The sequence below is a fragment of the Dasypus novemcinctus genome, chromosome 27 (genome assembly GCF_030445035.2).
Source record: "Dasypus novemcinctus isolate mDasNov1 chromosome 27, mDasNov1.1.hap2, whole genome shotgun sequence".
NCBI lineage: Eukaryota > Metazoa > Chordata > Mammalia > Cingulata > Dasypodidae > Dasypus > Dasypus novemcinctus.
The window spans coordinates 46,680,662-46,750,575 of NC_080699.1; the positions used below are offsets into that span (position 1 = coordinate 46,680,662).

A 69,914-nucleotide genomic window follows, 5' to 3' on the forward strand; every position below is an offset into this window, starting at 1 on the left:
GTTCTCTATTCCAAGCTAAAAATAATTTAACCCAGAATAGTTGTGCATAAAATACACCAATGCACTGCCAAGAACTTACATTGGTGGGTAAATGTTTCTTCACATGTCTTCTTTCAATTATTTTAGGTATATACTGAATAGGGATATTGCCAGGTCATATTGTAATTGTATAATTAGCTTACTAAGGAACTGCCAAACTGTCTTCCAAAGCAGCTGCACCATTTTACATTCCCACCAGCAATGAATGAGTGTCCCTATTTCTCCATATCCTCTACTAACCCTTGTTATTTTCTGTTGGTTTTTTTTAATATCATCTACTCCAATAGGTGTGAAATATTATCTCTGTGGTTTTGATTTGTAGTTTCCTAATGGCTAGTAATGATACACATCTTTTCAGGAGGTTTCCAGCCCTCTCTATCTACTTTGGAGAGATGTGTGGCACATTCTTTGATTGGGTTGTCTTTCTGTTGTTATACTGAAGCATTGTTTTATACATTCTGGATATTAAGCCCATATTGGATATGTGATTTCCAAATGTTTTCAACCATTGTGTAGGTTTTCATTTTATTTTGATGATAAAATTCTTTGAGGCACAAACTTTTTTTTTTTTTAACTGTTAATTGTACTTTGGGTAAAGTCTGAGAAACCATTGCCTAACATAATTTCCTGAAGATTCTTCCCCATGTGTTCTTTTCTATTGTATTTAGGTCTTTGATCCATTTGCAGTTGATATTTAAGAAAGTGTGAGATAAGCTTTTCACACTCAGAGCATCTTCCACTCTCTATGTATCAAAAGCAGTTCCTTTAGATAGGTTCCTGCCTTCTCTCTGCTCTTTTTTTGTGTCAGACTCTTCCTACTGTGACAGAATTGGACTCACTTGTGGTTTCCCTACATATGACTCTTCTGCCCCTTATATTTGAACTTAAATTTAGTACTATAGTTGAAAGATTTATCTCCAAGAGACTTAAGTCTTTGGGTTTTCCATGTACAGGTCAATCCCTGAATCTCAACAGACTTGCAACACCTACTCTCCAGTTGATTGGACTCACCCAGGACAACTGTCAAGAAAAGGATGACAGATAATGACCATCCCAAGGAACAGAGAGAATCTAAAACTGCAAGCAAGATAGTCCCATCCATCTGCCCCATTTTATCTAAATTCCTCTCTAAATAAGAGATGGAGTAGACATCACCAACTTTGAATCCTCAGGATTGGGGACTGAATGATGGACTGGAGTAAACTTACTGTTATTCCCCTAGTGACTTGTTATGATTCTAGAAGTGGAAGAACTTTGATCATTGATGTGGAGGCAGTGACCACCGGAGGTTCTCAGGGTAGGAAAAGGGGAAAAATCTGTATAATATGGGGGCATTTTGGGGATATTGTAATTGTCCTGAAAGACATTTTAGTGACATATACAGGCCTTTATATATCTTATCAAAACTGACAAAATTGTGAGGGGAAGAGTTTGAACTATGATGTAAACTATAATCTACACTTACTGGCAATGATCCAAAATCTGTTCAATTGTAAAAAATAGACTACACTAATGAAGGGTGTTGTTAATGTGGGAAAGTGTGTGTGGGAGGGGTGTGGGGCATATGGGAATTCCATACATTTTTATGTAACATTTATGTAATCTCAGTATCTCTTAAAATAAAAAAAAAACTTTTAAAAAGACAGTAAAAATGCTTAGCTTGGAAAGGTAAACAATATCTAATTTTCTGATGTCTCTTTATAAAAGCGTATTTTGCAAATCATATTCTACATTGAAGATTTCTTTTGAACACATCTGCCAATCTTAACATGCTACTCTTTACTCAATATATACACTTGCTATTCTAGTGAAGATCTAGTTATTAAACTACAAATAAATGTATAATTTACTAAATAATTTTTTAAAAAAACAGAGGCTCTTTTCTAACTGATTTTGGTTACATTTCTATTATAAAGTCTTGGAGATTTTCCAGCATACTGATCTAGGTGAATTTTTACAAATTGGTAGCATTTAATCGATTCCTTAATCAACACAGTTTCTAATATCAAAATTACACAACCCACATATGCTTTTTTAGAGTTCCTAAAAAGGCCTAATTTCTACTGATATTTAGTTTCTTCTTTTATTTTTTCTTTTTAATTTATTAGAATATTATGGGTTTACAGAAGAATCCTGCATAAAATACAGAATTCCCATATACCACCCTCTTTTAAGACCTTTCTTTGGTGTGGTATATTTATTACTTTGCTGAAAGCACATACTTATAAATTTACTCTTAACCTTGGCCCATGATTTAACTTAGGATTTACTGTTTGTGTTGTATAGTTCCATGGAATGTTTATAAATGTTTGTTCTAGTACCTTATTAAAAATCTAACATTTCCCTTTTGAATCACATCCAAATATTTAACCCAGTGCGGTTAATTATATGCACAGTATTATGCTACCATCACCACCATCAAAAATCCGTACAAATATTTGAACCACAACGTTCAAGTGGCATTATTCACAATTGCCAAAAATGGAAGCAACACAAATGTCCATTAAACAATGAATGAGCAAATAAAATGTGGATTATACAAACAATGGAACATTATTCAGCCATTAACAAATGAAGTCCTAATGCGTACAACAACATGGATGAGCTTGAAGGCATCATGTTGGATGAAAGAAATCAGAACCAGTAGGATAAATATTGTATGATCTTTCTGATTAGAAACATTAGAATAATAAAATCCATACAGTACTCATATTTTCAAGCTTCTTTGTGTGAGGTTGGTTGGTTGAAACAGCATTAACAAGGCAATATACTTTGTTTTCCCAATGACAGTAGCTAGGAAGTACAGAGAGGCTTTTCAACAGGAACTTTATACAAAATACAAGTAGTCGTGATTATAATAAAAGTATATATTATAAATAAGATGTGCCAATAAATGATGTAGGCATTGTGGAGTCCATTATTCATTCCCACAAAGCATGCAGGGGTCCATTCCCTGATAATTTCTGATTCAGCATTGTCTGTTTTGTCTAATGGCATGTGTGTACATATGTCAGTGTAACATTGCTGAGCTAGACCCTCAAGATGCCCTTCAAGTTTCCACTGCTCTTTCAAGACTTGGTCATTTAAATGGGAGGAACAGAACCCTGTTTGCCCACTGACAAGATATCAAGAGCAAAGCCATCGAGCAGACTGAACTCATACAGCAGGAACAGAATAATCCATCAGACAAGCTGGAGAAAGTACATGTACACACACACGTCTGAAAGAGCAGGTTTTTTAGGGAATGCTGGCATGTACCAGGCAAGGTACCAATGCTTTAACCTGCACATCTTCTCTAAATCTTCACATTTACCTAAAAAGTACATGGTACTTTCATTCTCATTAATAGATAAAGAGACCGAGCTTAGAGATCACACATCTGCCTCTTAGACACAGGGGTGGTTAGTATGACCATACTTTTTTCATGTCGTCTTCATCCCTTAAGTTCTGCGGCAAGTACCCCAAGGGCTCTATCCAAAACCTTAATAAGAGAATTTCTTCTGAGGCTTCTGGACCCATCAGCACAAAAGCCAGGAAAAGCTTCTGTTTAGGTCAGTACAATGGCCTTTCCTGGAGTTAAATGTTGAAGGTCTGAGTTAAATGTTGAAGGTCTGAGTTGATACAGGAAGCAGCTGTGTTGTGTGGTAGGTCTGACAATGAAATATACTGGAATAGGGAGTCAGAGTTGTCCCAATGAGGAGGACCATGATTGGCATTTGTGTAGGTAAATCCCACTAGAGAAATAGAAGCATGTGGTTTGTACTTTTAATTTTACATTATTCCTATGTTATCCCATGTCTGAGACTCTCTAATTCAAGGGTCACTCAAATATAGCTGGCAATAGGCTATCACATCTCTTTCTGTAGAAAATTTTGTTGGAACACAGTCTACTGATTTTGCTGGAGCCTCATGGTATATGTCCACATCCTAATACCCACTGTGGAATAATTATGTGTGAACTTGTTTGGAGTAAGGGTATTTGCAGTTATAAATTTAGGGATCTCTAATGAGATCACCCTGAATTATCCAGGTGGGTCTGAAATCCAATGACATGTCCTTGTAAGGGGAACAGAGGAAACATAGAAAGAAGAGGAGAAAGCAATGTAAAGACAAGCAGGTACTGGGGTGATGCAGCCACCAACAAGAAACTATTGGAGATTGTAGAGTCAGGGGATGACCTGCACGGGTTCACCCCAACAGTTTCAGAATTAGGACAGCTCGTCAGACCCCTTGCTCTTGGAATTTAGGCACCCAGAACTGTCAAAGAATAAATAAATTTGCTTCAAGCCACCCAATTTATGATTATTTTTTACAGCACACACAAGACAGTAATACAACCATCTCATGCCTGCAGTATAGTCTATAGCTGTGTTTACATTTACAACTGGGATAAGGAGTTAGAAGAGAGAACAACTTAATGGCTCAAAAAGCCTAAAATATTTACCATTTAACTCTTTACATAAAATGGCTGCTAACACATGCTCCAATCACTGCCACGAACTGAAAATATACTCACTGTTTTCTTCCAAGATATGTTCTGAAAATCTTACCTGGTTTATACCCAGAAAAAAAAAAATTACATTTTTATCCAAGATGCAGATTGAAAAAAAAGTGGTCCTAAGGATGTGTGCCATGAAAGTTCCTTCTCTTTAAACAAAAATGAGCCTGTTTTAACTACCCTGTCTGCAGGATTTACACTAGATGTCAGGATGATGTTATAGGAATGACCCTGTTTGGGTTTGGTGTGGCCAGGGGCATTGCCACATCTCTGAGTCAGGTGTGGGGATTCAGGATGGCTAACAGCAGACTATGGGCTGATGAATGACCCTTGTGGTATGTCCCACAAGATAGGTCATATTTATACGGTGAAGCCTTTTTAAAGAGGAAAGGCTCCGTTGATCAGGAAGGAATATGCATCTAGAATGAAACATACCTTCAGGGACAGAAATAGGCATAAATATTTGCTTTTATTTATGGCCCCTGGGCCTCCAGGAAATTCAATTTCTAAACACATAAATTAAAAAGAAAACAATATGTTTAATGAGTAGCTCTGAGAATTCAGCCTCTGGATCTTGAGAAACTATAAATTCTCCCTGGGTCACAGCGTTATGGACACCAGTCCAGGCTAAGAGAACCTCCCTGAGACTCTTGCACAATGTCCTTCCACTGCTGCTAACACTGCCTACCACCTCCTTGGACTTCCTCCAACACATTGTCCAAGAAGGACAGTCAAGTAAAGCCACGTCCATCCAGTGATGCTGTTGGGAGAAGCCAGGCATCTGGTAAGTCCTGTGTTCATGGTGTTTGGGGAGAAGGAAAATTCTTATTATGAACCTTGTCTTCCTGGAAATGATTAAGGTGATATGTCAGTTAATAAGGTAGAGAAGAATAGGTATATTGGGGAAGAAATCATTGGCACCACCATTTATTACTAGTTTCACAGTGTCCATAATATTAAAACAAACTGCTCGTCTAATAAAAGTTTGACAGTTCCATATATCAATGCCAAAAAAAGGCAAACATCTCCCTGATTCTCTTAAAAAGGACATACTATGTGATACAATGAGCAATGTCTTCAGCCCATTCACTTCAAGAAAACGATAATGAATATCAAGATTCTTGAACTATGTCCTACTGTGGGCTGAAGGCCTCACACACATGAACCACCTCCTAGGGAGGGGGAGGCAGGACACTATATCATGACCCTGACATGCTCATGTTATGCATAAATTAGCAGAAACCAGCTCTATGACAAGAGTCTTCGGGTTCTTTGCTGATGCAGATAGGATAACTGCACCACCATTATTCTGAACAGTTTCCTCTATTTTTAACATGATTTTGTTGGTTCCAATTATTAAGTCATCTGATCCTCCTTTGACTTGCAGATTGAACTATTGAAGGGTCTGTCTGTGCATATTTCAAAGGAACATCATGATTTTTAAGCATCAATCATTCATAAGTTCCATTAAAAAAATCTCCCACTTCCAGAAGTGTGTAACCTGAACACATTATTACCAGGTCCTGGAAAGGGTCATAAGTGAAATGGGAGATGCTCCATGAGGTCTGCAGTGAAGCTGGACAGTCAGCCTTTCTCATTATCTACTCCACAACAATGATTTCCCTTGTTTCAAGTCTGCACTCAGGAGATATAAGCAGCAATGCTCCAGGGTGTTCCAGGTGAGGCTGGGTGTGCTCAGGGGGCATCTCCACATCTCTGGTTGAAGGCAGTTGTTCCCAGTGACCTTAAATCAAGGTCAGCCTCATGCCCTCAGAGTATAGCTCAGGGCCTTGGCAATATTTATTTGGGGAATTCTGCAAAGTGAATGTCACAATCTAAGAAAGAATAACTCTTGTAAGACATAAACTCCTGTACTTGGGAATTCATTCATTAGGCCCAAACTAGCTCCATGTGAATTTAATAATCAAAGAAAATTTGTCTTTTTTAAACAACATGCTCACAATAAGTGAAAATGCTTAGAGACTATAGAAACAATAAAACAATTGAGAATTCAACTGCTGAAGCCCTTAACTGCAAGTATTATGCCCTGACATTAGCCTATATGCCTCCCTTCCCAGATGGAATAAACTCACTTGTGCCTTCCAGAGACATCACACTGACCCAGCTTGCCCACTCCTGCATGGTCTCCTTCCCTTTCTGAAGACAGAGGAAGGAAGGAGAGGAGGCTTTTATGAGCAGTTACTCCCAAAAGACAGAGGGAGAAAAAGAGATGAGGAAAGCCTATTTGCTAAGAATCTTATGCCATTTAAATCTGTGGCTCTGGGTGGTCTTATGTCTTCACTGCCTTCTGTTCTCTCAACTCTGGGCTTGTTCTTTCATAGATCCAACATCACAATATTCCCTTCCTCATCAGGTAGAAACTGTATCCTCCAGAGCATTTCTCAGATAGCCAGTCTCTTCTCACTCTCATCTCTGTCTCCCTTTCCCACAAGTAAGTTCTCACATATTCATTTTTTCATTCATTAACTTTATGTACATTTACTGGACACAAATAATTACCTGTAAAATGAGTAAAATAAAAATTGCTGTACTGCCTTCATCGTAAGCTGTGCCATCATACGATTACATAATGCATGAAAAGATGCACTGTCCAATAGGCTAGGAATACAGCATTCTCCCAATGAATATAATTTACTAGGTTTATAATAATTGAGCAATTCTTTTGTTTGTTTTCTGATAATAATTCTTTTTCTTTTCTTTCTCCTATCTGTCAGTGCAATACATATGAAAGCTAATTATTTTGGAATGTTTTCTGGATATTCATATACCAATATCACCGATTTTTTTAAAATGTCCTTGCTATTTATTTTTCAAAAATTTTATTCAAAATATTAAATTATACAATTTAAGATTTGAAAAACATACTGCAATAACTCAGTTCAGGTGAATTTCCCTTCCTTATTAAGACAGCAAAAAGTCCACCCGGGAGAAATTTTAGCCTCCAGATCTACTTTTTCCATCTCTATGCAAAGTGCATGCCAACAAACTCAGCCTGGGCTTTGAGAGTAGGTGTTTAAAGTGTGGTGTAGGTTATGTTTTCTAAAAAGTAGTACAGTGGCGTTTGTAGTTCAAACATATTTACATACTAATCAATTATTTATTATAGAAAGATAAACTAAAATGAAATATAATAAATAACTTCCAGTCTCTGTAAATAAGCAAAGATAATAAAACAACAGGGATGAAAAAGGTCAGTGTACACATATATCCCTTAAGTATAGACACAATTTAATTTAGGTAGAATTTTAATTCAAAGAGCCTAGAGACAGTTTTATTTAAGTGATAATGTCCTCTAAGATTAATTCATACATACTATAAATTAAACAAAACTGAACAAATCTCATTTAATTTTAAACTCTAACACTTACTTGAGAACTTGGAGGAAACAATGCTAAAATCAGTTGCTAACTGAAAGCAATGTAAATGTATTTAATATTATACCACAATTTCTATCTTTAAATTTGATTCACTAATTCAAAGCAAAGAAAATGCTATCTCTAATAGCATTTTTTCTCTGGCAACTTCAAATTACATTGTCTCTACTTCCAGAATTTCTAAACACTTTAATGTGTTACCTAAAATAGTGATCAGTGGGATCGATATCATTATCTTGAATTATGTTTAAATCACCCAAATATTTTGAGCAGGTTTATTGAAAGAATTTAAAAAGTTACTTAAAATCAAATATATTCACATATATCATTGTACGTTATAGTTTGGGAACACAAAGAAATGTGTGAAACATGATATTTGAATCCAATACCAGATATCTGAGAATTTACTTACAAGTTTGAGATCTTTTAAAAGTAGCATTATTAATACTTCCAGAAGAAGTATGATAAAGAAATCTAAAGCAAACAAAGTAAATATTAACTTATGCATAGCTCCATATTGTGGACACCTAATTGAATTCAGCTCTTGAAGTGTAGATGAAAAATTATATATTCCTTTTTTGTGATATTTAATCTGAAGCACTAAGGGAAACTAAAGAGAGACCTACCTCTCATTTATTATCAATTGCCTATGACAAACATCTGCAAAATATCATATAAAAAGTCAAGCAAGGGAACAGATGTGGCTCAGGCATTTGGGTACCTGCCTCTCATTTGAGGTCCTGGGTTTATTTCCAAGTGCCTTCTAGAGAAGACAAACAATGAGTAGAAAATAAGCACGTTGAGCAAAAACAATGAGAATAAAACTGTCAAGACAATTAGAAAACAACAAACATAAATGAGAAAGAAAGGAAAAGAGAGGGGACATATGTGGCATGAGCAATTGGGCCCCCACCTCCCATAAGGACAGTTCTGGGTTTGTTTCCAGGTGCCTCCTAAAGAATAGCAAGAACACAACAAGCAAAAACAATGAGCAAATAGACGAGAGAGCCAACTTGGGGGAGGGGGGAAGAGTCAAGCAGATATACTCACATAAAAAGCAAACTCAGATCACAGTACTTCAAAAAATATAATCATTGATTATCTTCACAAAAGGCCTTGCCCCATTAACATTCTGGTATGGATGATATTCCACAGTTTTAGAACAAAGAATATCAGGCCATTTCCTGCTTCGAATGGAATGGAATGTATTCTTTTTGTTGTGAAATGTGATTTAAACAACAGCAATAAAAAAAGAAAAAATATATGATTAAAAAAAGAAATGGGGAAACGGACTTTGGCCCAGTGGTTAGGGCGTCCGTCTACCATATGGGAGGTCCGCGGTTCAAACCCCGGGCCTCCTTGACCTGTGTGGAGCTGGCCATGAGCAGTGCTGATGCGCGCAAGGAGTGCCGTGCCACGCAAGGGTGTCCCCCGCGTGGGGGAGTCCCACGCGCAAGGAGTGCGCCCGTGAGGAAAAGCCGCCCAGCGTGAAAAAGAAGGAGCAGCCTGCCCAGGAATGGCGCCGCCCACACTTCCCGTGCTGCTGACGACAACAGAAGCGGACAAAGAAACAAGACGCAGCAAATAGACACCAAGAACAGACAACCAGGGGAGGGGGGGAAATTAAATAAATAAATCTTTAAAAAAAAAGAAATGACTGTCTTCCTCTACTATATATGAGGTTGGGGTCTTAATAGATTTCACTAACTGTTCCATTTCCAAGTAACCCTAATTTTCTTTCATGTCTTCATCACACTCATCATTTCTGGGGCTGGTGGTGCAGTCAGAGTCTGGTTCTCCACAATCTCCATTATCTAGAGTGTCTTTGGTGGTGGATGGAGAAATATTCAGGATGAGGGATCCTCCTTTTCTGTACTAGGATCTGCATTGATATCAGCTTTGTCTTGGGACAGAGAAGAAGCAGAGGAGCGATGAGGGACCAAAGATACTTCTCCACTTTTCTCTCTACAATTTGTGGGAGGCAGAGTGCTACTGATTTGGGAAATAGAAAGTTTGGTTTGGTTTTCATGTATTAAAGTGTTCATATTGGGAATAGAACCATCTGGATTGAGAAGTTTGCTTCATGAACCAGGAGGTGAGAAAACACTGGGTGGTATAGCAGACACAAGCCAGAGCTCTAGCAACTGCAGCTGAGCCACCCCCAGTGACCTGGGTACTGGGTCCAGGTAGTAACTACACTTGCATGATCCCTCTCCTTATTAGTTTTGATAATTTCCCAATTGATATCTATTAGTGATTTCTGTTGTCTATCATCATCTGTAAGAGATGATTTTCCTTTCCAACAAAAACTAATCTATTTTTATTGTCTTAAGTCTTTAGATCAAATTAATGGATAATTAATCTAGTAAGCATCTGCTTTATGACTTTAATGAACATTTTTCATTTTTCTGTGACAAAGACCCCCAAGGGGGTTAATTTGTTGAAGCAATATTTGTTGAATGATCAATTACTTCTTTAGTTATGAATCTATTCTACCTTACTTTGAATAAAATATGTTTAATTATAAATTCTCCAAAAAAATTTAGCTGTATTTAGGTGTTCTCAATTGTTCATTGAAACAGAAATGAATCCCATAAAATGGACATATATAAAATAAGATAGCATATGATCAACTTGTTCAACTGTAGATGAATATACAAATACAAGACTTTATTAATTTATTCATTTCCAATTAAAGTTAATCTCATTTTGCATGGTCTGCTTTTTTATTATTTATTCTTGCTTTGTCTCTGCCCTGACAGGTATATCATCCACATGGAATTAGAAAATCAAACAAGTGTTTCAGAAATTCTGTTTTGGGGATTTTCAGTTAAGTCAGAGATTTAACTTATTCTCCTTGGTCTCTTCTTCTCCCTGTACCTGGTCACCTCCACTGGAGCCCACTCATCACACCAGCCATCATCTCAGACTCCCACCTCCACACACTCATGTTCATTTTTCCTCTCCAACTTTCCCTTTGTTGACTTCAGGTTCACCTCCATACCATCCCAAAAATGTTGGTAAACATCCATACTCAGAAAACATTATCACCTATGCAGTCTGCCTCATGCAGATATTCTTTTTCATCTTTTTTGGATCCCTGGAGAGGTTAATCCTAGGGGGATGACCTATGAGCACTTTGCAGTCATCTGTCATACCCTGTAGTATACTGTCAATCTGAAACTCAGCTCTGTGTCCTGTGGGTTTGGGTCTTGGTGTCTCACAGTCTTGATGGCTCTGTTTGAGACTTTGCCCTTCTTGAGGCTCTCCTTCTGAACAAACATAGATATCACACTTTTTTGTGATGTTCCTGAAATACTTAAGCTCATCTGTTTTGACACCCTCATCAATAATCTATGTGAAGGGGAGGTATCTAGACATTGATCTGGAGAGACTGCGACAAAGATAGTGCTTGCTCGGGGTAAAACCACAGGTTCAAAGGTGTTGGAAGGAAAAAACATTCCCCTAGGGCTGGGCGCTACAGCATTCCCTGAACACTGACAGTTGTATGGTGGCATTCCCAAGCCCCATGTTCCCCAAACATGTGATCTCCAAGCCTGTGTCCCCAGAACCTCCAGTTCTCCAAACACCACATTCACCATAACCCACATTCCCTAAACCCTCATGTTCCAAGCCCACATTCTCCCAGGCCCATGTTCCCCAACCCAGCACTTCCCAAACTCTGGCATTCCCTTAGCCCTCAGGTCTTGGACAAACTCTGAGAGTGGGAGGGTTTTGGGAGGGGGGCAGAGGGCCCAAGGAGTGCAGGTTCAAATTTCTTGTCCCTCCCTTTTATGAGCTTGGAGGACTATGCCAGCTGGCATGGGGTAAGGCTAGGAAGAGGGGAGAGGGGAATCCACTGAGAGAGCCCAATTTACCTAAATACCATAGGATAAGGAAACTTGGTCTGGGAGAAGGTGGAGTCAGCAAATTAACAAGCCCCCCCATAGTACACCTAAGGGAGAGGGACAGTAGGATGTGTTCTGTGGGCTTCCAATAGCATATTTAGGATTCCTGGCAAGGTGTGGATATTCTCTCTCAAGAAACTAAGAGTCATTATTTTCTGTGGTGAGTTGATTCATGTGGTTTCCATTTGAATCTCCAAGGGGAGTCCTCATACAGCCTTACTTATTCAAATGGAAGAGAAGGAAGTGAGGAAGGGAGATAGGAGAAAGGTAAGTCTTCAAAGCGGTTTATTCAATTGCAAAGAGGACTCCTTGCTTGAAGCCTTGCCTGGTCTTTTTTGTTGGTTTGTTTTCTGTTTTTTCCTTCCTGTTTATCCCCCATCCCTTTTTTTCTTGCTTGCTTTTTTATCTCTCCCCTTTTTTTCCCTTCTTTTTTTTCTTTTTTTCTATTAGGTGCTGCAGGCAGTGTTTCTTATTTGCTGTGCTTCCTCATCCTCTACTTCCACTTTTCTGTGTGTACTGATTTTGGCTACCAATGTTATCCCCTTTACTTTATATCTTCCTATCCTCCATCATCTATTGTTTCTCTTACACCCCATCTCTCATTCTTAAGCCTCCATTTTTTTCTGACTTTTTATTTCTAACATCTCTATTTTGTTTTCTAATTTTTATTCACTTTTTATGTTATTGTCCTTTCTGCTCTTTCCCTTTCTCCTGACCACACTGTCCATATTACATTATATTACATCATATTACATTTTTCCCCATAATCAGTTTACCATCTCATTTTATTTACTCCACTTTTTTACTGTTAAAACTCTTCACAGCTTACATGAGTTTAATATCCATTCTCCTATCTATCACATGGTTCTTCTGGTAATATTTTCTATCAATACTACTATTATACATTTTCTTTCCTTATCCCTTTTCCTTCCTGGCCCTAATATTTTCCTTCAAGAGGACTTAGACAAAAACAAGGTAATAGAATAAGAATAACAAATTGTCAAAGAGAAGACTTAACATGCACACAAAAAACAACACCTAAAAAAACCCCAAGACTAGATAGAGAAGCTAAACAACTGAAAAAAAAACCCATAAAGGGAAAATGATGACCAGACAGCAACAACCCATTACAAATCATACCAATAATCAGGAAAACATGGCCCAGTCCAATGAACAAATTAAAAACTAAGAAGAGGAGCAGAACATCAAACAACTAATAAAAGCTCTAAGAACATATATCATAGACCTATTTAAGGAAAGAGATTAAGGATATTAAGAAAACACTTGGAGAGCATACAGAAGAAGTTGTAAATATACATAAAAAGATAATGGATATGGTGGTATGAAGAGCACAATCCAAGAAATCAAAAACACAATCTCAGCAAACAACAGCAGATCTGAACAACAGAGGAAAGAATTAATGATGTGGAAGACAGCACATCTGAAATCAAACAAATAGTAGAATTGATCAATAAAAAGAAAGAAAAATCCAGCATGGACATAGGGACCTGAATGACAACACAAAATGCACAAACATATGCATTATAGGTATCCCAGAAGGAGAAGAGAAGGGAACGGGGACAAAAGGAGTATTGGAGGAAATAATGACTGGTAACTTCCCAAATCAATTGAGGGAGATAGATGTACATGTCCAGGAAGCACAGCACACCCCAAACAGCATAAATCCCAACAGGCCCTCCCTAAGACATATATTTGTCAAATTATCCAATGCTCAAGACAAAGAGAAAATACTGAAAGCAGCAAGGAAAAAGAGAATCATCACATACTAGGGAGGCTCCATAAGATTAAGTGCTGATTTCTCATCTGAAACCATGGAGACAAAAAGGCAGTGATATGACATAGTCAAGATAATAGAAGAAAAATTTCTCAACCAAGAATACTCTATCCAGCCATTCACAGTTAAACAGAAACTAAGAGAGTATTCCAACAAGAAACCTGCCCTTCAAGAAATACTAAAAGGAGTTCTGCAGGATGAAAGAGGAAAAACTGGAGAGGCAGAGTTGGAGGAAAGTGTAAGAACAACTAAAAAGACAAAGAGAGAGAGAGAAAAAATAAGCATATGACAAACACAAATCCAAAGAAAATATGGCTAATATAAGTAATTCCTTGAAAGTAATAACACTGAATGTTAATGGATTAAACTCACCTGTTAAGAGACACAGATTGGAAGAATGGATAAGGAAATATGATCCATCTTTGTGCTATCTACAAGAAACACATCTTATACCTAAGATTCAAGAAGGTTAAAATTGAATGGCCAGAAAACAATCTTACAGGCAAATAATAACCAAAAAAGGGCAGGAGTATCTATATTAATATTGGACAAAATAGAATTTAAATGAAAAATTATTGTGAGAGACAAAGATGGACACTACATATTAGTGAAAGGGATACTCTTTCAAGAAAAAAGAATAATCATAAACATTTATGCCCCTAACAAGCATGGCTCTAATATGAGAGGCAAACACTGGAAAAAGTAAATGAAGGAATAGATGCCTCTACTTTTATAGTGGGGAAATTTAATAAACTATTATCAGCATTGGACAGAACATCTCAACAGAGAATTAATAAAAAAATAAAGACTTTGAACAATATATTAGAGGAGCTGGACCTAATCGACAGATACAGAACATTACACCCAAATACAGCAGGATATACATTCTTCTAAAGCACACATGGATCATTCTCCATGATAAATGACATGCTAGGCCACAAAGAAAGTCTCAATGAATTCATAAGGTTTGAAATCATAAAAAAATAATTTCTTTGGCCACAGTGGAATGAAGCTGGAATTCTGCAAGGGACAGAGACCCAGATGAGCCATCAAGATATGGAAGTTAAATAACACACAGTTAGACAAACAATGGGTCGAGGAGAAATCTCAAAAGAAATCAATAACTACCATGAAACTAAAGAATAAGATAACAATATATCAAAACTTATGGGATGCAGCAAAGGGTATACTGAGAGGGAAATTCAAAGGCCTAAATTCATACATCAAAAAAGAAGAAAAAGTTAAAATTGACGACTTAACTGCACACTTGGAGGAATTAGTGAAAAATCAACAAACTAACCCCAAAGGAAGTAGAAAGAAATAACAAAGATCAGAATAGAAATAAATGAAATAGGAAAAAAAAGAAAGCACTAGAAAAAATAAACAAAACCAAGAGCTGGTTCTTAGAGAAAATTTTAAAAAAAAAATTTTGTCAAACCCTTAGCTAGACTATCAAAGAAAAAAAGAGAAAAGATGCTGTAGGGAGCCATCCGCTGTGAGACCTAGTTACAACCTGCCACAACATGGCGGATCTCACAACATGGCAGAAGTCAAATCTGCCCTGTCATTTCCTTATTCTTCTTCCTCCCTGCTTCTTTGTTCTCCCCTTCCTGCTGCAACTCAGGTAACCACAGCAAATACGCATGTGCAAGGCGTGAAATACTGCAGACCCAGCACGAACTTTCAACCAATCCCCTATCCCCTCCTTGGACGTCTGCCACCCGCAAAACCAGCCTATCACCTATGTACACGTTCCCTTCCCTCTCTATATATCCCCGTGTTTTACCCCCAATAAACGAGGCTTGATCAGAATCCTGTCTTGCCTCCATTCTTCTTGTACCCCTGCCCCCACTTCTTCCCACAGGTCCCTGGAATCCGCCCCCGCCGGTTCAGACAAGTGGCGCCCGACGTTGACGGGACCTGGGGAAAAAGTTCTGGCTGACGCTGTAAAGCCTGCGCAGGTACCCCAAGCCATCAGCTGGGGCCGAAGAAACCCAAGCCATCAGCTTGGGCTGGGCAGACTCAGGCTATCAGCTTGGGCTGTGGTAACCTGAGCCATCAGCTCGGGCGGTGGAGACCTTCAGAAGACTGCCTATCTTCTGCAGAGCGTCTCAGTGAGTGATCGGCAACAATGGGGCAGGCATCCTCTTTCCTTTTTCTATCCAGCCTGCAGGCCCCCTTTAGGACGAGAGGAGTAAAGGTTAATACTAAAGAACTCTCTAAATTCTTTGCCTTCCTAAAAGAAGTTTATCCCTGGTTTCCATAGGAAGGAAGCATTTACAACTTATAAAAGGAGCTACAGCAGCTAAAAGAATTACAACACTATATATCAACCTTTTGCCCAGCTGTAGTTCCCTGTCAGAGCCACCCATGCTAAAACCGTCACCTAAATACCCTCCTAACTTTTCTCCGTCCCACCCCCCTGTAATTACCTCTGCTTACCCGGTTACCGAAAAAAGAAATGATGATGATGAGCAAGTTTGGGTACACTCCACTTTTCTGTTTAAAAATTTAAAAATTTAAAAATTTAAAAGAGCTTAAGTCTGCCACCTCTACCTATGACCCTGGCCTATTTGCTCAAATTCAAACTGCTGCCCTTAAGGCTTGGAAAAGGTTGCCCTCAAAAGAACGCCCTGCGTCCTCCCTCACTAATATTAAACAGGGGCTGGAGGAGCCTTTTTCAGATTTTGTAGGCAGATTATGCACAGCTGCAGAAAGGTTGTTTGGCGATACCAATACAGAAACAGACTATGTAAAGCAAATTGCCTTTGTAAATGCAAACGCAGCCACAGTTAGACCTGATAGAAAGAAGGAGAACTTGTCTGGTTACATCAGGCTTTGTTCTGAAATTGGCCCCACCTATCAACAAGGCCAGCCACAAGCCCCAAAATCCAAACAAGCTTATAAGGCAATCAACTCTGTTCCATCAAATGCCCACCCCTTTCACAGCTCTTCCGGCTCCCGACTGTCTACATGACAATGTAGCTCTAGGCTAGTGAAGGCTAATATAGTTACTCCACTGGAAAGAGAGAGAAACATGGCAACATTTGTGTTTTGTTTTATTTCCATGCCAGTTCTGATTGGGCTTATTTAACCAAGATAATAAAATAAGTACAAAATTTTTATCAAGGTCTAAAAGGAATTTTCAGTTTTAAATCAATAATTATCTCCAGAACTTCAAGTCTCAGTACAGTCTTACAGTAATAATCCAAAAATGTGTGCTAATGGTCTGCCTAACTGCTGCTCAAGTTATTTTAACTGATTGCTGATAACTAATAAAAATGTTTCCAAGCACAAGCTTGCATATTACAGGTAACATGAATTCCAGAAGAAATCTTGAAAGGTACAATCTAAGATGTGCTATATAACAGAGGATTTAAAAGCAGGTATACCAAGAAAGTAAAGAATTATGAGTTGATTGTAAATAAATTGTATGTTTCTGTTAATGTGTTGTAATTGTTTTGTGTTTGTCTGTCTGTTCATTCAATGTCACTGTATATTGTGATACCTCCGGATGGTAATATAAATTAGTAAGAAAAAAAAAAGAGCTCTATTCGAATGGCCAAAAATTAAATAAGTGCTTATATTAATACTTAAGTTTATTATATTAATACATAAGTTTAAATGTTAATAAGATATCTACAATGATAAAAATTGTAAGTCTTAATTAACAAAATTACTATGACTTTTCATAAAAAATGGTTCTTGCCTAGATTGAAATGAATAACTTATTTTTCTTCACAGGATAATATGAAGGATGTAAAACTTAAATGAATATTTGGTTAAAAGTTTGTGAAAATGCTAACTGAAATTTAATAAGTCTTTGCAAAAAGGTGTTTTGTCCTAAAATAGGATGGCTAATTTTTCATAAACTCTTGGAACTTAATTTGCATGTGGCGAGTTGTAGAAGGTATTGTGGTAACTTTAAGTAAGGGAATGTGTTCTGTGAAGGTAAAAGATGTCTTAAAATAATATGGTCTATATGGTTATGGATAATTATAAGAAGTTTAACGAAGCATTGTTTAAATTAAGGTATTTAAATGGCTAATTCCAAAAAGTCATTATTAAATATATATAAAACTGAATTGATGATGATAAATAATAAAAGGTAATTTTATAGCAGGAAAACTTGTTGGTGGCTAGTCTTCCCTGCAAACTGACTTCTAGGGGACTGTTTCTGGTATTACATGCTACTAAGTATTTAAAGTGAAGAAAAGTTCATTATTTTAACAAGCTCATTTAGTGTTGATGGCAGTGATATGTTGTAAGAAGTTTGCCTGGTAACTTAGTATGTGGTATATATGGAATGTGTTTTTATTACTAAGGAAACAGGAGATGATTTCATCCTGAAATAAAATGATTGATTATTGAGAAAGAGTAAAATGTGGGACAAATGAATACTGAAAGTGTAGAAGGTTTGTGGAAAGAAAATTTTATGGTTAAAGTTAAGTAAGATTTGATGGGTCTGTTTATAAAGTTTGAAAAAGCCTTAGTATCAAGTAGTATGTATCAAAGTTAAAAATATTGTTCTTTTTCAAAGTCTCTGAAATCATTAGTCTGTTTTGGTGAAAGTTTATGGAAAGTTTATATCCTGAATAATCAGTATACAAAGAGTCTGTTTTATCAAAACAGCTTCTTATGCTTTAACCTCATCATTTCCTCAGTGTTCAAGGAAGAAAGGGTCTTATCTCTTTTAAAGGAAATAATGTTTAAACCTGCTTTCTAAAAATCAGATCCTGAAAAGCAGCTTTTTATTTCAAACTAATTACAAGAGATTTGTTCTTTTACCTTGAAAGAAAAAAGTTAAGTTCACTTAATATGTTGTAAGTTGAGAGTGTTTAAAAGTGTTATAAAATTAACAGGATTTTTTAACCCTCTGTTAAAGTTGTATGAGTAAAAGATTCCTATGAATGCTTAAGAGTGTATAAAGTTACCAATATTTCAGGATAATATTAAGAAAAGTACAATGTGGTTATTTACGGTTTTATTTATAATAAAAGAGTATATGTCACAGAAACAACCTCTTTTCATAGGTTAAAGTAACAACACTAGTATGCAGCAATCCCAAACACTGCTAGTTTGTTGAAACTTGCTAAGACTTTCTCTAGTTTCTTCTTACACAAATCAAGCCAGCTGCATTCCTCTATCTATAAAAAACCCAACAATAAACTTTTTAATAGTAATAAAAAAGCAGCATACGTTATTTCTCAAAAAAATAAAAATAAAACAGGTATGGCAAACTAAAGTTTTATAAACGTTTCAAAACCTATGTGTGTTTAACTGTAGCTCATATTGAAACAGCTCATATTTTTATTATTAATGAATTATCTCAACTTTTTGCTGGCCTTCAAGCTCTCATTTGGCAAAGAAGTCAGCCCATATATATTACTCATAGGCGATCTCATTCTTCCCTTCCTGGTCCTCTAGCTACCCAAAATGCAAGAGCTGATTTATTAGTAGGATATTTGCAGGATGCCAATAAATATCATACATTGACTCATATTCCCACCTGTGGACCACTAACAGTGGTGCCTTTTCAGGCTGGAACTAATCCCAGAGGCCTGGCTCCTAATCAATTATGACAGATGGATGTTACTCATGCACCATCCTTTGGTAAATTACAATATGTTCATGTTTGTATTGACATTTATTCTCATTTTTTGTGGGCTACTGCTCAAGGTGGGGAACAGTTTCATCATGTTTGCTCACACCTCTGGTTTGCTTTTGCTGTAAGGAGATGCCCTCTGAAAATTAAAACTGATAATGTACCTTCTTACATTAGTAAATCCTTTGAATCTTTCTGTTTAAAATACGGTATTGAACATGATACCAGCATTCCTTATAATCCTACAGGTCAAGCTATAGCTGAATGCAGCCATCATACCCTAAAACTATGCTTGTAAAACAAAAAGGGGGAAATGATGGTATTATAACACCAAAAGATTAATTAGCAAGACCGGGGTGGGTGTGGCCACACCCACGAATCTCAGTACATTTGTTGATGGTTTCAACAAACCAATCACAAGTAAAGAGATAGAATCAGTCATTAAAAACCTTCCAACTAAGATGAGCCCTGGGCCAGATCAGGTGAATTCTACCAAACATTCCAGAAAAAACTAATGCCAATCTTGCTTACTCTTCCAAAAAAAATAAGATAAAAGGAGCATTGCCTGACTCATTCTATGATGGCAGCATTGTCCTAACACCAAAGCCATTCAAAGACACAAGAAAGGAAAATTACTGACCAATCTCTCTAATGAACCCAGATGTGAAAATCCTCAACAAAATACTTGCTGATTGTATTCAACAGCACAATACAGCATGCTTTCTTGATAAAAAACACGGCAAAATATAGGAAAAGAAGGAAACTTTCTGAACATTATAAAAAACATCATTTACGATGATGATATCCTAAAATCTTTCCCTCTAAGATCAGGAACAAGACAAAGACGTCCATTATCACTCCTTCTATTTAACATTCTGTAAAAAGTATGCTCTTGAGCAATAAGACAATAACCAGATATAAAAGGCATCTAATTTGGTAAGGAAGAAGTCAAAATTTCCCTATTTTCAGATTACATGATCTTATACATAGAAACCCAAGAGAAGTCTACAACAAAGCTTCTAGAACCTAGAACTTACAGATGAGTTCAGTAGTGTTGAAGGTTATAAGATCAATGCACAAAAATCAGTAGCATTTTTTATACACCAATAATGAGCAATCAGAGGAGGAAATCAAGAAACATGTAACATTTACAATAGTACATAAAAAAATAAAAAACCTAGGAATGAATTTAACTAAAGATGTGAAAAACTGTTACTCAGAAAACTACTCAACTCTGCTCAAGGAAATCTAAGAAGACTTAAATAAATGAAAGAATATGCCCTGTTCATGGATAGGGAGACTAAATATTACTAAGATGTCCATCCTACCAAAACTGATCTACAGATTCAATACAAGCACAATAAAATCAACACAACATTTTTTAATGAACTAGAAAGACTAACTCTGAAATTTATTTGGAAAGGGAAGAGGCCCCAAATAGCCAAAGACATATTGAAAAAGAAAAATTTAATTGGAGGAATCACACTACCTGACTTCAAAACATACTACAATGCCTCAATATTGAAAACAGCATGGTATTTCCACAAGGGTAGACACATTGATCAATGGAACTTTATTGAGATTTCTGATATAGATACTCATATGCAGTCATTTGATATTTGACAAGGCCACCAAGCCCACTCAACTGGGAGAGAATGGCCTTTTCAACAAATTATGCCTGTAGAATTGGATATCAATATGCAAAAGAATGAAAGAGAATTACCATCTCACATATTATACAAAAATACTCAAAATGGATCAAAGATCTAAATTTAAAAGCCAAGACCATAAAGAATGTGGAAAACTGTGTAGGGAAGCTTCTACAGGAACTTGTAATAGGAAATAGCTTTATGATCTTCACACCCATAGCACAAGGAGCAAAAGAACAAATAGATAAATGGAATTTCCTCAAAATTAAAGCCCTTTGCACCTCAAAGTTGTCAAGAGAATGAAAAGAGTGCCTACTCAATGGGAGAAAATATTTGGTAACCATATATTAGATAGGAGACTAAAATATAAAGAACAACTATATCTCAAAAATAAAAAGACAAACAAACCATTTGAAAAATGGGTAAGAAACTTGAGCCGACCTTCTCCAAAGAAGAATACAAATGATTAAAAAGCACATGAAAAGAAACTCAAAATCACTGGTTATTAGGGAAATGCAAATCAAAACTATAATGAGACACCATCTTACTCCCGTAAGACTGGCCGCTATCACAAAAACAAGACTAAAAGTGTTGGAGAAGCTGTGAAAGAATGGGAACTCTCATCCATTGCTGGTGGGAATGCAGAAGGATCCAGCCATTCTGGAGGACAGTCTGGAGTTTCTCAAAAAACTAGCTATCAATTTACCATATGACCCAGCAATTCCACTCTTGGGTATATACCCAGAAGAACTGAAAACAAGGACACAAACCAATATATGCACACCAATGTTCATAGCAGCATTATTCACTCTTGCCAAATGTTGGAATCAACCCAAATGCCCATAAACAGATGAAAGGATGACCAAAATGTGATATGTACATACAGTGCAATACTACTCAGCTAAAGGAAGGAATACAATGCAAACCCAAGGGATTATAAGGATGAATCTTGAGGACCTTGTGTTGAGTGAAGCAAGTCAGGCATTGAAAGACAAATACTACATGAATTCTCTGATATGAAATAAGCAAATCTAGCTGTCTCAGAAAGCTAGAGACTGGATGATAGACTTATAGGTAATTGGGATAGAGGAAGTTCGTGAGATGATGCCTAAATTGGTAATATTAATGATAAAATGGAGGAAAGAACTTTACAGGGAAGGGATAAGATGGGGACATAGGGTGGGCTTTGAAGTCTTGAGGGGGGCTAGGGTTGGGAGAATGGTTCAGATGGCCCAAAGAATTTGGGGAAGGCCTGGGGGGAAATGTTGAACATGGAAGATTGTCCAGTATGTGATTGAAACTATAATGTTGAGAAAACTCTTTAGAAAATATTATAAGAAAGGATTACCTGTTTAGGGTGCTTAACTGGGGGCATCTGGCACAGGGGCATGTTTCTAAGGAGTGTGTAAGTGTTCACTTTGTTATACTGTGTTATAGCACTGGATGGAAACCCATACAATGAGTGTGAAAGTGTACCCATATCCTGAGGAGGCCTGCTGCTCTCAAACAGAGGGAATTGTATCTCTCAAAAGCATCGGTGGCTCCCAACTGGTTAGGGCAGTCTAGTATGTCAAGAACTCAGCATTGTTGCAAGTACCTGTGAATATGGTCCTTCAAGTAGTGAAGATTGATTGTCACTGTGGGCTCTTGGGGTGGGGGAGAGAGGAATAGAATAGTTGGAAGCAGAGCAACTGGGTGGCAATGGAATTGTTCCACAAGATTGTGCAATGATGGATACAGGACATGTTAAATTACACCATTAATGTATAAAAGTCTATAGGCTAAAATGTAAACCATATGTAAAACATAAGGTAACTAAAAATTTAGAAAAGTGTACAATCTAAAATATAAACCATAATGTACTCCAAAGTGGAATGATGTTTATAGCTATGTTTCAATATCTGTACATTAGCTGCAACAAATATAACATCAACATGTAAAAAGATCATTGCTGGGGAAGGGAGAAAAGGGTTTTATGTTGGAAATATAGGAGTCCCCTGTATTGCATATGTGACTTTAGTGTGATCTGAAACTTTTTGCAGACAAAATTAAAAATTAGAAAAAATGAAATAAAAAATTTAGATACTGAGGAAGAAATGAAAGAAATTGCCTTGCCACTGTATATACAGGGCAATACCTCTTACAGTGATGAAAGGAAAAACATCAAAAACAAAGTTTTAAGATATTTTTAATTTTTTACTACTCCAATTTATTTTTACTTTATTTTAGGTTTTCTAAATTAGTATGAATTCTTTTTTTCATCTTTAAACCTACCACTACAATTCCATTTTCCTATTAAGAGATTTGATAATAAATTAGACTTCGATTTCTTTTTTAGCACAGACAGGTTCAACCATGGCAAGGAAGAAATGCTGGTGTGGGGTGTTATTGATGGGGGTCACATGGTTGGAGGTATTTCTTCAGAGCATGTATACAGGGTACATAAAAACAAAAGGATGTAGACACTGAGGAAGAAATGGAAGAAATTGCCTAGCAACTGTGCATACAGGGCAATACCTATAGCAGTGATGAAAGGCAAAACATCAAAAACAAATTCACCAGGTACAGTGAATGTGCCACAATGATGGAAGAGGTTGTTGATGTGGGTGGGGGGTATATGGAGACCTCATGTTTTTAAATGTAACACTTAAAAGAAAATAAAGAAGAGAAAATGTTCAAATATGTGTTGGGTATTTTCATAATAATTAGTTACAAATGACAACTGAGGGGGTGCTCAGTTCCTAGCCAGGGGAGCTCTGTGACATTACCCAATGGAACAGAAATAATTCCCCAAGTGCAAGGGCAAAGAAAGATGCTCCAATGGTGAACACTTTATACTGATGACTATGCTTATGAGAATGTTTGCCTGAAATTTGAACTAGACCTGGAGCTGCAGGGTGCCTAAGAGTTACCTTCTGAGAGCCTCCAAGTTGCTCAAATGTGGACACTCTCTAAGCCAAACTCAACATGTAAATGCATTACTTTCCCACCACCATGGGATATGACTCCTGGGTATGAGCCTCCTTAGACCTGAGGGATTACTACCAATCACTAACTCAGGATGCAACTAGAAAAATGGTAAAAACAAATGAGTATATGGCTAAGGGTTTTCAAAAAAGAGTCACGAGGTGATTGGGGGGGTTGAAGCTATGCACACCTCAGCAGGATCCTGGAGACAGTCAAAGTAGATACAACCCCAGGTACTGGTGCTCCTGTGGGCTATGGAGACACACATGTTCTATGATCATGGCAGTTGACTCTGCAGTTCAGTGCCTTGTCAGTGGGCCCTAATTTGAACTTTTTTTAGTATGTTTTTTTGTCTTCCTTTATTAAAAAATGTTACATTTAAAAAAATATGAGGTCCCCATATATTACCCCCCACCCCCACCCCACTCCTTCCACATCAACAACCTCTTTCATCATCATGGGACATTCATTGCATTTGGTGAATACATTTTTGAGCACTGCTGCACCACATGAATAATGGTTTACATTGTAGTTTACACTCTCCCCCAGTCCACCCAGTGGGCCATGGCAGAACATACAATGTCCAGCAACTGTCCCTGCAGTACAACCCAGGACAACTCCAAGTCCTGAAAATGCCCCCACATCATATCTCTTCTTTCCTTTCCCTACCCTCAGCACCTACCACGGCCACTTTCTTCACATCAATGCTATATTTTCTTCCATTAAAAATCACAATCGTTCCAGAATAGAATATCAGAAAGTATGCTCTAATCTATATGCTATTCCTCCATCTTGTGGACCCTAGGATGCCTGCTTTGGATTTTGTGCTCCTGAGTGTGATGGAGATGGACTCAGATGTGACCTTTCTACACATGCCTCTTCTGTCACTTTTAGAGAACCTGTATTTGGCATTGGGGTTGGTGTATACCCAGGAGACTTGAATCTCCGCACTGGCCATGTGCTACCTGGGCCTTGTGCCTCAGCAGAATTGCATCCCCTAATCTCCAGTTTGTTGGACTTTCACAGATTGGCTAACAACGAGGTGAAAATTGTCATCCACCTCACCTGGAAACCAAAATTGCCTACACCTCCAAGCAGGAGAAGAGCATTAATCAAGCATGTGGAATCTAAGCCCCCTCTTGATATAGAGTTGTAGTGGACATCACCAACCCAGGATCCACAGGATAGAAGAATAAAATATAGATTAGTGTGAACTTACTGGTGTTCTACTATAGAACTATTGTGACTAGTAATGGAAGAAACTGTATCACTGATCTGAGAAAGAGGCCACGGATAATTGCTGAGGGCTGAGAGAGGAAGAAGAGATGAGATGTAGGGGCATTTTGGGGACTTGGAATTGTCTCAAATGATATTGTAGGGACAGATGTTGGTCATTATATATCCTGTCACAACCCACTGAATGTACTGGGGGAGAGTGTAAACTGCAATTTAACCATAATCCATGTGGTGCAGAAGTGCTCCAAAATGTATTCACCAAATGTATTGAGTGTGCCACAATGATGAAGTACATTCTTGACTTCGGAGGAGCAGGGGGGGCTGTGATGTGGGGTATGTGGGAACCTCTTATATTGTTTTAATGTAACTTTTTTTGTGATTTATGTGCCTTAAAAAGACAATTTAATTATAAGAATTAAAAAATAATCTATATGAGTACTCTATTGTTACTGCTATAGGAGTTTTTCCTTTCATTGGAATCCTTTTCATTTTTTCTCAAATTGCCTACTCAATTCTGAGAATTTCATCAGCCAGAGGCAAGTATAAAGCCTCTTCCACTTGCTGGTCTCTCCTGTAAGTTGACTCCTTGATCTATGGCATAGGCATTGGTGTCTACTTGAGCTCTGCAGTAACTTCATCCTCTAGGAAAAGGCTTCCAGTATAATATTCTCTACCAGTAGTGAAATCAGGTACCTTGTCTTGTTCTAAACATTAAGAAGAAGGCTTTCACACTTTCAGGATTGAATATTTGAATGCTGGTGTTTTTATATATATATTCTTTTTATCAAGTTGAATAAGATACCTTGTAACCTCATTTTACTGAGTGTTTTTTAACATGAAAAGGCTTTGAATTCTGTCAAATTCATTTTCTGCATCAATAAAGATTTTCATGTTATTTCCCCCATCATTGTGTTAGTGTGAAGTATTTCATTAATTGAATTTCTTATGTTAGATACCCTTGCAACCTGGGGAAATCTCCCTTGGTCATGGTGAATAATACTTTAATATTCTGATGGATTTGGTAGGCTAGTCATGTTGTTGAGGGTTTTTGCATCAATATGCATAAGGGAAATTCTCCTTGGTTTACTTTCTTTGTTATGTCTTTGTGTAGATATAACAAAACCCAAAAATTCAAGTGTTTCATCAGTAGCAGATAATGGGATGATTTTCTTTTAGCCACTTATAGATTATTCAAGAAGAAAATTTAGTTTTCCATAAGAACAAATATATAGAGCATGGGTGGCTCCCAATGGGGGAGGACAGACTAGAGTCTCAAACCCTCAGCATTGTTGTATCTATGAATCTTGTCCTTCAAGCAGTAAATTTGTTTGTCACTGTGGGCCCTGAGAGGAGGGGGAGAGAGTGATAGAATAGATGGAAGAGAGGGTAACTGGAGGGCAATGGAATTGTTCCACAACCTTTTGCAATGATGGGTATAATGCATGCTAAATTTCACCAAAAATTTATAAGAATGTATAATCTAAAATGTAAACTATAATATAAACCATAATGTAACAAAAACTTATAAATGTGTACAGTCTAAAATATAAACCATAATGTAATCCATAATGGAACCATGGTTGGTAGCTATGTTTCAGTATCTGTACATCAGCTGTAGCAAACCGAACATACATATGTAAAAAGATCATTGCTGGGGAAATGGGAAAATGGTTTGTTGTTGGGTATATTGGAGTCCCCTATATTGCATATGTGACTTTACTGTGATCTAAAACTTTTTTGAAGACAAAATGAAATGTAAAAAGAATGTACACACAGAGGAAGGAATGAAGGAGATTGCCTTGCCACTGTCCATTCAGAGCAACACCTATTCTTGTAATGAAAGGCAAAATGTCAAAAACAACATTTTTACCCCAAATTATTTTTTGTTTTATTTTTGTGTTTCTAAATTATTATGTATTATATTTCTAATCTTTAAACCAGTCAATACTATTTCATTTTCCTACTAATTCAATTCAGCAATGTAATAGTCTTCATTTTTTAAGAAGTTTTAGATCACAGAGGTGTTCAACTATGGCTATGGAGGAGCATTGGTGCGAAATGTCATTGATGGGGGATGCAAAGGTGGGAGGGAACTCTCCAGTGCATGCATATTGGGTATATAGATTTGCTCAGATGTTGATTGGTTATCGTCATAGAGGATAGACTTACAAATGACAACTGAGGGAGTACTGACTTCCCATCCAGGGGAGCTCTGTCTTATTCCCCAATGGAACAGCAACAGCCCCCCCAAGTGAAAGGACAAAGACCAATGAAGAAGGATGTTCTAGTGATGGACCCTTGATAATGATGGCTATGGTTATGAGCCTGTGTGCTTGAAATTTCAACTAGGCTTAGAGTGGCAGGATGCCTAAGAGTTACCTCCTAAGAGCCTCCATGTTGTTTAAATGTGGCCACTCTCCAAGCCAAATGCATGTAAATGCATTACCTTCCCTGTAGCATGCAATGTGACTCTCAAGGATGAACCTACCTGGCACCAAGAGATTTCTACCATCACAAGCTGGTGATGCAACTAGAAAAATAATTTGGAATAAAAGGGAGAAATAGTAAAGAAAAATGAATTTATATGGCTAAGAGACTTCAAAATGAGTTGGGGTATCATCAGGGGGTTGCACCTACGTGTGTTCCAGCAGGACCCCAGAAACAACCAAAGTAGATACAACCCCAGTTATTGGTGCTCCTGAGGGCTACGGAGACACACATTTTTGACAGTCATGGCAAATGGCTCTGGATTTCAGTGCCATGCCAGTGGGCCCTGTTTTGGAATTTGTGCTCCTGAATGTGATGGAGCTGGACTCAGATATATCCTCTCTACACATACCTCTTCTATCACTTTAAATGAACCTGCGGTTGTTGGTGGAGTTTTTGTATGCTCAGGAGACTTGAATCTCTGGACTGTCCATGTGCCAGATGGGTTTGAACCTAAGCAGTGTTGCAACACCTACAGTCTGGTTCATTGGACTAACCCAGGTCAGCTGATGGGAGGAGAGAATGGTAAATCACCATACCAGGGAACCGAGAGTGTCTACAACTGCAAGAAGGAGAATCATGTCCTTCAGCCATGTGAGAGGTAAGCCCTCTCTCAACTTAGTGGTGGAGTGGACATAACTATCCCAAGGTCCACCAGATGGAGGAATATAATATGGATTGGAGTGGGCTTGTCAGTATTCTGCTATAGAACTGTTGTGATTCTAGCATTGGAAGAAATTGTATCATTGTTTTGGAGACCATGGCCAGGGCATTTGCTGAGGGCAGGGAGAGGGAAGAAGAGGTTGATAAGGGGCATTTTCAGAATCTTGAGTTGTCCTGAATGATATAAAGGGATGGATGCAGAACACTGCATATCCTGCCATAACCCACTGGGTGGACTGGGGGAGAGTGTGAACTACAAATCAAACTATGTTCCATGTGGAGAGACATTGATCCAGGATGTATTCACCAAATGCAATGAATGTACCTTACGAATGGAAGTGGATGTTTATGTGGGAGGTGGGATGGTGGAGGTTGGGGAGTGTGGTATATGGGAACCTCTTATGTTTCTTAATGTAACACTTTGTGTGATCTATTTATCTTTTAAAAGATAATAATAATAAATAAATAAAGGAAGATCTACATTAAAAAATAAAGTAAGTAGAGGTCTAGGAGAATAGGGCATTGTTGAAATGGTCTGCATCACTCAGTAGGGATATGTTCTAAAAACATCTTTTCTTAAGAATCATTTTACCAGCTAGCTGTATTAGGAATCATGAAAAGGTCATGAAAGAGCTACACTTGCCCTCTCTCCTAAAATACACACAAATATTAAGTTTGGCATTCATCATCAACTCTTCATGGTATGGTGTGAGGTAGTAGGGTGGACTGGTTCTTAGCAGCCAATTCTCCCTTCCTTTGTTTCTCATTCTAGCACTCCAGAGGAAGATGAACTAACATGTGCAGTGCCTATTTAACCAACACTTATGGCTAGAGTGTCTTACGGCCTGGATTGCAGAACATGCAGCATATTTGTTGAGCCAACAATATCAGTGGACTCTTCTTGATTATATAGTGTTCCTGATGATTATAGAGGCATCAACGTTCTTGGTTGGCCTGTTTTTCAGTGTTTTCTACTTCCACTTACTTGAAAGACATATATCTAGAATTCAGAGTACATGCTTACTAAGTTTGTTCTCAACATTCTGAGACGTTTTTGAAATAGAGGTTCTGCCGGGATAAAATCATCCATAGAAGAAATTATTTGATACAAGAACTGAGTGCACAAACACAGATCTCCAGGCTAGAAATCTGGGAATTGATATATAGGTTATTGGTTGTCAGAACAAGAATAACACTATTTCCATTGGATAAATGGATACCGCTAGTGTATATATAGCACTGGCAATTCTGATTCACAATACTTTGCATGACCTTTCCACTAAAGACAGTGCCTTAGGAAAATTTTCACAAGTTGGCTGGTTTATGTGATAGATTATTTTGTTCAGAATCATAATCCAAGAAACTTAGACTGGGTTATGTCCTTTAATTGCACTGGAAAGACCATTAAAAATGACAAGCTGCAGATTTTTAGTTCTCAGATTAAGGGATAATCAAAACCATGAAATGTTCTAGGACCGTATGAGTCAAGTCTTTTTTCTCTGAAAACTTCAGTCAAATATGGACATGATTCAAGATCAGAGTCTGAACCTGCAGGCTGGTAAATTACAAAATAAGTTGAGCTTTGCCAAAAACATGAAGTTATTAAAAAGAAATGACCAGATCATATTTTTTTTCCAAAGTTGGACACAAGCTCAGAGCAATTATTAATCCCAAAATGCCACTCCAGTTTGCCCGTCGAAGGGATGGCTCTGGAGTGAGGTAATGGAGAAAATATTAGCCTTTTTCAACTCCCAGATGAAACAGTAGGTCTCCAATAATATGCTGATATTATCTCCTAATATCTGGGAGTAAGTCTTGAAAAAGTTATAGCTGGCTGTGGACAAAATACCCAAATTTCTTTTTTTAATCAATTTTATCGAAACATATTCATAAACCATATAATCCATTTAAAGTGTACCATCAATGGAATTTGGTGTAATTACAGAATTGTGCATTCATCACTTCAATCCGTATAAGAGCATTTTCATTACTCCAAAAAAGAAAGAAAGAATTCATTCAAAACAAAACAAATAACACAGAAAACCCTATTCCTTTTTAGTCATCTCTCAATCTTGCTATCCTTCTCCTTCATACATAATTGCTTATCAGTTTTCATCTCTGTAATTTATTTGCATGTATAGACAGCGTCCAACAATATATAATATTTTGTCTAATTTTTTCACTTACTATACTTCCTTTTTTAACATTGAAGGATGGTTATTAGTCTATTAGTATACATTGCTGTCCATAATATATTTTGCTTACACTTTTGCAAAAATATCACCCTGATATTAACATCTTATAACGTTAACATATATTGTTCTGATTCATAATACGCATTCTCATATGTGCACTATTGACAGTACTTATTTTTCACAAGAGTGTTTGGTATTCTATACAGTTCCATATTTCATTTTTTAGCTTTTCTTCTAGTGATATACACAACCATTGACTTTCCATTTCAACCATTATTATATTCATATATTAGAGCTGCTAATTACAAACACTATGATGTGCTTTCACCATTTCAATACATTTCCAAATATTTAAAAATAGACTTTTTAGCAATTCTGCACAGATTAAAACCCAACTTCTTATTCTCTAACCTCACACTATTTTCTGGTAACTTTTATTCTAGTTATTAACTTCATGAGTTTGCTCATTATATTCAGTTCATAGTTTCAAAATCATACAATATTTGACCTTTTGTGTCTGGCTTGTTGCACTCAACATAGTGTCATTCAGTTTCATCCATGATGTCATATGCCTCATGATTTCATTTCGTCGAACCACTGAATAATAGTGATCTCACGTATATACAATGATTTGTTTAAACATTTGTCAGTTGATAGATTCCTGGGTTGTTCCCATCTTTTGGCAATTGTGAATAGTCCTGCTGTGAATATCAGTGTGTAGCTGTCAATTCATGTCCCTACTCCCAGTTCTTTTTATCTATGTAAGTTTTAAAGATTAAAAAAAAAATGGTGAGGCAGCTTTCTCGCACTGCTCTGTATTTCCACCCAGGGTCACTCCTGTATGATGTGGCATTCCAGCATGGACTGGACTCTGCATGGGCCAGCTTGCTGTGTGAGCCAACTTGCGCTCACCAGGAGGTCCAAGGCATCGAACCCTGGACCTCCTACATGTTAAGATAGGAGCCCAATTGGTTGAGCCACACCTGTTTCCCTCAGTATTTTTTGATATACATCTAGTAATGGTATTGCTGGTCACATGGTAGATTTATATCTAAGTTCCTTAGGAACTTCCAAGTAGACTTCCACAGTGGCTGTGAAATTCTGCATTTCCGACAACAGTGAATAAGCACCCTAACCCTCCACCTCCTCTTGAATATTTGTTGTTTACTTTTTTTTTTTTACCTGTGGCCACTCTGTTAAGTGTAAAGTGAAATCTCATTGTAGTTTTGATTTTCATTTCCCTAAGCACTGTTATTAAACATTTTCACATGACTTTTTGCAATTTGTATTTCTTATTATGAAAAATGTCTATTCGAGCTTTTTGTACAGTTTTTAATCATGTCCAGTTATGTTCCTTTAAAAGAGATAAGACCCTTTCCTCTTCATCATTTCCTCAGTCCAGTTGTCTTAATATTGCTGAGTTTAGGATCTCTTTAAATATCATGGATATTAAATCCTTTTTGGATGTGCGATTTCCAAATTTTTCTTCCATTTGGTAGGGTGCCCTTTTACCCTCCTCTCAAAATCTTTTCAGGTGCAAATATTTTTAATTTTGAAGAGGTTCCATTTAGCTAGTTTTTTCCATTGATCTTCATGCTATGGGTTTATGGTTTTAAAGAACGCCACATACCCCAAAACCTTGAAAAAGTTGCACTACCTTATCTTCCAGGAATTTTCCTGACCTTTATGTTGAGATCTTTGATGCATTTGGAGATGATTCTTTGGGAATGGGGTAGTGGTTCTCTTTCTTTCTTCTGTTTAAGGATATCCAGCCATTTGTTGAAGAGACTGCGATATCCCAATAAAGTGGAATTGGTAGGTTTATCAAATATCCATTGCCTGTAGATGTGAGAGACTGTTTATGATTGATCAGTTTGATTCCAGTGATCAATCTGCCAATCTTTATGCCAATAACATGCTGTTTTGACTACAGTAGCTTGGTAATACACTCAATATCAAGTTGAATAAGTCCTCTGAATTCAGTCTTATTTTTAGGGTGCTTATTTTGGCTATTTAGGCCCCCCGTACCTTCCAAATAAGTGTGGTAATTGAATTTTATATTACTGTAAGGTAGGCTGTTAGGATTTTAATTTTGAGTGTGTTGAAATATAAATCAGTTTGCTTAGTTGATATTTTCATAATATTTAACTTCTAATGATTTAACACAGAATATCCTTCCAATTGTTCTGGTCTTTTATTTCATTTTACTTTGTTTTTTCTATTCTGTAAATGAAGACTATTATGGTAGGAAACTCCAAGAGAAATTTCCTGAAATGTTCTCCCTATCGAAAAAATTGTTAAACAGCAATATTGCAACTCTGGAAGAATCAGAGGTTAGTGACCATCAATGTTGAATAATCATGGGTTGTAATGTCTATTACCACCCCATTTCTCTTATGTTGAATGTGCAGGAGAAAGGCACATATGGGGGGTGAAATGTGAATTATTTCAACATAATCAGATGATAACTACAGTTCAGTTTGTGATCACTTTCTGGAGACAATTAACACAAACCTTGCAATAATTATAAAGTCTTTGGTATGACAGGCTATTTTTCACCAAATACACATAGCAAAGGAGGAATTGCTTTCATATGGCAGAGAATGAAGTACATATTTATTTTTCTAACAACCACTATAATTTTATACATACCTGAAGTAAAAATTTTACTTCTGAAATTTCAGGCAGAAGATTTTGTCTTCAACATTGCAGGAAGGAATATGAGAGAAGTCAAATGATTTAAAGGAAATTACATAATAAAGAGATTTTTTAATATACAAAAATTAGAGAGAGAGAATTCTAGGAATTAGGCATGTAGCAGATTTTTTTCTATGCATTCATAAAATTATCTAGATTTAATCTCCCAGGGATTGACTTCACCTAATCACAAGAAAATTTCTAAATGTGAGGCAGAAGAATATTTTATAGATTGTTTCTCACCTGGAAAGCTTTTAAAGGTCTGCTTTATGTCCTTGTTTCTAAGACTGTGGATAAAGGAGTTCAACATGGGAGTGACAACTGTGTACAACACTGAGGTTATTGCATTTGCCCTTGAATTTGTGTAGCAGCAGAGCTAAGATACACTCCAAGAACTGTACTATAAAACAAGGACACTACTGATAGGTGAGACCCACAAGTTGAAAATGCGTTATATTTACTTCCAGCTGTTGAAATTCCCAAAATGGAAGCTATAATCTTAGAGTAGGTGTAAAAGATCCCAGTGAGTGGAATAACAGCTAGAAATCCATGTGCAAAATGCATTACTAGGTCTTTGAGGAAGGTGTCAGAACAAGCAAGTTGAACCACCTGATTAAGTTCACAGAATAAGTGGGGCTTTTCCAAATCTGTACAAAAAGACAATCACAAAACCATTAAGTCATGCAAAAGGGAGACAAAAGTGCTCAATAACCAGGATGCCATAGCAGGAGGCCACAGACCTGACAGTTTATGATGAACAAGTAGTGCAGGGGGTGACGGATGGCAATGAAACAGTCATAGACCATCACAGTCAAGAGGGAGATATCTTATCCTGAAAAAAAAAACCCTGAAAAAATACATCTGGGTAAGACAGTTTTCATAAGTTACAGTTTCGCTTTCTGTCTGGATGTTCAGCAGGATCTTTGGGGCAGTGGTGTAAGTGAAACAGATATCTGTAAAAGAAAGGTTGGAGAAGAAGAAGAACATGGGTGTGTGGAGGTGGGAGTCTGAGATGATGGCCAGGATGATGAGCAGGTGTGCAAAGACAGTGACCAGGTACATGGACAGTACCTCTCAAAGAGGATGGGCTGCATTTCTGTATCTTCACAGAAACCCAGCAGGATAAATTCTGAAACGTGTGTTTGTTTGTTTTTCTATTTCTGTATATACAATGCAAATGCTGGAAAAGAGACCAGAGAAATGCAAATTTTGACAGAATCAGCTACCACCAAATTAAAATAAATGCTATGGTTTGTAAGTGCAATACATTAATTATTATATGTAGATACATCTAGTGTACTTAATATGGAAATACTGGGAAAACAAAGGCTCCTTTTAATCTTTTTTATTACAGTTTCTACCATGGATTGAACTAGGGACCCCATATATGTGAAACAGGTGCTCAACACTGGACTACACTGCACCCAACTCTTACTTCTGGATGCTCTTTCTGACTAGCCACCCTTGTCAATAATTCAAATATTTTCTCATGGCAACAATTTTCACCACAAATTCTGTGGAATTTATTTTTATTCAACAAAGATTTTGATCAACCATTTTGTGCCCCCAATTGAAATGTTGGGGTAATATATATTGGTGATGGTAGCGCAATATTCTGAATGTAATTAGTATTACCAATTGTACATTTGAAAATAGGAAAAATGGGAAATTCAGAGTTTTAAATAATCAATTAAATAATTAATTAGAGCTATTCAGCCTTAGCATATGTAATACACAATATTGTTATGATGCCGTTTCTTTCCAATGTGATCTCTACATTCAACTCAACCCACTTCTAAATGCAAGCAAGTTATTTTGAGGATACTGACAAACTACTTCTAAAATTTTATGGAAAGCCTAAAACCAAGGAAGCCAATAATATACTGAAGAACGAATTGTAGGACAACACTAACTGATTTTGTGGCTTACTAATAAAAATAATCAAACAGTGTTGTCTTTTTTAAATAGACACATATTTTAATGTTAAAGAACCCAGTACTAGATCCACACCAATTCCATCAAATGTTCTATGGCATAGGAGAAAGTTCACTTCAATGGAGAAACTGTCATCTTTTCAACAAATGGTTCTGGGACAATGGGAAGTATAATGCCAAACAAAAAGAGAAATTAGGCACAGATTTTATATATTTCACAAAAGCTAACTCAATATAAATCATACTATACTCTCATGTAAAATGCAATGTATAAAATTCTAGAATAAAACATACAAGAAAATAAAGATTCCAAGGTTTGGTGATGTGTGTTTAGGTATAGCAGTAAAAGCATGACCCATGACAGAATAAAATCCATAAGTTGTACTTTATTAAAATGAAAAACATCTGCTCTGTGAAAGACATTTATAAAGAAAAGAAAAGTAAGTCAACAGAATTGGGGAAATATTTGCAAAGACTATACCAATAAATTGTTTGTATTCAGGAAAAAAAACAAAGAATTATTGACACCTAACATTAAGAAAGCAAAAACCCAATTAAAAATTATTAGCAACCATACTGTAATATTCTTACATCAATGTCAAAGAGGTACTGTGTTTATGGTAGGGGAGTATGGAAGAGATATGCCAAATGTATGCTATGGATGATAATGGTAATAGTCTGATGATATTATCTCAAAATCTATAACAAATATTTCAAAATCATTTCGTATGTTTGTGAAGGGTTGTTGTATGGGAATTCTGCATGATTGTTTTGTAAGTTCACAACCTCTTTAATAAAATATTTATAAAATAGGCTGAGAGTGAATGTAATTCAAGTGATCGAGCACCCGGTTCAATTCCCGGGACCTTCTTAAAAACCAACAAACAAACAATAAAAAATCTCAACTCTCATTAATGAGCAGTTGAGCGACTGCTTCCCATGTACAAGGTACTACGTTCAATCCCAGTGCCTGCTAAAAAAAAATGGGCAAAGATCTGACCAGAATCCTAACCAAGAAGTTACAGTTGCCAACTATATGTGAAAAAATGCTACAAATGACAGGGAAGAATCTCAAATGTTTGTTGCTAAAGAAACCAGTCTAAACCCCTAAATATGTATGATATCAACACATTTTATGACCTTCTGGGTAAGGCAAAACAATGGTGACAATAGAATGATCACTGGATGCCAGGGCCAAGGGAGGGGTCCAGAGGGTTGAATAGGTAAAGTACAGGGCAATTTTTAGAGCAATGAAACTGTTCTACATTATACTCTATTTATAGGCATCTGATATTATACATTTGTCAAAACCCATTGAACTTAGCACAAAGAGGGGACATTAATGAATGCAAATAAAAATCAATTGACAAGATATGAATAACATTAAAAAATGACCTGACTCTCTGAAAATGCACGAAATGCCCTCACTAAAGGTTATGGGGGGAAATTTGCTGAAATAGTATATGAACAGAGTCTATAAAATTAAGTCAGTGGACATTGTATATAAATTCAGTACTCTGGCTGATAAAGTTGTGTACCAACAGGGTATGGGTTAACGATCCATTTACTTCTATACATTACTCTGGTATCAAGCAGTGAAGTAAATGGAGGACGAATGGGGAAATCTGCTACTCACCGTGGTGTGTGAGTTTACAGATAAACAAGGGAGGGCACTGGACCGTTTTCTGTTAAAGGTTTATAGTTAAATACATCAGTATAAACTCATGTGGAGGTGAATATAGATACAGAAGTTTCATGTAGAAATAATTACAGATATGTGCATATATACATGGTAGTTGTTAAAGGTTTGCAATAATTAACAAACCATACCTCAGTTTCCCCTGATATGCATTGGAGAAAAGGTAAACCCCCACCCCTGTGTGGCACTTTCCCACAGGTTAAACAAAACAATCTCATAGAGACTGGAGTAAAGTGAGATATAGATCTGCACCATCTGTATATGAGAGGGAGATTGGAGATCTTTACTACCTCTACCTGCATATCAGAGGGAGACAGAGACAGAAACCATCACTATTTACAAAATCTTTAAGGGCTTACGGATCAAAAGAAACATTTGCTCCTGCAGCATTCCAAGAAGCCATAGACTCCCTCAACCTGCTCCCACTACCTCACTCGGACCCTCAACCCCCCTCTCACTATCATTTCCCCACCTAGGAAAGTTCCGTATAAATTCAAGTCCCCCCTTTCAGGAGTGGGCTGAAGTCTGTTCTTCAGACCCCCTCCACTGGGAGAGCTTCTCAATAAACAAATTCTTTGCTATAGTCAATCAGTCTCCATGACCCAGTAAGAGCCATATTTTCTCCAACAGTAGTGTACACAAATATAATTCCTTATCATCTCCTTGGAGAGGGCCAAGTAGAAAGACACATATGGTGTCCAGACTTTGGATTTTAAAACCATTCTACAATATGAATCTTGTTGGACAAACTGTTGAATGCAGGGCTCTGACAAGAAATATACAAAAAGATCCTGGAGAATCTTGTAGTACAGAAATAAAATCCTCAACAACAGGGATAATGTAAAACAGACATAGGGCACAGCTGAAAGAGCTCCCACAGCCAATATTGGAACAAACTGAACAACAAAATAAAATAGCACTTTATCACAATCCAAAGTATAAAATAAATGAGGGAACTATTTTTGAAAACTCACAACACTTTATGATTATATTGATCCAACATTTGAATCCCTGTTCACTCTTCTTGGTGTCCTTTATTCTTGGAGCACTCTACTTTTTATTTTATTTTCTTCTATCACATTAATTTTTAAAATATTTTATTGTCTTTTTTTAAATTTTTTAATTTTTTTATTTTTTAAAATTATTTATTTATTATTATTTTTTTAAATTACATTAAAAAAAATATGAGGTCCCATTCAACCCCACCGCCCCCGCCCCCCACTCCCCCCACAGCAACACTCTCTCCCATCATCATGACACATCCATTGCACCTGGTAAGTTCATCTCTGAGTATCACTGCACCCCATAGTCAATGGTCCACATCATAGCCCAAACTCTCTCACGTTCCATCCAGTGGGCCCTGGGGAGATCTACAATGTCCCGTAATTGTCCGTGAAGCACTATCCAGGACAACTCCACGTCCCGAAAATGCCTCCACATCTCATCTCTTCCTCCCGTTCCCCACACCCAGCAGCCACCATGGCTACCCTTCCCACACCCATTCCACATTTTCTCTGTGGACATTGGATTGGTTGTGTCCATTGCATACATAGATCACACAAAATGTTACATTAAAAAATATGAGGTTCCCATATACCCCACTCTCACCCCAACCTTACTCCTCCCAAACCAACAAACTCTTTCATCAGTGTGGCATATTCATTGCATTTGATGAATACATTTTGGAGCACTGATACAGAGCATGGATTATTGGTTCCATGGTAATTTATACTCTCCCCCAATCTGTTCAGTGGGTTATGGCAGGATATACAATGTCCTGCATCTGCCCCTCCTATATCATTCAGGACATGTACTCTCTTCTTATACCCCTTCTTCTCTTGAAATTACCCCAATTTTTACTTCAAGTCTCAGTGCAATCATCAGCTCCATTTTGAAATCTTCACTATCCTCCATGGGATGAGTCCAAACTCCTGGATCCACTTCAGCAGGATTTCAGGGCCACCACAGGATATCGCTTGTACTAACTTCTATTTCTCTTGCATGTATCTGTTTGAGATGTGGGACAATGTCTTGCTCATTACTTGATTCCTAAAATAATATTTTGTGACTACCATGAAGTATTTGATGACTTAATTTTGATTAGTGACTAAAATAAAAAATCAATGAATATGGTTAAACAGATGTTTACAACAATTGTAGACAAAGAAGTAGTAAAACAAGGAAAAATGCTGCTGAGAGAGGGAAGCCCCATGAGTGAGAGCTAACATCAGAGGACTCAGATTGGAGAAAGAAGATTGTTGTATCTGTTATCTCCCACTATAATCAGGCTTTTTAAGAAGCCAGGACTTTGTATTTTAAGTGTTCTTTATGCACATAATTTGTTGACTCCCTTAAAGTTTCTACCAGTAAAAGGATATCCCTGGTGTCCCAATACAGCACCTGTGAAGATTCTATGACACACCCAGAAATTATCAAGGCATTGTCTATGTTCATCAATGCAGATTATTTCTTGAATGATGAATGGGATTGAATATTCTCCTCCCATGAAGAAAAGTGAGTTTGAACCACTCACAAGGACTCTAAAAGACAAAATTGCATTTTCTCTTCACCAGAGATTAATAAAATAGTCTCAAGACAGTGCAGGGGAAGAATTTAGACTTTTCAGGCCTTGAGGGATTCCATTCCCATAAACATCATTAATCAAATATTCTTTTGTCTCTATTATCACTGAGATATTTACTTCTATAGAGATAAGGAAGAAAACACAATGAAAACAGGTGCTGATTTTTGACCCTTGGGAGAGAGCTTTGGAGTTTCATGTTCAACTATTATCACAGGGACTCCCTCCTTTCTAGAAGGTCTCCACTCTTTAGGAATGAGTTCTAATATTGCAAGGTTTCCCAAAATGTTTTACTTATCTCTGATTCTGGAGAGAGATTCTGAGTAGACTAAAATATCTTATGTCTTCAATCTCTCTCCTCTGGAGTTGGCACTCATACATGGAGCTTCCCTCTCTCAACAGGATTCCTTCTTGTGTCACTGCTTTACTCCCCCATATTTAGCAATTTCTGTTCAATTCACTTAAACATTTGTTTTCTGAGTCATTGAAGAGTTATTTATCCAGCAATACTGTATGGTGAGCAGTAAACTATGTGCTGGGAATGAAGAGATGGGTAAGATACTTAGCTTCCTCTCAACCATCTCACAGACTAAGCAAGACAAGAGAAAAGGAAACAAATAATTGCAAAAACCTAATGTGGTATTGGAGTCCTCCTGAAGTGTATTTCCATATAAATTAGGATCAACTTTTCAATTTCTGCCAAAAAAGCCTGTGTGACTTAGAAGATAATTATATTGAAGCTATAGAATACTTTGGGTAACACTGACACTTTAATATTATTAAGTCTTCCTATCCATGTACACAGATTGCCCCTTGCCTTTTACTTAGGTGTTTTCTAATTTCTTGCAGCACTTTTTTGAAGTTTTCATTGTGCAACCTTTTTAGTTAAAATTATTCCAAGACATTTTGCTCTTTTAAGGGCTGTATTAAATAGATTTCTTTTAAAACATCCATTTAAGAATGTTCTTTGGTGGTGTATAAAACACAATTAATTTTTACATGTTAACCTTGTAGCTTGCATTTGGCTAGATTCATTTATAAGCTCTAGAATTTTCTTGTGGAAACGTTGGCATGTTCTATATCATGATATCACTGAAAACAGTTTTACTTCTTCCATTTTAAAATGGATACTTTTTATTTAGTTTTATGGCCTAACTTCCTAATTTACAGTATAACAGTGAATAGCAATAGTTAAAGCAGGCATCATTGGCTTGTTGCAGGCATCAAGGGGATGGCTTTCACTTGTATAGCATTAAGTATAAGATTACCTGTGTTTATACATGTATGCTATTTATCATGTTAAGGAAGTTACTTTGTATTCTTATTCTTCTGAGTGCATTTATCATGAAACTGTTGGAATTTATTATTCTCATTTCTGTATCAATTGAGATATTCATGTGATTTTCTTCTTCATTTTGATAATACAGTTTATTAAATTGATTTTCTTATGTTGTTGAACACCTTTGCATCCTGAAATATATCCACTTGATCATGGTGGATACTTCCTTTAATAGTCTGTTGGATTCAATATATTAGATTGTGTTGAGTGCTTTCGGGTCTATATCTATAAGGGGAATTGGTTCTTGGTTTTCTTTCCTTTTTATGACTTTATGTAGCTTAGATATCAAATAACTTTAGCATCAGAGAATGATTTTGGATGTGACACCCTGATGCCAAGTTGGAATATTTTGAAAAGTATTGTAATTATTTCTTCTTTGAATATTGCATAGCTTTTATTATGGAAACTGACCCTAGACTTCCATTTTTTGGAAGATGTTTGATAAATTATTGAACCTCTTTACTTGTTACAGTTTTGTTGAGATCTCCTATTTCTTTGTAGTCAATTTAGGTAAATTGTGTGTTTCTAGGAATTGGTCCATTTCTTCTAGATTATCTAGATTCTTGGCATACAAATATTTATATTATTCATTTATAATCTCTTTAATTTCAACAATATCTACTAACATCCTCAATTTCATTTTGGATTTTGGTAATTTGCATCTTCTCTTTTTTTTCTTTTTTGATATAAATAAGTCTTTACAATTTTATTGATCTTTCCCAGGACCAATTTTATTGGTTCTCTCAATTGCATTTCTATATTCTATTTCATTTCTCTCCATTGAAATCTAGGTTATTTCCTTCTTCCACCAGCTTTAAATTTAGTTTGCTCTTCTTTTTCTAGTTCCTGCAAATCTGTAGAGAGCCTATTGATTTGAAATTTATATTTTAATACAAATATCCATGTATGTTTTAAATTCATCCAAAACCTGGCCTAGCAAAAACACTGAATTTAGCCAAAAATAAATAATAAAATGGACCATGATGGGTAGCATTATTTAAGTGCTAGCTGCAGCTTTGACACTGTCATTAATGAAGAACTTGAAACTCTATGTTGATGGATAGGTTTTATATGAAAATGACACTCTTGGAAAAGATTCCTGTATAAAATTAGAATATTGCAAATAAATAAAGAAACAGAAAAGTTGATAATTGGGATTATAGTGGCATTTTAAAGGTTAACAATTTATGTACACACCAATCAAATATGGGTATCAAGATACACACTTGCCTGACCTTGGTGCTTCAAGTTGGGGAAGCCCACTGAACGAGGGGCCAGCCTGGAATCTGAAATCACAGCACCTATTTGGCCTTGAAAGCTCTAGGTGGAAAAGTTAACATTAAATAGTATTGGCTGGCTAATGTAAAAAAAAGTCAAATGTAAATCTTCTCATTCCCACCAAGTCCTCCAAAAATCCTCACAAATATAGGCACAACAAATTAAACAAAATACAAATTAAATAGACACTAAGAAAACAAGTTACCAAACTGACAGCCAAAAAAAAAAGCAGATAGTGTGAAAAAGGCTTTAACTGTTATGGATTTTGAAATTACTCAGATACAAAATTTGAAACAACACTTTTTAATGCATTTTAGAAAATGTAAAAAAATCTTATAAATATATAACATGGCAGAAACATATTTCAATAAGAAATCACATGGAATCTGTAAATTTGAAATGTACAATGAAGAAAGTTATATTTTTCATGTAGTGGAATTGGGGGAAATTTAGCTGCAGTGGAAGCCAAAGCCCTCACCACCACCCTGAAACATAAATTAGAAAATAAATCAAATTTATATATGTGGACTTTCCTACATCTGACAGTTTTTCTGTTAATAGATAACAGGTAATAATAGATAGTATATAATTTCTTATAAATCTGCATTATAGAAACTTCAGGAGGTGAAAAGCACATGTAACCATATTTGAGATACTGTACATCAGAGCTATGAAGATATTTCCAATTCTTCTGAGAAGAGTGATCTGGAAGTAAGGTGAAATGAAGATGGTGGCATTGTGGAAAGACACTAGGAGAGTTAATCTAAGATCTTCTCATTCAATATAATTCAGTACTCCAGAATATGCTTCAATTGTAAACTCAACTCTTGGAAGTGGAGGAAGAAATCATCACTCCTATGTTTGAAATATACTCACTTAGACACTGGCTACATTATTATGGTGCATTATTAGAAGTAAGAACTCTGTTACTGCTTTTTACTGTGTGTTAGTTTAAATGATGTTCCTTAGAACTGAGAGTATTTATTCTCACTTCCCTACTCTGGACAATATTATTCAATTAACAGCGTTCATCTTTTCTAAATTTCTCATGGCAGGGTCACAGGAAATAATTATTCTACTTACACAGCATAATACAGAAGAACAGAATAGAGCTCACTCACAATGAGTCTTTTTCTATATCATGTACATTTCATTGTTCACCTGCAGCCATCAAGTCTCCCACTTTCCAGGACAATATTAGTGTTTCCCTCTCTAACATGTTGTTTATCCCTCAGTCAATACATGGAAGTTTCTTTAGCAGAAATCTATATTTTAGGGCCACTCTTCAAGTTTTCCCTTAAACAAAACACTAAACTGCACTTAAGTTCCAGATTACTGACCATCTGTTTATTTTTTTTTTCTTATAGCCATTTATAGGTTTTTAAGGAATAAAGTTAGATTTCTATGAGAACAAATTTGTACTCTCAGTTCAGAGTTAATCATTATTGTTTCCACATATTTTAGGGCCCTGGAGAAAAGCATAACTGTACTGACAAAGCAGGAATACTTTTTTTTCCTTCATGAGATAAAAATAGGAGATGCAGGAATGGGAAGTAATTAAGATCTAGGAGAGCATAGCAGATTTGAAACACTCTCCATCACTCACTTCTGACCAATGCTTAAAAATTTTTCTTAGGAAACAATGTACCAAATAGGTATATATATTAGATGGGAAACAGAAAGTTCTTATGAAATTTGAAAGAATACAATCACCCTCTCTTCTTAAATACACTCAGAGTATAAGTAAGATTGTGGTGAGCTGGCTCTTTTTTTTTTTTTTGTCTTTTCCTTTTTTAAAAGATAATTCAATTACATAAAATGTTACAGAGAACATATAGGGGATTCCCATATGCCCTGCTACTCACACTTCCCATATTTTCCCACATTAGCAACATCTTTCATTAGTGAGGTACATTCATCGCAATTCATAAACACATTTTGGAGCATTGCCATTAGGAATGGATTAAAGTTTACGTTGCAGTTTACACTCTCTCCCACTCAATTCTGTAGGTTATGACAAGATGTATAATGGCCTTATCTGTCAATATAATGTCATTCAGGACAATTCCCAAGTGCCTAAAATGCCCCCGTGTTACACCCGTTTTTCTCTCTCTCTGTCCTTAGAACTTCCAGAGACGGCTGCTACCATATCAGTGATATTCCTTCCATCTCTTTCTTAGCAGCCTTTTCTCCCTCTTTCTGCCTTGTGTTCCTGTATTGCATAAGATGGGGAACTAGCAGGTATGCTGTCTACTAACTGACACTTAAGGCAAGAACGTCCTGCTACCTGATTGCAGGAAGGATGCATATTTGTGGAGCCAACAATTTCATTGGAGTATCCTTGAGTATACAGTGTTCCTGATGATAATAGAAGTATCAACTTTCTTAGCTGGCCTCTTTTCCAGTGCTTTCTATAATTTCAGTTACTTGAAAGGTGTAAGTCTAGCATCTTCAGAAAGATGAATGTACTTGCTTACTTTATTTTTTCTCAAAACTCTTAAAAATTCTTTCTGGTTTGTAAGAGATTTCCGCTTAGAGAAAATAAACCATGCAGGTAAAGAGACTTCTGCTTGAAGGAAATAAGCCATACAGGTAAACTCATTGTAAAAGAACTGAATGCAAAAGCACATTTATTCAGGATAGGAATCTGGGAATAGGTCTATCAAGTTTTTGGGAGTGAGAACATCAATGACACAATTCCAGAGGATAAATATACACCACCAGTGTATGTATACCTTGGAAAAAATATGATTCATAATATTTATTATCCCCATGGGAAAATCCTCTTTGCTTATTTGATCAAATATAAACAAAATAAACTGCATAGGATGATCAAATATAAATAAAATAAACTGCATAGAAACAAATTTAAAGTCTAAAGACATACAAACTTTGTTTTAAAGCTTCATTAGCAGTTAAAGCATCTCCTTACTACCTTCTCCAGCCTTCTCTGTGGATCACAGTGATGCATTCAGAAGCCTGTTAACTAACACAGTTTTGAACACTTTTCTACTGGTTCTTTACCTGCTCATTGCCTGTCAAGCCTTCAGAGTGCAGAATAAATTTAAGACTTCAAAGTAAAAGCCAAGGAGGAAAAAAGGAAACCTCACTCACCAAACAAACAAACAAAAAATCTACTATTTCCAGAAGGTCAAGGACTTTCTTCATTTCCTTCACCTATCCACCAAATTGATGAGACTCATGTTGCCATTGCATTGCCTATTTTTAAAAGTGGCAAGAAGGAGCTGACACCTCAGGTGGCCTTGCCATGCGGTTTCTGTTTCCAGGGCAGTCATTCTTATGGTGCATATTCCTCACATCATGTCTGCCTTGGACAAATTAAAATGCAAGATGTCTAACTTAATCATCCTATATTATATGCAGTAACCTCTAAAGGCAATGTCTAGGAAAGATTTTGACTAACTAGTTCATGTGATAATAAATTATTTTGCTGGTAATCATAATTCAAGAAATGTAGAGTGAGCTGTGGCTTTTACTTGTATAGGAGAGACTTCCAAAAAGGAATGACAAGCTGAAGAATTTTAATTCTCAGAATATGGTGAAATCAAAACACATAAATTTTAGAAGACTGCATTAATGACATATTCTTCACTGAAAATTGCAGTTCTGATATGGGTAAGACTTGAAAACAAGAGTCTGAACCTGTGAGCTAACAAATTACAAATAGAGACTGAACTCTTAGCTTTCCCAAAGAATGTAAAGTGCATACAAAAGAAAAAAAAATTCCCAAAAATGACCATTAGCTCAGAGCAATCACTAATCCCAAAATGGCATTCTGATTTGCCAGTTAAAGTCCATGGATCAGGTAATGGATGAAGCATTCACCTTTGTCCATGTCACAAAGAACAAAGTAGGTCTACATAAAAACCTAAAAGTATTTCCCACTATCTGCATTGAATAGTTGACAAAGACATAGTTGGAAAGGGGAAAACATGCACACTGTTTTTTTTATGATCTGTAAGTGTGAACTATTATTGTAGGAAATGCCAAGAGAAAATTCCTGAAAATGTCCTTACCAATGAAAATAATTTTTAAAGGGTAATCTTGAATTGCTAGAAGAATCACAGAAATTATTGAGACCATCTATGTTTGAAGAATCAGGGATTGTTTTGTAGATTACAATTTTACTTAACTTATGATTGGAAATGAGCAGGAGAAAGGAGTATACTGGAGTTGGAATGTGGTTATTGTAAACCAAGTAAAATGGCGTCTCAGTTCAGATGTGACCTCTTTCTGAAGTGAATGAATAAAATCTCTGGAACCTGCTACACAGCCTGTGATGTGAGATTATTTTTTACCCAAACTATATAACACGAGTTGCTTTCATCTGGCAGGGACTGCAGTACATCTTCATCCCTCTCGAACCTGCTATTATTTTATATGTACAGAAATACCTGTACTAAATATTTTCCTGCTGAAAATCCATGCAACTCTTTCTGCTTTCAATACTGATTCCAGGTAATACAATAAGAGAGATCACAGGATGTAAAATATTTCAGAAGAAACAGGTGTCCTTAATACATAAAAATTAAAGAAATTGAATTCTGAAAATTAGCCAAATAACAGATTATCTCTCTATTCACTTATAAAGTTTCTAGATTTAGATCTCCCAGTGTTTGACCTCTGTTAATAATGAGCATTTTTCTAAATTTTAGACGAAGTTTCCTTTTATAGAGAGAATGTTTCTCATTTTTTTTAAGGCCTGCTTTATGTCCTTGTTTCTAAGACTATAGATAAAGGGGTTCAGCATGGGAGTGACCACAGTGTACATCACTGAGGTTATTGCATTTGCCCTTGAGGTTTGGGTAGCAGAAGAGCTAAGATATACTGCAAGACCTGTACCATAAAACAAGGTCACTACTGAGAGGTGCGACCCACAAGTAGAAAAAGCTTTATACTTGCCCTCCGTTGTTGAAATTCTCAAAATGGAGGATGCAATCTTAGAGTAAGAGAAAAGGATTGCAGTAAGTGGAATAACACCCATAAGTCCAGCATCAACATACAGCACCAGGTCATTGAGGAAGGTGTCAGAACAAGCAAGTCGGACCACCTGATTTACTTCACAGAAAAAGTGAGGGATTACCAACTCTGTACAAAAAGACAATTGCAAAACCATTAAGCTGTGTAAAAGAGAGAAGAAAACACTCAATAACCAGGATGCCAGTAACAGGAGTCCACAGAGTCGAGGGTTCATGATGACCATGTAGTGCAGGGAGTCACAGATGGCCACGAAGCGGTCATAGGCCATCACAGTTAAGAGGGAGATGTCTAATTGTCCAAAAAGTATGAAAAAATATACCTGACTGAGGCAGTTTTCATAAGTTATAAGTTTGCTGTTTGTATGGATGTTAAGCAGCATTGTTGGGATAGTCGTGGAAGTGAAACAGATATCTGTTAATGACAGGTTAGAGAGGAAGAAGTACATGGGTGTGTGGAGGTGGGAGTCAGAGATGATGGCCAGGATGATGAGCAGGTTTCCAAATATGACAATCAGGTACATGGATAGGAACAGCCCAAAGAGGAGAGGCTGCAATTCTGTATCATCTGAGAGACCAAGGAGGACAAATTCTAAAACATGTGTTTGGTTTTCCATGTAGCTGATGAAACTACTAGAAAAGAGACCAGAACAATGAGAATTTAGCAACAGGCAATGACCCACGGATTATTATAAATGCTATGTCTTGTAAACACATTAAATTAATGATTTTTCTCTTATATATAAATAAACCTATTATGCTCTAATGGAAAATGTCAGAGAAAACAAATGTTCTTGCTTCTCCTTGAAAATTCTGGTGACTAGCCATCCTTGTCCATAATTGGGAATATATACTCATGGCAATATTTTCCACTAAAAATTCTCTTAGAATTTTTTTATTCAGCAAATATTTTAACCAGTTAATTTGTATCCTTTGATGAAAAAGTTGAAATAATGTATATTGGAGATCGTGGCACCACATTTGAATGTAATTAACATTACCAAATTTTAAAGGAAATTTTACTCAATATGAATCATACACTTACAAGTAAAATGAGAAGCATAAAACTTCTGGATTAAAACATACAAGAAAATTTAGGGGCCAGTGATTTGTTGATGAGTGTTTTGATATAACACTGAAAGAATGATACAAGAGAGAAGAAAATTTAAAACTTGGGCTTTGTTAAAATATAAAACTGCTGCACTTTGAAAGACTTAATAGGGGAATGAAAAGAAAATCAACAGGCTTGGAGAAAATATTTATGAAACATATATCTGATAAATTATTTGTATTCAAAAATATAAAAATCTCTTAACACCCAAAAACATGACAGCAAATAATTTAAAAATTGGCAAAAGATCTGAACAGAATTCTCACCAACAAGATATAGAATTGACCAAAAAGTATAAACAAAAAGATGCCCAACATCACTTGTCATTAGGATATTGCAAAATTTAAACCACAATGATATTTCACAACATGCTTATTAGAATAGCTAAAAGCCTAAATACTGAAAATAACAATTGCTGGTGAGAATGTGGCACAATACAGGATTTAATTCATTGTTAAATGAGAATAAAAAATGGTAGAAGCAGAAGACTGTTTAGTGGTTTCTTGTAAAACTAAATATTGTCTTACCCATACAATCCTGCCATTGTGCTCTTAGGTATATGTGTGGCTTATATGAAAACTTAAGTACACACAAACACTCAGAGGTGAATATTTCTAGCATATGTATTTATAATCCCCCAAATCTCTAAACAACCAACAAGTCATTCCATGGGTGAGTAAACACTGCTATATCTACGTAAGGGAATAAAGATAAGAGATAAAGAATAAATGTTCCATCTAGCCACAAGAGGCAGGATTTATCTCAAATGACTGCTGCTAATTGAAATAAATGAAGGTAACAACAATACATAGATATGCTATCAAATATGTGACCTTCTGGATAAGTCAAAATATCAGAGTCTAAATCAATGATCAGTATTTGACAGGTTTTAATGAGAGGGGAGGTGTGTTGAATAGGTGAAACACAGGTGAATTTTTAGAGCAGTGAAACTATTCTGTATAACACTGTAATTGTAGGACCATGACATTATGCATTTTTTGCATATTTTATTGTCTTTTTTTAAGGATACATAGATCACAAAAAATGTTACATTAAAAAGTGTAAGAGCTTTCCATACACCTCACAAACAAGCCCATCCCTGTCCTCCCACATCAACAACCTCTTTCATCATTGTGGCAAGTTCATTGCATTTGGTGAATGCATTTTAGAGCACTGTTGCACTGCGTTAATTATAGTTTACATTGTATTTTACACTAGTGAACCTTGATGTATGCAAACTAAAAATTCATTTACAAGGTTAAGGAAATCCCAGAATGGAATGCAAATTATTCAAAAAGCATCTAACTATTACAATGCATGATATGCCCTTTCTAGTTAATGGAGGAAAGGTTCTGAAAGAAGTAATACTGGAATATGTATAGCATCTGAAAAATGAAGTCATGCACACTGTACCTAAGTACTGTACTCTAATTGATACAGTTTTATCCCACCAGGGTATGGTTTAACAGCTTTTAAAAATTCTGTATCTGTGTCAATCAAAGAAATAAATGGATTAGAGATCAGGGAAGGTTGCCAACTGTCTAGTGGAAGTTTACAGATAAGAAAGGAAAGGAGGCTAGACTTTTTTATGTGATAATAGTTTAGAGGTAGACTCATCAGCATGAACTCACAAGTAGGTTAATATAGATATGGAGGATTTCATGTATAAATATGTATTGATATGTGTATATGCAAACATATTTCCTTAGTCTTTCATGAGAGATGGCCTAGATGCCCAAAATCAAAGAGCTGCATTTATTATTCTAGCAATAGCAAACACTTATTATTGATCTAAAGGCAGTGGCCATCAGAGTTTCTGAGGGATGCGAGAGGGAAGAACAGGCATAATATATGGGTATTTTCATGGTATTGGATTCTGCATGACATTGTAGTGACAGATACAGGGCATTGTATATTTTGTCATAACTTACAAAATTGTGTGGGTCAGAGGATAAACTATAATGTAAACTGTAGTCCATGGTTAGTAGCAATACTTCAATATGTGTTCAATAGCTGTAATAAATATACCACACTAGTGAAGGATGTCGTAAATGTGGAAAGTGTGGGAGGGGGAGGGAGTGGAGGATATGGGAATCCCTTATACTTTTTAGGTAACATTTATGTAATCTAAAGCTTCTTTAAAATAATAATAATTATTATGATTAAAGAAATAAATGAGGAGAACTTTTGTCCAGACCTTGGATTTTAATACACCATTGTCCAGTATGAGGCTTCTTGGAGAAATGGTTGATTCTAGGATAGTGAAAGAAAAATACAAGAAGAGCCAAGGCTATCTCACAGTTCAAGAAAGGAAGTGGGTGCTAAAATAAAACCCTCAATGATGGAGTGTATCAGAGAGACAGGGCATAGATGAAAGAGCTCCCATGGAAAAAATGGAACAAATCGAATGGAATAAACAAAATAGTATTACATCTCAACCCACAGTATCAAATAAATGTCATGAATCCATTCTGATATAGATAAATCATTGCCTAAATAAATAAAAAGAGGCAAATTTTCCATGGAGAAGTATTCCAATAATTTATGCAGATATTGCACTCTCAAGAAGGTGTAACATAAACCCCACTCCTCAGCTTCACCTAGTGACATCTTTCCAAAGGTGATACATGGAAAGACAAAGAAATGAGGAACTTTACTCTGGGGGAACCTCAAAACACTGTTGATCAAGGTTAACATCAGCAGTGATAAGTCACGTTGATAGGATGCACCCTGGATATGATGTGATGAAAATCGCACTTTACAAATGGTGTCTTCTTCCAAACACACTTAATCCTAGTCTAGCATGAGAAAAACATCAGACAAATCCCAGCTAAGGTATATTTTACAAAATGCCTGACCAGCATTCCTCAAAAAATTTCAGCTCGTCAAAAACAAGAATGGTTTGAGAAACTGTCCCCATCACAAAGGGACTAAGAATTTATGACGAATAAGTGTAATCTGGTATTCTGGATGGATGATGTCAATAACAGGGGAAAGTGAGTGCATGGTTATGGAAACTCTCTAGTATTCTTGCAAATTTTATGTAAACCTATCAGAGTTTTTAAAAAATGTAATTAAGAAGCAAATTATTAGTGAAATGCAAAAACTTATGAAACAACAAGCTCAGAGCTTCATTCCAGACGTTGTCACACACTTTGGACAAGATTATCTCACTGCTGTAAGTCTTATATTTTTCATCCATTAAATCAGACTATTGAAGGCAATATCATAGAGTAATTGGAAGAAATATATAAAATAATGAATATAAATGTCCAGCATTAAGCCTAAAATTAATAGTAAATATTTTTATACATTATGATTTGACTCCACACAGATTCACTCCTCACACCTTTCCCACATCCACTGTGATATTTCCATCCCTCATCATCTCTTCAAGGATTTGAGAGCAAGAATAGTCACAATGACTCAGAGTGAGCTTTCCAATGGGCAGCCTTTTCATTATCTTCTTTAAATTCAACACTGACTCTCCAGTAACTTCAAACATAAATATCTATCCTGTGAGCAAAACACAAGGATCTCCCTCATTTGGTTCCTGCCAACCTGTTAAGGCTCATGGTCCACTTGTCTTTCTCCTGCCCTTCATTGTTCACCAGATATTAATACTATTTCTAAAAGTCACCACATCTTTTGGTTACCTTGATCCCAGCATCCTGTCCTTTTCATCTCTTTTGGTGTACTTCTATACTTTTCTCCTTTTGGAATTACTCCAACTCCTCCTTCAAGCCTCAGTACAGGTACCAGGCCCCTTGTGAAGCCTTCACTGCTCTGCCGAGGATGAGTTCAAACTTTTGAATAGTCTTCTCTAGGATTTCAGAGCCACCTCAAGATATGGCATGTACTCATTTCTATGTTTTTTAAAACACATTTAGATATAATTTCTTTAATATAGGAACAAAGTTTTGTTAATTTCTTTATTTCCAGAATAATATTTAGTGCATATCATGAAGTATTTGATGAATAAATGTAGAAAAAATAATTTAAAAATGGAAGAGATAACATAGTCAGACTATTATAACTAATTATGGTCTATAGTGTACTTTTAGTATATTATTTTTCCTAATCCCCTATTATTAACACAATCTGTAAGAGATGTTTCACAATAATGTAAGGTGCTGTTGCAGGGGTATTGTATGGGAATTCTGCACATTTATATGCTTGCTTTGTAAGTTCACAACCTCTCTAAAAATTATATATATATATATATGTGTATATATATATATGGATGAAAGTGAATAAACAGATTACTCTAACAATTGTAGAGAAAGAAGATGCAGTGAAACAAGAGAAAATATTGCTGGGAGAGGGAAGCACCATGATTAAAAGCTAAAACAAGAGAAGACAGATAGTAGAAGGAAGATATTTTACCATACCATTCTCTACTTCCACTCAAGCTTTTTACATAGTCAAGGTTTTGTATGATTTTTCTTTCTTTATGTTTATTCCCTATTACACTTTTCAGGTTACCACCAATAAAAAGGTTACCTTAGCCATAACATGTTCCCCCAGTACCTGGGAAGATTCTGTGATTGTCCTTGAAATTATCAAAGAAGGGTCAGATTTCACCAATGCAGATTTTTCCTTGAATGAGGGAAGAAGTTGGAAGCTTTGCTCCCAGGAAGGGCAGAGGGAAGGAACCAATTACCTGGTCTTCACAAGACACAATTGTGTTATTTCATCACCAGAGATTAGTAAAGTAGACTTAGTGTTGGGGAAGCATTTTGAGTTTCTGTGCCTTAGGGATATCATTCCCATGAGCACCATTAATGAAGTATTCTTTAGTCTTTTATCTCCATGAATTATTTAGTTCTGTTGAGGAAAGAAAGAAAACCACAATGCAAACTTGCGCCAGTGTGGACCTTTTGGAGACAGCTTTAGAGCTCCACGTTCATCTCATAGCCATGTGGATTCCTTCCTTCTAGGAAGAGGTCACATATCTTTAAGTGTGGACTCTAATATTGCAAGGTTTCCCATAATGATTTCCCTATCAATGATTCTGGAGAGAGATTCTAAATATAATACAATATTTTCTATCTCTGATATGTCTACTCTGGCATTGGCTTTCATTTATGAGACAGTCCTCTATAAACACCATTTCCTCTGGTCTCATTGCTTATGTTTTCTCCCCCATTTTTAGCAATATCTGTTCAACTCACTCAACTGTGCGTTTTCTCATTCATTCAACAAACATTTATTCAGGATACTGTATGAAAGCACTAAGTTACATTCTGGGGAAAGTGAAAGAAGTAAGATATTGTGCTTGCTCTCAAACAACTCTCAGTCTAAACAGACCAAAAGGCATGGAAATAAATAAATACAAAGCATTAATGTGTTATACTCAGGCCTGGTGAAATATAATACCATATGAATGAGGATTGCCATTTTCATTTATGCTTAAACAGTCTCCTGGGACTTTGAGCGGTGTGATGTGAAGCTGTAGGTTATTTTGGGTAGTAATGACAACTTAATAATATAAATTCTTCCTATTCATGAACACAGGATATCTTACCATTTACATGTGTCTTCTCTAATTTCTTGCAACAGTATTTTCTACTTTTCAGTGTGCAAGTCCTTCACCTCTTTACTTAAATTTATTCCTAGATATTTTGTCATTTTAGATGCTATGGTGAATGAATCTTTTCCAATGGCTGACTAGGAATGTTCTTTGCTGGTGGATTTTTGCATGATAATCATGTAACTCACATTTGGCTGTATTCATTTATAAGTTTTCTTGTGGGAATTTTGGTATTTTTTTATATAAAGTATCATGCAATTACTGAATATGGATACTTTTACTTCTTCCCTTCTAATTTGGATGCCTATATTTAATTTTACTGCCTAATTTCATTGACAAGTGCATCAAGCACAATACTGAATAGCAATAGTGAAAGCAGGCATTCTTGTCTTGTTCAATACCATAAGGTAAAGTTTAAACTCTTTCAGCTTTCAATAGAAGATTAGCTGTGCTTTTACATATATGCCCTTTATTAGGTAGAAGAAATTACCTTCTATTATGTTTTTCCTGAGTAGGTTTTTTTTAAAGGCATTGGACTGTGTCGAACACATTTCTGCCTCAGTTAAAATTATCATATGATTTTCCCTTTCACTGTGTTAATGTGTCCTATTACACTGATTATTTTCCGGTGTTGAACACCCTTGCACCTTCAGATGAATCCCTCTTGGCCATGATGGATACTTCTCTTAATGTTCTGGTAGATTCTATTTGCTAGTTTATTGTTGAGGGGATTTGCTTCTATATTCATAAAGGAAATTCATCCTTGGTTTCCTTTCCTTTTTAGGCATTTATAAATTTTTCTATCACAATAACATTAACTTCAAAGAATGAGTTATGAAGAGATCCCTCATCATCAATTTGGAATAGTTTGAAAAGTATTGGAATTGATTCTTCTTTGGATGTTTGATAGAATTCACCTTTAAAGTTGTCTGGATCTGGATTTCTCTTTATTCAGAGGCTTTTGATTATTGATTGAAACTGATAATATGTAATATGTCTGTGGAGATCTATTTCTTCTTGGATAAATTTAGGTAGTTGTAGGTTTCAATAAAATTGTCCATTTATTCTTGGTTATCTAGACTGATGGTATACACTTGGTCATAGCATTCACTTAAAATTCTTTAATACCTGCAATATTTAACAATGTCCCCAATTTCATATATGATTTTAGCAATTTTCATCCTCTCTTTATTTCTTTTTCAATATAACTAAATCTTTGCAATTTTCTTGAACTTTTCCAAGAATCTAATTTTAATTTCTCTTGTTCCCTCAAGAGTTTTTCTATTCTCTATTTTACTTCTCTCCAACTCATCTTTAAATGTCCTTCCTTCTGCTAGATTTAGGTTACCCTTCTTTTTTTATTACCTCCAGATTTATAGTTATGCTATTGATTTGTGATCTTTCTTCTTGTTAAATACAGAAATCCAGACCTACAAATTTCCCTTCACATTAAAATTAACCCTAACCTAGCCTACCACATAGAATTAATTTTGCCACAAATCTTTCTCTAAGCCAAACTCAGCATATCAGTGCATTACCTTCCCCCTAGCATGAGACATGAATCCTGGGGATAAGCCTCCCTGGCACTGAGAGATTACTAACAAGCACCAACTAACAAATGCAGCTGGAAAAAGACCTTGACCAAAAGGGGGAAAGGGTAAAAATAAATGACTTTATATTCCTAAGAGATTCAAAGTGAATCAGGAGGACATTCCAGAGATTACACTTTTGCACATCTCAGCAGGATCACATTGACTGCCAAAATAAATGTTGCCTCAAATACTGGGGCTCCTAAATTCTCTGGAGACATCTGGACATTATAGGCAGGACAGCCAGCTTAGGAGTTCAGCACCCTGCCAGTAGGTCCTACTTTGGAATTTATGCTCACAGTGTGATAAAGTTGATCTCAGTCATGGTTTAACTCTACTTGGAATTCTGCCCCTTCTATTTGAACCTATAATTGGTACTACAGTTGATAGTTGTATATCCAAGATACTTAAATCTTTGGGTTATTCCTGTGCCAGCTGGGCCCTGAATCTTAACAGATTTTCAACACTTACTGTACAGTTCATTGGAGTCACCCAGGACAATAAACAAGGAGATGACGATGGACAGCAACCACATCAAGGAGCAGAGAGAGTCTGCAACTGCAAGCAAGATAGTTCAATCCATCTGCTCCATGGAATCTAAGCTCTTACTCAATTAGAAGCAGAGAGGGCATCACTCTGAATCCTCAGGATAAGGGAATGAACAATGGACTAGAGTAGATTTACTGTTTTTCTACTATAGAGTTATTGTGATTCCAGCAATGAACAACTTTTATCATTTATGTGTGTGCAGTGGCCACTGGAGATTCTGATGGGATGGAGAAGGAAAAAAAAGATGTAATGTAGGAGCATTTTTGGGACTTAGGAATTGTCCTGAATGACATTGCAAGGACAGATACAGGCCATTATATATCCAGCCACAACCTACAGAATTGAGTGGGACAGAGTGTAAACTACTATGTAAACTATAATCCATGCTTATTGGCATGGCACCAAAATGTGTTCATCAATTGTAACAAATGTACACTTTAATGAATTATGCTCTTAATATGGGAAATGTGGGAGGGTTAAGGAATGGGGCATGTGGGAATCCCCCATAATTTTATGTAACATTCATGTAACCTAAGTATATTTATTTAAAAATTATAAAGTATATTAAAAAAATTAGCCACAAAACAAACAAAAATACAGACTTTCTTAGGAAGAGTAGTTCAAATGCCAGCTGCAGGCTCAGCAGACTGTTCACCTTAAAGAGCTTGAGTTTCTGTAATAGTGAAGAGGGCTTATATGAAGATGCAACCCAAAACTCACCTAAGTGCAAACTCTTTTAAGAAATTCCTTGTTAAAAGTGGGATCCTTGGAATTATAGTTGCATTCTAAAGCCTGAACTATAAGCACACTAATCAAAAACTGGTAACATTAACCTGTTCTGGTTTGTTAATGGCAAAACAAAAGGTAAATCCTCTTTCTTCCACATAGACCTTCAAGAATTCTTACATATATGGACCCAACAAATTTAACACAACATCTATTTTTCAAAAAACACCATAGACACAGAGAAAACAAGGTATCAAGACTAAGTGCCAAAAAAAAAAAAAAAAAAAAAAAAGACTAAGTGCCAGTAAAAAAGCAAACAGTGGGAAAAAAGCCTTTAATGATTCAAGTATTGAAATTATTCAGACACAGAACATGTAACAGCTAATTTAATAAGTTTAGGATAATTAGAATGAATTCTGATTCAAGGTCAAAAAGCAGTTTTTAACACATGATCCTACATGTAGGCTGAGATATTCTGTTGTTCTGAGTTGACCCTTTTATTCAAGGTCTTTTTCTAGTTACATCACCATTGGTACCAGAGAGGCTTATCCCAGGAGTCATGTCCCACATGGGAACAAGGTAATGCTTTTACATGCTGTGTTTGGCTTAGAGAGTGGTCACATTTGAGCAACATGGAGGCTCTCAGGAGATAACACTTAGGCACCCTGTAGTTCTAGGCCTAGTTCATATTTCAGGCACACAGGCTCATAAGCATAGTCATCTCAGGCATGAGGATGAAAGGCTCATTATTGGACCATCCTTCTTTATTGGCCTTTGCCTTTGCACCTGGTGTATTGTTGCTGTTCCACTGGGGAATGTGACAGAATTTGCAATGGATGCAGACACTGAGGAAGATATTAAAGAAATTGCCTTGCCACTGTACATACAGGCAACACCTACCTCAGTGATGAAAAGCAAAATATGGAAAACAAAGTATTATGAATTTTTTCATTTTTTAAAACCTCAATTTATTTTTACTTTATTTTAGTTTTTCTAAATTACTATGTATTCTGCTTCTAATCTTAAACCTATCACTATTATTACATTGTCCCATTAATTGAATTTGACAATATATTAGGCTTCATTTTTGAAGAAGTTTTGGACCACAGAGATTTTCAACTATGACAGAGGAAGAATGCTGGTATGGGGTGTTATTGATGAGGGGCACATGGTTGGGAGGGAGTTCTCCAGGGCATGCATATAGGGTACGTCAAAATGTTTGGATATTTGTTCGGTATTTTTGTAGTAGTTATGGTTACAAATGACCACTGAAGGAGTGCTGATTTCCTAGCCAGGGGAGCTCTGTCACATTTCCCAAAGGATCAGCAATAATCCCCCAAGTGCCAGGGCAAAGACCTGTGAAGAAGGAAGGTCCAATGATGAGCCCTTGATACTAATAACTATGCTTATGAGCCTGTGTGCCTGAAATTTGAAAAAAAGTCAGAGCTGCAGGATGCCTAAGAATCAGCTCCTGAGTACTTCCATGTTGCTCAAATGTGTCTAGTCTCTAAGACAAACTCAACTTGTAAATGCATTACTGCCCCCCCCCCCCCCCACACCACCACCACCATGGGCCATGATTCCCAGGAATGAGTCTCCCTGGTGCTGATGGATTATTACCAGTCACTAACTGGTCATACAACTAGAAACAAATGTTGGATAAAAGAGGAAGTAATAAAGACAAATGAGTGTATATGGTGAAGACTCTTCAAAAAAGAGTCGGGAGGTCATCAAAAGTGTTGTGCTTATGCATGCCTCAGCAGGACCCCAGAGAAACCCAAAGTAGATATAACCCCAGATATTGGTGCTCCTGAGGGCTATGGAGACACATAATTTCTATGGTCATGGCATTTGGCTCTGGAGTTCTGTGTCTTTTCAGTGGGCCTCCCTGGGAATTTGTGTTCCTGAGTGTGATGGAGTCGGACTCAGATGTGACCTTTCTACACATGCCTCTTCTATCACTTTTACTGAACCTCTGGTTCACACTGGGGTTGGTGTATACCCAGGAGATTTCAATCTCTGTTAAGGCCATGTGCCAGCTGGGCCCTGAGCCTCAGCAGAGTTCCAATTTCTACACACCAGGGAACCGAGAGTGCCTACAACTCCAAGCAGGAGAATCACATCCATCAATCATGTGGGATCTAAGCCCCTCTTGATATAGAGTTGGAGCAGTCATCACCAACACAGGGTTGATAGGTTGGAGGAATAAAATAGGGTTTAGAGTGAACTTACTGGTGTTCTATTAAAGAACTATTATATATCATGTCATATCCCACTGAATGTACTGGGGAAGAGTGTAAACGTCAATGTATATTATAATCCATTCGGGGCAGCCGTGCTTCAAAATGTATTCACTAAATGTAACAAATGTGCTACAATGATGAAAGAGGTTGTTAATGTGGGAGAAGTGGGTGGATGATTTGTGGGGTTTGTGGGAATCTCATATATTTTAATGCAACATTTTTTTTGTGCTCTATGTATCTTTAAAAAAAAACTTACAATTTAATAAGAAAAAAAAGAAAATGTGACAAATTTATATCTGTGGACTTTCCCTCTGACTCTTTCTCTGTGTCCCTATAGATACTGCCAATAAAGCATTCCCACCCTGTATATTTCTTTCTCACTGCATGACAGAACTTCCCTGGCTCATTCAAGGTTGTTTTACATTCCACTGGCTCCATGTTTTCCTGGATATGGGATATATTTAAAAAGTAAATCTGCATCCTGGAAATTCAAGGAGATGGAAAAAGTAAGTAATCACACTTGGTATGATGTAACTAAGAGCTACTTGGGGGCTTCCAATTCTTCTGAGAAGAGTTATCTGGAAGTGAGGGGAAATGAGAGTGGCAACATTGCTGGAAGACCACAAGAAAGTGAAATCTTAGACCTTCTCATCCAATACTCTTGTCCTGTCATATGTTACACTTGGAAACTCATGTATTAGCAGAGGGGGAAGGAGTCATTGCTCCTATGTTTGACATATCCTCACTTTGACACTGGCTACGTTATTAAAGTTCATTATTTGATGTAGAGGCTCGGTCATTGCTTTCTTCTCTTATTTAAATTGTGTTCTCTGGACCTGAGTGTGTTTTTATCTCACTTCCTCTATTCTGGAAAATTAATCTTACATTGAAATTGTTCAACTTTCTGAAATTTTGTATGGAAATTTCCCAGTAAATATTCAAATAAGAATATTTTAATTTACTCTGTATAATACAATTGAACTCAATACTTTGATGGTTTGAGGGTCTCAGTCAATTCTCCATTTATCCAGTAACCTTGTGTTTGTCCCACACTCAATTCCCCCCTATAAGTTCTAAGGCTGAAATCTGTATTTTAAAGACTCTCTTGACTTTCCCTTTTCACAAAACTCAACATTTCACTTAAGTTTAACCAATACTGGACTATTTATTTTTTAATTTTAAAAAATTTTAATAATAAATTGTCTTTTTAAAAAAGATACATAAACTCAAGTCCTGAAAATATCCCCATATCTCATCTCTACTTCCCTCTCTCCTCTATCTGCCCTCAGCAACTACCTTGGCCACTTTCTCCAGATCAATTTTACAGTTTCTTCCATTACTAGTCACAATAGTTTTATAACAGAATACCAATAAGTTCACTGAAATCCATATTTTATTGCTCCATCATGTGAACCCTGGGTTTATGAGGTCTGCTGCACTTCTATATGAAGAAGGGTCTTAGATTCCACATGGTTGTTGGATGTGATTCTCCTGTTTGGAGTTGAAGACACTCTGGGTTCCCTAATGTGGTGGATGACCATCTTCACCTTCCTGTAAGCTGACCTGTGTAAGTCCAACAAACCAGAGGGTAGGAGTTTCAAATCTGCTGAGGCTCTGGGTCCAACTGGCACAATGCCAGTCCATAGATTGAAGTCACCTGGATATACACCAACTCCAGCCCAAACCACAGATTCAGGAAAAGTGATAGAAGAGGCATTTGTAGAAAGTTCACTCTGAGTCCATCTCCATCACACTCAGGACCACAAATTCCTAGGTAGGGCCCACTGAAAAGGCACTGAAATCCAGAGCCAACTGCCATGACCATAGAACCTGTGTGTCTCCGTATCCCTCAGGAACACCAGTACCTGGGCTTATACGTACTTTTGCAGTGTCTGTGATGCTCCTGAGGTGTGCATAAGCATTACCCCACTGATGACCTCCTGACTCATTTTTGAATGCTCTTAGTTATATAAACTCATTTGTCTTTACCATTTCCCCCTTTTATTTATAGTCTCTTTCTAGTTGCAGCACCAAGTAGTGATTGGTAGTAATCCCTTGGCACCAGGGAGGCTCATCCCCAGGAGACATGTCTCATGGTGGGGGGAAGGTAATGCGTTTACATGCTAAGCTTGGATTATAGAGAGGTCACATTAGAGCAACATGGAGGCTCTCAGGAGGTAACTCTTAGGCATTAGTATTGAGGGCTTATCGTTGGACCATCCTTCTTTGTTGGTCTTTGCCTTTGCACTTGGGGTATTGCTGCTGTTCCATTGGAGAATGTGACAGAGCTCCCCTGGCTAGGAACTCAGCACTCTCCCAGTTGTCATTTGTAAGTGTAACTACTATGAAAATACCCAACATATATCCAAACATTTTTATATACCCTATATACACACCCTGGAGAACTCCCTCCCAATCATCTGTCCCTCATCAATAACACCCACAACAGTGTTCCTCACCTGCCACAGTTGAACCTCTCTGTGTTCCAAAACTTCTTCAAAAATGAAGCCAAATATATTGCAAAATTCAATTAATAGGACAATGAAATAGTAGTGATAGATTCAAAGATTAGAAATAGAATACATTGTAATTTATAAATACTAAAACAAAGTAAAAACAAATAGGGGTATTAAAAATGAAAAATATTATAAAACCATGTTTCGACTTTTTGTCTTTTATCACTGTAATAGGTGTTGCCCTGTATGTACAGGGGCAAGGCAATTTCTTTCATTTCTTCCTCAGTGTCTACACCCTGTCTTTTTTTTTCTAATTTTAATTTTGTCTTCAAAAAAGTTTTTTTTTAAGACCAAGGTCTTTTTTTTCTCTCCCTTTCTCCCCCCCCACCCCCCCACCAGTTGTCTGCTCTCTTGTCCATTGCCGTGTGTTCTTCTGTGACCCCTTCTATCCTCATCAGCGGCACCAGCAATCTGTGGTTTCTTTTTGTTGCGTCATCTTGCTGTGTCAGCTCTCCGTGTGTATGGTGCCATTCTTGGGCAGGCTGCAATTTCTTTTGCACTGGGCAGCTCTCCATATGGGGCACACTTGTTGCACGTGGGGCTCCCCTATGCGGGGACACCCCTGCATGGCAGGGCACTCCTTGCACACATCAGCACTGTATATGGCCCAGCTCCACATGGATCAAGGAGGCCTGGGGTTTGAACTGCAGACCTCCCATGTGGTAGGTGGACGCCCTATCCATTGGGTCAAGCCCGATTTCCCAAAAACGTTTTAGATCACAGTAGTTCACATATACAATATAAAGGACTCTCATATATCCAACCTCAAATCCTTTTTCCCCTTTCCCAACAATGATCTTTTTATATGTTGATGTTATATTTGTTGCATCTGATGTACAGATACTGAAACATAGCTATTAAACATGGTTCCATTTTGGTTTACATTATGGTTTATATTTTAGACCGTACAGTTTTCTAAATCTACAGTTACCTTATGTTTTACATTACAGTTTACATTTTAGCCTATAGACTTTTATACATTTTTGGTGTAATTTAATATGTCCTATAGCTGTGTTTTGAGGGGCTTGTGAAAAAAGGTGGTGGTGGAGAAAAAGAAGTGTTCAGCTTCTGAATATTTTACCTTTATTGTGAAGACAAAATAAGGTTTAATAATCACTTATTCTAATTTTGGGTGTGCCAGTTTTATGTTCTTGGGTTGAACATTTTATTCAAATTTAGGATATTATTTTTTACATTTAATTTCTGATGGAAATTAGATTTAAACCAACAAATCTATAACCATCAAAATAATATTACAAGTTGGAAGGCCAATATCTAAACAACAGTTATATGATTGATATACAAGAATTCTACCTCTCACATTTTGCCGCTTTGTTTGTGTGAATAAACATTAATTAAAATTGATTTTCTTTAGATTTGAATGTTTTTGGTACCCCCACCACAACCAGTAACCTGTGTTAATCATTCATCTCACTAAACTTTCACAAAATCTGTTTTTCCCTCTCTCCTTTCCTCCCTCCCTCCCTTCCTTCCTCCCTCCTTCCCTTTCTACTTTCCTCCCTTCCTTCCTTCCTTCCTTCCTTCCTTCCTTCCTTCCTTCCTTCCTTCCTTCCTTCCTTCTTTCTTTTTTTCTTTCTTTCTACTTTCTCTGGACGTTCTTTAAAAATTCTATTTGCAATGCTCTGGAATTCAACAAGAATGTAATGGTGTAAGTTTTTTTGTTGGTTTTTTTAACCTAATTATTCTGTAATCTACTGGGTCTTAATTTTAAACACATTTCCTTCATTTTGAGAAATATTTTATATTTTTTGATAATTCCCCTTCATTTCCTTTTTCTTTGCTTTTTCTGGAATTATTTTAGTAGAGATTCCTGTATTGATATTACTTACTATTGTCTCCAATTTTCTATTTCTTTATTACTTACCTTTATTCATTTGCTTTTGATTCCCTTTATTTTTTCTTAAGATTTATTTTTTATTTATTTCTCTCCCCTTACCACCCCCCACTCCCAGTTGTCTGCTCTCTGTGTCCGTTCACTGTGTGTTCTTCTGTGACCTCTTCTATCCTTATCAGCGGTACCAGGAATCTGTATTTCTTTTTGTTGCGTCATCTTGTTGTGTCAGCTCTCCATGTGTGCAGTGCCATTCTTGGACAGGCTGCATTTTCTTTCACGCTGGGTGGCTTTTCTTACAGGGTGCACTTCTCCTTGAACGTGGGTCTCCCTTACACAGGGGACATCCCAACGTGGCACGGCTTTCCTTGCACACATCAGCACTGCTCATGGGCCAGCTCCACATGGGTCAAGGAGGCCCAGGGTTTGAACCACGGACTCCCATGTGGTAGGAGGATGCCCGATCCATTGGGCCAAGTTCACTTCCCTGATTCCCTTTATTTTTAAAGAAGTTTTAGATTACACAAAAGTTACATTGAATATACAGGGAATTCCCAAATAATGTAACCCCTCCCCCACTCATAGTTCCCCCTATTAATACCATCTTTCACTGATGTGGTATATTTGTTTCAATAGATGGACAAATATTGAGACATTAACCAACCCTGGTCTATAGTTTACATTATGGTTTACATTTTGAAATTGTACAATTTTATAGACTTTAAAAAATGTATAATGGCCTGTATCTATTAATGCAATATCAGGCACAACAAATCCAATGACCAAAAAATGGTAAGTTACACCTATTCTTACCTCTCCCTTCCCTCAAAACCTCAGTTGACCAATGACTTTATATCAATATTACAAATTCTTTCATTACTAGAATAATAAGTTTTCTTTGGTCCACAACTGCATTTCCTTCCTTATGTTTATCTATTCCTTGAACCTGAGGATTTGGGGATTGTGATGCCAACTCTATTTCCAATTTATAGGGGGCTTAGATTGCATGGCATAGATGGATGCAGTTGCCTGCAGTTGTAGATACTTTCTGCTTTTCGTTTTTGGGGATGGGCATTATCCATCATCATCATTATCTTAGTCCTCCTGTGTGAGTCAGAAGAAGTGGAAAGTAGGTGTTGGCTGCAAGTCTTCTGAGATAAAGGACACAACTGGCATATGAACAGACCGAAGATTTGACTCTGGGACATATACATAATGGGTATAGTGCTAATTATAGGTTCAAGTAAAAGAAGCAGAAGATCCCTGTGTAGGAAAATTATAACAGAGTCTAACTCTGTTACGTTAGAGAGCTAGGTTAATATATATTCCAAGCTAAGACTTACCAATTTCTCGGGGTTGTCTGCCCGGCCTATAATATCCAGAAGTTCCTAGAGCCATCAGAAGCACTGCTGCTTGAAACATTATTTACTGCGGCAGTCAGTGAGATCCTCCTGAGACTTCGATAAGTGTAACCTTTGTAATGACCTCCCAACTCATTTTGAAAATTTTTTTAATTGATTTTGTAAAAATATTACATTAAAAAATATATATATGAGGACACCTTCAACCCCACCACCCCCACCCCACCACTCCCCTCCCAGCAGCACTCATTCCCATCATCATGACACATCCATTGCATTTGGTAAGTATGTCTCTGGAAACCTCTGCACCTCATGGTCAATGGTCCACATCATGGCCCATACTCTCCCCCATTCCATCCAGTGGGCCCTGTGAGGATTTACAATGTTCGGTGATTGCCCCTGAAGCACCATCCAGGGCAGCTCCAAGTCCCAAAGACGCCTCCACATCTCGTCTCTTCCTGCCATTCCCCATACCCATTAGTCACCATGTCCACTTTTCCCACTCCAATGCCACCTTTTCTCTGTGGACATTGGATTGGTTGTGTCCATTGCACCTCTATGTCAAGAGGAGGCTCAGATTCCTCATGGATACTGGATGCAATCCTCTCGCTTTCAGTTGTAGGCACTCTAGGCTCCATGGTGTGGTGGTTGTCCTTCTTCAACTCCATCTTAGCTGAGTGAGGTGAGTCCAATAAATCAGATTGTAGGTGCTGGAGTCTGTTGAGGCTCAGGGCCTGGCTATCACATTGTCAGTCCAGAGATTCAGATCCCCTAAATATATCTTAAACCCCAACACCAACTACAACTCCAGCACAGTAGCATGAAAGTCTTAAGAAGAGAGATCCCATCCGAGTCCAGATTCATCACGCATAAACACCAGCTCCAAAGAAGGGCCATCTGACATGGCAGTTAACCCCATCTGCCATGACCATAGCACCCATGGGCCTCTTTAGCCCTCAAAGGAACCAATACCTGGGGGTTGTATCTACTTTATCTGTCTCTTAGACTCTGCTCAGTTGTGCATAAGGGCAATCCTTCTGACAGCATCCAGACTCTTTTTTAGAGACTCGTAGACATATAAACTCATTTCTCCTTTCCATTTCCCCCTTACATTAGGTCAAACAGCATTTTAAAGTCATGTTATTTTATGTAGACAGGGATATTCTGCTGATCCGCATTGAACCTTCCATTCAAGGTCATTCTCCAGCTGCATCATCAGTTGGTAGTTGATAGTGATCCCTCGGTGCCAGGGAGGCTCATCCCCGAGTGTCATGTCCCATGCTGGGGGGAAGGCATTGCATTTACATGCTGAGTTTGGCTTCGAGACTGGCCACATTTGAGTAACATGAAGGCTGTCAGGAGGAAATTCCCAGGCACAATGCTGCTCTAGGCCTTGTTCTTATTTCAGGCATATCAGCTCACAAGCATAGTCATTAGCATCAGGGACTCACTGTTGGACCCTCATTCCTTCCCGGTCCTTGCCGCTGCACCTGGGAGACTGTCGCTGCTCCCCTAGGGACCACAACAGAGCACCCCCGGCCAGGAATCCAGTACCCCCCCCAGCTGTAGTTTTTAATTGTTGCCACTATGAGTATATCCAAACATTACCATGCACCCTGGACAAATGTCCTGTATAGCTCCCTGTCAGCCATATATCACCTGTCAATAGTATCCTATACCAGTATTCCTCCATTGCCATTGTTGAACCACTCTGTGATCCAGAACTTCCTGAAAATTGAAGCCCAATATAATGTCAGGATCCCTTACTAGCAAAATGGCATATAGTGATGTGTTTAAAGGTTAGATATAGAATACGTGTTGACTTGGAAAAAAATCTACATCCTATCTTTTTCTTTTTTTTTTTCCCCCTAATTATTGAACTTCTCTTAACAAGAGCCCTAGACCACAGCAAATCATATATATTATATACAGCACTCCCACACATCCACCACAAAACCTTTTCCCTTCCACAGCGATGCTCTTACACCCTATTCACATCATATTTACTTAAAGTGATGTACAGAGTCTGAGACAATAGCTTTCAAACAAGGTGACATCTGTGCTTACATTGTGGTGCTTACTTTAGGATACAGTTTTCTAATTTTAATTTCTTACTATAAAAACACATTGTATTTAAAACTTACCCCCTCCTTTGGTCCAGGATTTTCCAAATGCATCACTAGTTGGTGTTTTATAATAATCCCTCAGCGCTGGGGAAGTTCATCCCTGGGAGTAATGCTCATGTCCATGCCGAGGACAAGTCTCTGAGCTTATATGATAAGTTTGGTTTAGAAAGAGGCCACAATAGAGCAACAAGGAGGTTTTCAGGAGGTAACTCTTAGGCAATATGTGATGCTAGGATCATAAGTACAAGCACAATATCAGGGTCCTGGCATATTGTTCTGTCCTCCTTCATTAGGTACTGCCCAGGTATTAGACACTGTAGCAGATCTCTGCAGGATGGGAATTCAATATTCATTTGGTTATTCTGTGGGTCCCCATCCAGCAAGACAATATCCCATGACCTCTTGAACATATATTATTCCAAGAGGCATGTTCTGGGTGCACCCTTCCCACACATTACACCATCACTGACACCCCACATCAGTGATCATGTCCTGCCACAGTGGCAACACTTCCGTAATCAAAAACATCCACCCAAAAAGCAAAAAATGAATAAACATAATAAAAAATAAAATAATAATAATAACAAACAAAATACAAAAAGTAAAAAGTAAAAAAAAAGTTTCATTGTACCTTTCATTACCATAAAATATGTTATCTTATATGTACAGTTATAATTTCTTCTGTATGTACCCCAGGGTCTAAATTTTTTTTGCTTTATATTCAAAGAAGCTTTACCTTCCAGAAAAGTCATATGGAAAATATTGGGGATTCACATATATCCTACCCCCTCCACCTCTCAAATTTTCTCCTATTAATAATATCTTAAAATGAATATGGAACGTTTGATGCAATTGAGGACAAATATTGAAGCATTGCTACTAACCATGGTCAATGGTTTACATTATGGCTTACATTTTGCACCATACACTTTAATAGGATTTGACAAAATTTATAATAACCTGTATTCATTATTTTAAGATCATGCTGAACAATTGCAATGCCCTAAATATGTCCTATGTTCGATCTATTCTCTTCTTCCCTCCCTCTCTCCTTGGGAACCTATGGTAACCACTAAATTTCAACTTTTGAAGAATAAAGTTCATAGTTTCATGCAATAATATTGAGGTCTTATCATATTCATCTGTTTTCTTTTGTTAGGCACTGCCTATGTTCTAAAGAGAGTCTTGCTCCACTATTTGAGAACATAGCAGGACTCCCCAGGAAGTGAGTTTAATACCATGTTGTTTGTTGTGTGTGTCTCCACCCATTGAGATAACATATTATGACAAGATGAACGTTTTCATATTCCACAGAAGCATGTCCTGAGTGTACCCTATCCCACATAACCCCCACCTCTGATGCCATGAACCAGTAACCCCCTCCTGTCACATTTGCCAAAAGACATTCCCACCATTGTATTTTCAACCACAACCTAAAAATCCCCAGATTTCACCTATTCCTTCCTACAGCCACCCCCTAGTTCCATGGGCAGTCCAACCCAACTGACCCCACACTGCTCACCCTCATATTCATGCAACATTTACCCCATTCACACCCTTGCACCACCATTACTGCCATTCACAGCCAAACCACGACCTTCCACCTTATAGATTCTGTCCCTACACTCTTTATGTCTTCTGATAGCCTATCTTCTAGACATTAGTTCTGCTCAATATGATTAAGTCACATTAGTAAGGCATGCAATAGTTGTCCTTTACTGGACAACTTACTTCACTCAATATAAAATCTCCAAGATTCACAGATGTTGTCATATGTGTCAACACTTCACTCATTCTTCCTACTGAATAATAGTCCATTGTATTAATATACCACATTTTGCTTATCCTTTCCTTTGTTGGTGGGCACTTAGGTTGTTTCCAGCTTTTAGCAACAGTAAATAAAGCTGCTATGAACATTGGAATTCATATATCTGTTCTTGTCCCTGATTTCAATTCTTTCAGATATTGTATTAGTCAGCCAAGGGGTGTGGATGCAAAGTACCAAAACCTGTTGGTTTTTTTAAAGGGTTTTTATTTGGGGTAGAGCTTACATTTTCAAGGCCATAAAGAGTAAGTTACTTCCCTCAACAAAGTCTGTTGCCACATGTCAGAGCAAGATGGCTGCCAGTTTCCGCAAGGGATCAGCCTTTCTCTTAAGGCTTCATGGTCCCAGCTTCTTCCAATCTCAGTTGGAGACTTGCATAAAGTTCATCTCTCTTCCCAGGGCTCATCTCTGTCTGTGCTCAACTGCTCTTATCTCTCCACAAGGCCAGCTATAAATTATCAGGTAAATGGCTCAGCTCTCTCCCTGGGGCAGCAGCATCAAGAAAACTAGGTTCTTTTCTCTTCTTTGTCATTTTCTGTGTGAGTCTCTGGCCACCAAGTGGATGGGAGCTCAGTGTCCTTCTGGCATGGTTGAATCAAAAGCCCTAATCTTAATTTAACCAAGTAAAAGTGAAACTTCTCAATTTAATACAAAGAGCATCACATGAAGAGGAAAAGACCAGTTTACAAACATAAAAATACTATTCCTTTTTGGAATTCATCAATAATATCAAACTCCCACAGAAATATACCCAGCAGTGGGATAGCTGGATCATATGGCAATTCTACAGTTACCTTCATGAAGAACCATGAAATCATCCTCCACAATGGCTGTTCCATACTATTTTCCCACCAACAGTGGATGAGGAGTCATTTTCTTCCACATCCTCTCCAATATTTGCTGTTCTCTGTTTATGTTTTCTATACTAATGACTTTATTCATGAATGTATAATGGAATACAAAAAAAAGCTCATATTACACTGTAAAATACAAACAATTCAAAAGAAATAAAAATGTAAACTAATAAAATAACCATTTCATGACTAATCTTCTTGGTAACATGCTATTTTCATACAGAAAAGAGAATTAGTAAAGGTTAAAGTTTTTAAAAAGCTGAACCATCATTCCAAATGCATGAAATTTTTTTCTTCCATATTCACTGTGTTCATCACTACATTATGTCCTCAAAATGAGGCTATAAACACTATTTTGCAATTTGAAATAATCTTTTAGTTCACAGATTATTTCCTGGAAGTTAAAAATAACTATGTCATTACTAAACTAAGCTTTTTATGACACAGGAGAATATTAGACATGAGAAACTATATTCCACTGTTTAAAACATGTTCTTTGGTTTCAAGCTAGCCTGATAACCTTTCTAGTTGGAGGACTGTAGTCAGTAAAATATTCATAAAACAGCACACTAAATTTCAATTGAACCATAAAAGCAAACTGGGTTGGGAAATAGATGTGGCTTAAGCAATTGGGCTCCCATCTACCATATAAGAGGTTCAGGGTTAG

The 69,914-nt window shown here is 36.9% G+C and overlaps 1 protein-coding gene and 2 pseudogenes across 1 annotated transcript; all 3 read right to left on the reverse strand.

The window, feature by feature from the left end:
* Window positions 1–9,010: 9,010 nt before the first annotated feature.
* Window positions 9,011–22,279, reverse strand: LOC131276283 (keratinocyte-associated transmembrane protein 2-like; annotated as a pseudogene).
* A 3,425-nt stretch (window positions 22,280–25,704) lies between these two features.
* On the reverse strand, window positions 25,705–38,681 carry LOC139437737 (olfactory receptor 7A10-like; annotated as a pseudogene).
* A 5,460-nt stretch (window positions 38,682–44,141) lies between these two features.
* LOC139437738 (olfactory receptor 7A17-like) lies at window positions 44,142–47,579 on the reverse strand. Its single transcript, XM_071212288.1, has 2 exons — window positions 46,681–47,579; window positions 44,142–44,226 (listed from the first exon to the last, which is right to left on the reverse strand). The coding sequence occupies exons 1-2, from the start codon at window positions 47,577–47,579 to the stop codon at window positions 44,142–44,144; spliced, it is 984 nt and encodes a 327-aa protein (XP_071068389.1).
* Between the last annotated feature and the right edge of the window lie 22,335 nt (window positions 47,580–69,914).

Coding starts and splice junctions, on each gene's coding strand:
- LOC139437738 (XM_071212288.1), bottom strand. CDS start 47,579: ATGGAAAACCAAACACATGTTTTAGAATTTGTCCTCCTTGGTCTCTCA. Junction 44,227..46,680: donor GACATAAAGCAGGCCTTAAA/AAAAATGAGAAA, acceptor TTGCCTTAAGTG/TCAGTTAGTAGACAGCATAC.